Source organism: Ranitomeya imitator, chromosome 4 (genome assembly GCF_032444005.1).
Source record: "Ranitomeya imitator isolate aRanImi1 chromosome 4, aRanImi1.pri, whole genome shotgun sequence".
Lineage (NCBI taxonomy): Eukaryota > Metazoa > Chordata > Amphibia > Anura > Dendrobatidae > Ranitomeya > Ranitomeya imitator.
In genome coordinates this window covers 555,543,095-555,615,183 of record NC_091285.1, presented here as the reverse complement: position 1 = coordinate 555,615,183, position 72,089 = coordinate 555,543,095, and positions in this window count along the sequence as shown.

The window sequence follows — 72,089 nt, the reverse complement described above, 5'->3', positions numbered from 1 at the left end:
CTATACATGGGAACAATACCCGGCAGATAGGAGCTAACAATAGTTAGAATGGTGCACTTACTTCATACTGGGAAGATGATGTGGGCGTAGAACTTCCTAGAGCTGAGTGCCTGGCTCCGTACTGCAGATCAGGGGATAGTGGTAGCGCCTGGATCCGCGCGAGCCTGAACAGCAGGGTGAACGCTGGAACCAGGAAAGAACCGCCAACTTCTAGCGTGCCCCGGCCGGAAGCAACGCCGAAGCGGTGGCGGAGTGTGGGGGGGGGGGGGCGTGGCGAGTAGCGTGACGTCACAGCTAATGGGCGGGCGCGTATGAGGATTATCCAATCCAACGCGTTTCGAAGGAAGCGATCCTTCTTCGTCAGGGCTGGAGTTCCCCATGGAGCCCTCCCCTTATATAGCGAACTACCTACACGCCCCCTACAGAAAAAACTACCTGACAACCCTGATTAATGCAGCGTAATTGGTGTATCAAATGGGCGCTATGCCTGAATATCTCAATAGATGATATATATAGTGTACTTGGTGGATTACAAGAACACCTAGGTGAAGGTACATAGAGTGGAAGAACATAAAAGAAATGTTGGCGCAGAATAAACGCTGGGATGATGGATTGGTGCCCTAAATTCTGGGCTTTAACACAATAGCGAAAAAACGGGGGGGGGGGGGGAAGGGGGAGATGACATATAGTCGACCTCGATAAAAACAGTTTAACTTTAATACAAAAAATGAATAAAAACCTTAAAAATAAAAGGATACTACATTATAAAGTTTTATCAACCTAGAACAATAATAAAAAAAAAATTTAAAAAATTTTAAACAAAAATATATGGAGGTATTTAAAAACAGGGATGTAGAAAATTTAGCACATTGTAACACATAATAGTAAAATACGGGTTGTGTAATAAATGTGCCAAGACGGGGTTGTTCACAGGAACACAATTTGGTCCTGAACCTCATACGTATAGACAGGGATGGCTGAACATGAAAAATGCGCATTAACCCCTTCGCGACATGCGCCGTACTAGTACTGCGCTGCCGGCACTGCATTAGTGCCAGCAGCAGTACTAGTACGGCGCACCGATCACCGCGGTCTCGCGCTGAGCGCCGCGGTGATCGGGTGCGGGTGTCAGCTGTATACGACAGCTGACACCCCGCAGCAATGCCCACGATCCGCGCTATCGCCGATCGCGGGCATTTAACCCCTCTGATGCCGCTGTCAGTAGTGACAGCGGCATAGAGGGGGATCGCGCAGGGACGGGGGCTCCCTGCGCTCTCCCACCGGAGCAACGCAATGAGATCGCGTTGCTCCGGTGACCCGGAAGGAGTCCCCGGATCCAAGATGGCCGCCGGACTCCTTCCGGGTCATGAAGTGACCTGGCTAGCCGGCGCCTGCTGAGAGCAGGCGCTGGAAGCCAGCTAAGCTGCCTGTCAGATCGTTGATCTGACAGTGTGCTATGCACAGTGTCAGATCAACGATCTGATCTAATACAGAGATGTCCCACCCTGGGACAATGTTAGAAAGTAAAAAAAAAAAAAAAATAGAATGTGTAAAAAAAAATAAAAAAAAATACCCAAATAAAAATTCCATTCCATTTCCCAATAAATCCATTTATTTATGTAAAAAAAAAAAACAATAAATGTACACATATTTGGTATCGCCGCGTCCGTAACGACCCGCTCTATAAAATTATCCCACTAGTTAACCCCTTCAGTGAACACCGCAAAAAAAAAAAAACAAGGCAAAAAACAACGCTTTATTATCATACAGGCGAACAAAAAGTGGAATAACACGCGATCAAAACAACGGATATAAATAACCATGGTACCGCTGAAAACGTCATCTTGTCCCGCAAAAAAAAAGCCACCATACAGCATCATCAGCAGAAAAATAAAAAAGTTATAGCTCTCAGAATAATGCGATGCAAAAACAATTATTTTTTTATATAAAATAGTTTTTATTGTGTAAAAGCGCCAAAACATAAAAAAAATTACATAAATGAGGTATCGCTGTAATCGTACTGACCCGAAGAATAAAACTGCTTTATCCATTTTACCACACGTGGAACGGTATAAACGCCCCCCCTAAAAGAAATTCAGGAATTGCTGGTTTTTGTTCATTCCGCCTCCCAAAAATCGGAATAAAAAGCGATCAAAAAATGTCATCTGCCCGAAAATGTTACCAATAAAAACGTCAACTCGTCCCGCAAAAAACAAGACCTCATATGACTCTGTGGGCCAAAATATGGATGAATTATAGCTCTCAAAATGTGGTGATGCAAAAACTATTTTTTGCAATAAAAAGCGTCTTTTAGTGTGTGACAGCTGCCAATCATAAAAATCCGCCAAAAAAACGCTATAAAAGTAAATCAAACCCCCCTTCATCACCCCCTTAGTTAGGGAAAAATAATAAAATGTAAAAAAATGTATTTATTTCCATTTTCCCATTAGTGCTAGGGTTAGGGCTAGGGTTAGGGCTAGGGTTAGGGCTAGGGCTAGGGTTAGGGCTAGGGTTAGGGCTAGGGCTAGGGTTAGGGTTAGGGCTAGGGTTAGGGTTGGGGTTAGGGTTTCAGTTATAATTGGGGGTTTCCACTGTTTAGGCACATCAGGGGGCGTCCGATCTCAATTCCAGCCAATTCTGCTTTGAAAAAGTAAAACAGTGCTCCTTCCCTTCCGAGTTCTCCTGTGTGCCCAAACAGTGGTTCCCCCCAACATATCGGGTATCAGCGTTCTCAGGACAAGTTGGACAACAACTTTTGGGGTCCAATTTGTCCTGTTACCCTTGGGAAAATAAAAACATAGGGGATAAAATATCATTTTCGTGGAAAAAAAAATATTTTTTATTTTCACGGCTCTGCGTTATAAACTGTAGTGAAACACTTGTTGGTTCAAAGCTCTCACAACACATCTAGATAAGTTCCTTGGGGGGTCTAGTTTCCAATATGGGGTCACTTGTCGGGGGTTTCTACTGTTTAGGTACATCAGGGGCTCTGCAAATGCAACATGACGCCTGCAGACCAATCCATCTAAGTCTCCATTTCAAATGGCGCTCCTTCCCTTCCGAGCTCTGCCGTGCACCCAAACAGTGGTTCCCCCCAACATATGGGGTATCAGCGTTCTCAGGACAAGTTGGACAACAACTTTTGGGGTCCAATTTGTCCTGTTACCCTTGGGAAAATAAAAACATAGGGGATAAAATATCATTTTCGTGGAAAAAAAAATATTTTTTATTTTCACGGCTCTGCGTTATAAACTGTAGTGAAACACTTGTTGGTTCAAAGCTCTCACAACACATCTAGATAAGTTCCTTGGGGGGTCTAGTTTCCAATATGGGGTCACTTGTGGTGGGTTTCTACTGTTTAGGTACATCAGGGGCTCTGCAAATGCAACATGACACCTGCAGTCCATTCCATCTAAGTCTGCATTTCAAACGGTGCTCCTTCCCTTCCGAGCTCTGCCATGCACTCAAACGGTGGTTCCCCCCCACATGTGGGGTATCAGCGTACTCAGGACAAATTGGACAATAACATTTGTGGTCCAATTTCTCCTGTTACCCTTGGGAAAAAAAAATTGCGGGCTAAAACATCATTTTGTGGAAAGAAAAAATGATTTTTTAATTTTCACAATGCTACATTCTAAACTTTAGTGAAACAATTGGGGGTTAAAAGTGCTCACCACACATCTAGATAAGTTCCTTAGGGGGTCTTCTTTACAAAATGGGATCACTTGTGGGGGGTTTCCACTGTTAAGGCACGTCAGGGGCTCTCCAAATGCGACATGGCGTCCGATCTCAATTCCAGCCAATTTTGCATTGAAAAGTCAAATGGCACTCCTTCCCTTCCGAGCTCTGCCATGCGCTCAAACAGTGGTTTATCCCCATATATGAAGTATCGATGTACTCAGGACAAATTGCACAACAACTTTTGGGGTCCAATTTATCCTTTTACCCTTGGGAAAATAAAAAATTTGGGGCAAAAAGATCATTTTTTGTGAAAATTAATAAAAAATTTTTTTTTACGGCTCTACATTATAAACTTCTGTGAAGCACTTGGAGGTTCAAAGTGCTCACCACACATCTAGATTAGTTCCTTAGGGGGTCTACTTTCCAAAATGGTGTCACTTGTGGGGGTTTCCACTGTTTAGGCACATCAGGGGCTCTGCAATCGTGACATGGGCTCCGATCTCAATTCCAGCAAATCTTGCATTGAAAAGTCAAATGGCGCTCCTTCCCTTCCGAGCTCTGCCATGTGCCCAAACAGTGGTTTACCCCCACATATGGGGTATCAGCGTACTCAGGACAAATTGTACAATGACTTTTGTGGTCCAATTTCTCCTGTTACCCTTGGTAAAATGAAACAAATTGGACCTGAAATAAAAATTTTGTGAAAAAAAAGTTAAATGTTCAATTTTTTTAAACATTCAAAAAATTCCTGTGAAGCACCTGAAGGGTTAATAAACTTTTTGAATGTGGTTTTGAGTACCTTGAGGGGTGCAGTTTTTAGAATGGTGTCACTTTTGGGCATTTTCTGTCATATAGACCCCTCAAAGTCACTTTAAGTGTGAGGTGGTCCGTAAAAAAATGGTTTTGCAAATTTTGTTGCAAAAATGAGAAATCGCTGGTCAACTTTTAACCCTTATAACGTCCTAACAAAAAAAAATTATGTTTCCAAAATTGTGCTGATGTAAAGCAGACATGTGGGAAATGTTGTTTATTAACTATATTATGTGATATAACTCTCTAATTTAAGGGCATAAAAACTAAGAGTTTGAAAATTGCTAAATTTTCATAATTTCCGACAAATTTTTGTTTTTTTCACAAATAAATGCAAGTCATATCGAAGAAGTTTTACCACTATCATGAAGTACAATATGTCACGAGAAAACAGTGTCAGAATCACCAGGATCCGTTGAAGCGTTTCAGAGTTATGACCTCATAAAGTGACAGTGGTCAGAATTGTAAAAATTGGCCCTGTCACTTAGGTGAAAACAGGCTTTGGGGTGAAGGGGTTAAAAAGCGTATAACTCGATCTCATAATTGAGGCCTCTTGGGGCCATGCTGTCTAATAGGTAAATCCATTTGGATTCAACCCTAGACATTGCTTTAAGGAAATCTCCGCCCCTAGGGTTTTGCTGGACTTTTTGGATTCCACAAAAACGGATCCCTCCACAAGATTTGTTGTGTTTTTCTAGAAAGTGGCGAGATAAAGGGTGACCTTTGAAGCCTTTTTGAATATTATCTAGGTGCTCCTTAATTCTGACCTTTAAGGATCTTTTTGTGCGACCCACATACATTTTATTACAAGGACGCTGCAATATGTAGATTACCCCCGTGGTTTCGCAAGTTATTGAGTTTTTAATCTGAAATTGCTTAGTGCCACCAGAGTTTGTAAATGTTGTTTGGACAACCTTCCCAAGAGATGTTCGTTTACAACACGAACAACTACCACATGGCCTGAAACCCCATTTTTGGGGGGCTGATGGTTTTACAGACGCTCCTGGTCTAGAGAGGACTGGTTTGGTTGTCGGTGCTAAGAGGAGGCCCAAATTTTGTGCCTTAGTATACACAAATCTAGGATTGTGTGGTAATAAGTCCCCAATGTACTTGTCGCATTGTAGGATGGGCCAATGTTTTTTAACTATGTTCGTGAATTTCTTGTACCCTGAATGGAATTGAGTGACAATGGGTAAATCTTTAATTTGTGATTGGATATCTTGGGGGTAATTAGTCTTTTTTGTTTTGTGAACGAGGTTCGCTCGTGGAATATGACCCACTGTCTGACGAGCTACATCAAGGGTTTGAGTTGGATAACCTTTGGCTTCAAATTGTTTGGTGATATATGTGGACTCCTCATTATAATCCTCCAAATTCGTGCAATTGCGTCTAATACGGGTGTATTGTCTAATTGCGTCTTTCCTGGTTCCAGCGTTCACCCTGCTGTTCAGGCTCGCGCGGATCCAGGCGCTACCACTATCCCCTGATCTGCAGTACGGAGCCAGGCACTCAGCTCTAGGAAGTTCTACGCCCACATCATCATCCCAGTATGAAGTAAGTGCACCATTCTAACTATTGTTAGCTCCTATCTGCCGGGTATTGTTCCCATGTATAGCTTCTAGTGCCAGCAGAGGCACCCACACTAGCGCAGGTGATCTACCCCCGTTTTCTCACTTTTGTTATCTATTTACAGGGTGATACACAGACCCTGTTTTTTATCACCAGCAGCTTCCATTCCCTAGTATTCTCCACTCTCCGAGCGCCAGTGTATTTTATTATTCTTTTCCAAGCTATTAAAACTCCTCTCAGCCTTCTTTTTTGCAAGCTAAACATTCCCAAATCCTGTAAACGTTCCTCATAGGACATGGTTTGCAGACCGGTCACCATTCTGGTCGCTCTTCTCTGAACTTGCTCCAGTTTGTTGAAGTCTTTTTTTAAAATGTGGTGCCCAAAACTGGAGACAGTATTCCAGATGAGGTCTGACCAATGAGGAGTAGGGGGCAATAATGACTTCACGTGATCTAGACTGCATGCTTCTGTTAATACATCCCAGAATTGCATTTGCCTTTTTTGCTGCTGCTTCACACTGTTGAATCATGTTTAGCTTATGATCTATTAGTATACCCAAGTCTTTTTCACATGTGCTGTTGCTTAGCCCTATTCCTCCCATTCTGAATATGCTTTTTTCATTTTTATTGCTCAGATGTTGTACTTTGCATTTTTCCCTGTTAAAAATCATTCTGTTAGTTGCTGCTCACTGCTCCAGTTTATTTATATCTTTGAATCCTCTCTCTCTCTTCTTTAGTATTAGCTATCCCTCCTAGCTTTGTGTCATCAGCAAATGAAATCAGTTTACCCTCAATTCCTTCATCTAAATCATTGATAAATATGTTGAACAATACAGGGCCCAGGACAGAGCCCTGTGGTACCCCATTTGAGACATTCTTCCAACTGGATGTGCAGCCATTTACGACCACTCATTGGGTCCGATCGCGAAGCCAGTTATGAATCCACCTAACAGTTACCTTTTCCATTCCATACTTAGTCATTTTTTTCAATAAGGATTGTGTGAGGTACTTTATCAAATGCTTTGTTGAAGTAAAGATAAACTATATCTACAGCATTTCCCTGATCCACCCAGTCAGTGATTCTGTCATAGAAGGAAATTAAGGTAATCTGACATTACTTATTAGTTACAAACCCATGCTGACTCTGGTTAATCACTTAATTCTTATCCAGGTACTTACTTACATGTTGTTTAATAATTTGTTCAAAGAACTTTCCTGGTATAGACGTCAGACTCACCAGGCTAATACTTCCCTGGGTCCCCCTTCTTCACCTTTTTGAAGATAGGGACATTTGCTCTTCTCCTGTCTTCTGGGACTTCTCCTGTTCTTTTCAAAGATTATGGAGAGTGGTTCAAAAATTTCTTCTGCTATCACCTTCAGTACTCTAGGGCGTAATTCATCTGGACCCGAAGACTTGAATTCATTTATGTTAGCTAAGTGTTTCTTCAGTATCTTTCTGTTTATAGATATCCTGATTCTTCTGTTCCTTTAATAGGACAGTAAAAATCAGTTGTTACATTTTCTTTTTGAAAGAAAATAGATGCAAAAAGGGAATTTAAAAGTTCAGTCTGTTCAATCAAATATTTTCACTGATGGATTTTGTTTTAGACAAAGTGTGGCCCTGGGAAAAAAGTTTAGGCTGGTAAGCAAGTGTAATCGACAATATTGAAGTAATTTGACGCTTGCTTCCCAGCCTCTTTACTCAAGTTGAGGATGATGGGTACAGATAGTCCTCAATGTAGTATAATGCAGATCCCTTATAGTACATATAGTATAATGCACTGACCATGGTCCTTGATAGCATATAATGCAGCCCCACTCATATACTATAATTGACCTATTAACTGCCAAGAGCAAGCAACACTACTTTGTCCTCCTCCTCGACCTGTGGGTTGCCTTTGACACAGTGGACCATTCTCTATTATTACAGACCCTCTCATCCCTTGGCATCACAGACATGGCCCTATCCTGGATCTCATCATACCTAACAGACCGGACATTCAGCGTCTCCCACTCACACACCACCTCCTAACCTCGCCCACTATCTGTCGGAGTTCCACAAGGTTCAGTCCTAGGGCCCCTGCTCTTCTCCATTTACACCTTTGGCCTGGGACTAGTGTTGAGCATTCCGATACCGCAAGTATCGGGTATCGGCCGATATTTGCGGTATCGGAATTCCGATACCGAGATCCGATATTTTTGTGATATCGGGTATCGGTATCGAATCAATAGGGATGTGGAAAATAAAGAATTAAAATAAAAAATATTGATATGCTCACCTCTCCGGCGGCCCCTGGACTTCACGCTGCTATCCGGGAGGCTTCTTTGTTTAAAAAGCGCGCCTTTCGGACCGGTGAATGACGTCCCGGCTTCTGATTGGTCACGTGCCGCTCATGTGACCGGCACGCGACCAATCAGAGGCCGCGACGTCATTCGCAGGTCCTCAATTCCTAGAATTAGCAGTTTTGTGAATGAGAATGACGTCGCGGCTTCTGATTGGCCGCGTGCCGCCCATGTGACCGGCACGCGGCCAATCAGAAGCCGCGACGTCATTCTCATTCACAAAACTGCTAATTCTAGGAATTGAGGACCTGCGAATGACGTCGCGGCCTCTGATTGGTCGCGTGCCGGTCACATGGGCGGCACGCGACCAATCAGAAGCCGGGACGTCATTCACAGGTCCGAAAGGCGCGCTTTTTAAACAAAGAAGCCTCCCGGTTAGCAGTGTGAAGTCCAGGGGCCGCCGGAGAGGTGAGCATATCAATATTTTTTATTTTAATTCTTTATTTTACACATCCCTATGGATCCCAGGGCCTGAAGGAGAGTTTCCTCTCCTTCAGACCCTGGGAACCATGAGAATACCTTCCGATACTTGATGTCCCATTGACTTGTATTGGTATCGGATATCGGTATCGGCGATATCCGATATTTTTCGGGTATCAGCCGATACTATCCGATACCGATACTTTCAAGTATCGGACGGTATCGCTCAACACTACCTGGGACAGCTCATAGAATCTCATGGCTTCCAGAATCACCTCTATGCTGATGACACACAGATCTACATCTCTGGATCAGATATCACCTCCCTACTAACCAGAATCCTTCAATTTCTGTCCACTACTTCATCCTTCTTCTCCGCTAGATTTCTGAAACTTAACATGGACAAAACAGAATTCATCATCTTTCCCTCATCTCACACGACCCCCCCCCAATGAACCTATCCATTAGAGTAAATGGCTGCCCACTCTCCCCAGTCCCACAAGCTCGCTGCCTCGGGGTAATCCTTGACGCTGAACTCTCCTTCAAACCACATATCCAAGCCCTTACCACTTCCTGTCAACTTCAACTCAAAAATATTTCACGAATCCGTACATTCCTCAACCAAGAATCTGCAAAAACCCTAGTGCATGCCCTCATCATCTCTCGCATTGACTACTGCAACATCCTGCTCTGTGGCCTCCCCTCTAACACTCTCGTACCCCTCCAACCTACACGCGATCTCTGATCTTCACAAGATCTCCTTCTCTACTCCCCTCTTGTCTCCTCTTCCCACAATCGTATACAAGATTTCTCTCGCGTATCACCCCTACTCTGGAACCCTCTACCACAACACATCAGACTCTCGCCTACCATCGAAACCTTCAAAAAGAGCCTGAAGACCCACCTCTTTCGACAAGCCTACAACCTGCAGTAACCACTGATCGACCAAACCACTGCATGACCAGCTCTATCCTCGCCTACTGTATTCTCACCCATCCCTTGTAGATTATGAGCCTTCGCAGGCAGGGTCCTCTCTCCTCCTGTACCAGTTATGACTTGTATTGTTTAAGATTATTGTACTTGTTTTTATTATGTATACCCCTCCTCGCCTGTAAAGTGCCATGGAATAAATGGCGCTATAACAATAAATAATAATAATAATAATAATGCAGCTACGATACGATACGATACGATACACTTTATTGATCCCGTGGGAAATTATGGTATCACAGCAGCACAACTTAAATCATAAAAATCATAAAGGAATTACATAGTTGACATGACAGTGAGTTGACAGAAGAACATTATACATTAGACATTAGAATAGGACATACACAACGAGTGAACTTAAATGTAGAGAAATAAGTAGACATTCACCTTGGTGGTTTAACCCTAATGTTATTGTTGTACATTCCCATGGCAGTTGGCACAAACGATTTCCTATATTTTTCCTTCTTACACCTCAGAAGTATTAGCCGGTTGCTGAAGGTGCTCTTCTGTCTCATGAATAGCTCATATAGTGGATGTGCATTATTGTTCATAATTGCCATACACTTTTTCAGAGTTCTTTTCTCCACTACCTCCACAAAAGAGTCCAGATTACAGCCCACAGCAGAACTTGCCTTCTTAATAATCTTATTCAGCTTATTAGCATCAGAGGCCCGCACACTACTACCCCAGCACGTGATTGCAAAAAAGATGGCACTTGCCACTACAGATTGGTAGAACATTTCTAACATTTTGCTGCACACATTAAAAGACCTCAGTTTCCTTAGGAAATACAGTCTGCTCATCCCCTTCTTGTAGACAAACTCTGAGTGGCATCTCCAGTCCAGTTTGCTATCCAAATGGACCCCCAAATATTTGTAACTCTCCACCTGCTCTACCTCCTGACCAGCAATAGTGATCGGTAAGCATTCCAACTTAATCCTGCTATAGTTGGCCACCAACTCCTTGGTTTTCTTAACATTTAGTTGTAGATAGTTACCATTGCACCAATCCACAAAATTCGACACCACCCTTCTATATTCCTCATCCCCCTGATCTCCCCTAATGCATCCCACAACCACGGAGTCATCCGAAAATTTTTGAAGGTGGCAAAGTTCAGATTTATACTGAAAGTCTGAAGTATACAGAGTGAATAGAAAGGGCGCAAGCACCGTTCCCTGGGGGGCACCTACACTGCTCAGTAATCTGCTTGACACCACTGCTCCCATCTGTACAAACTGTGGCCGATCTGATAGGTAGTCAGTTATCCAATTTCTCATCCCCTCTTCAACCTTCATATCAGTCATCTTTTTGTGTAGTAAAAGTGGCTGCAGGGAGTTAAATGCACTCGAGAAATCGAAGAACATCGCTCGCACCGTGGTTCCGTCAGTCTCCAGAAATGAGTGTACCCTATGTAACAGAGAAAGAATAGCATCATCCACCCCCAATCTATGTCGGTAAGCAAACTGAAGGGGATCGATAAAAGCATTGACCCTTGGTCTTAAGTGAGCAAGCACTAATCTTTCCAAGGCCTTCATAGCGTGGAAAGATTAGTGCTTGCTCACTTAAGACCAAGGGTCAATGCTTTTATCGATCCCCTTCAGTTTGCTTACCGACATAGATTGGGGGTGGATGATGCTATTCTTTCTCTGTTACATAGGGTACACTCATTTCTGGAGACTGACGGAACCACGGTGCGAGCGATGTTCTTCGATTTCTCGAGTGCATTTAACTCCCTGCAGCCACTTTTACTACACAAAAAGATGACTGATATGAAGGTTGAAGAGGGGATGAGAAATTGGATAACTGACTACCTATCAGATCGGCCACAGTTTGTACAGATCCCCTCATACAGTAAAATGCAGCCCCCTTATAGAGTAAAATGCAACCCCACACACATAGAATAATGCAGCCCCCTTCATGGAGTATAATGGAGCCCCCTCATAGAGTATAAGGTAGTCCCCTCATAGTGTGTGATGCAGCTTCCTCAGAGTATAATGCAGCCTCACACACAGTATAATGTAGCCCCCTCAAAGAGTATAATGTAGCCCCCTCATAGAGTATAATATAGCCCCCTCATAGAGCATAATGCAGCCCCATCAGAGTATAATGCAGCCCCCTTATAGAGAATAATGCAGCCGCTTTATAGAATATAATGCAGCCCCCTCAAAGTACAGTATAATGCAGTCCCCATCAGGGGTGGATTAAGGGTAGCCAGGGCCCTAGGCTGTTCACACACTGTGGGCCCCCACGGTCATGTGACGGGGGTCATGTGACGGGGGTCATGTGACGGGGGTCATGTGATGGGGGTCATGTGACGGGGTCATGATATACCCAGACCAGATTATTCCAGAAAAATGGCCGGGCCCTACTCTACTGTAAACTAGTCAATACTTGTTAAAATTTGCAATACAATTTAGGTATATCTTGACTAGTGTTGAGCGATACCGTCCGATACTTGAAAGTATCGGTATCGGATAGTATCGGCCGATACCCGAAAAATATCGGATATCGCCGATACCGATATCCGATACCAATACAAGTCAATGGGACATCAAGTATCGGAAGGTATTCTCATGGTTCCCAGGGTCTGAAGGAGAGGAAACTCTCCTTCAGGCCCTGGGATCCATAGGGATGTGTAAAATAAAGAATTAAAATAAAAAATATTGATATGCTCACCTCTCCGGCGGCCCCTGGACTTCACGCTGCTATCCGGGAGGCTTCTTTGTTTAAAAAGCGCGCCTTTCGGACCTGTGAATGACGTCCCGGCTTCTGATTGGTCGCGTGCCGCCCATGTGACCGGCACGCGACCAATCAGAGGCCGCGACGTCATTCGCAGGTCCTCAATTCCTAGAATTAGCAGTTTTGTGAATGAGAATGACGTCGCGGCTTCTGATTGGCCGCGTGCCGCCCATGTGACCGGCACGCGGCCCATCAGAAGCCGCGACGTCATTCTCATTCACAAAACTGCTAATTCTAGGAATTGAGGACCTGCGAATGACGTCGCGGCCTCTGATTGGTCGCGTGCCGGTCACATGGGCGGCACGCGACCAATCAGAAGCCGGGACGTCATTCACAGGTCCGAAAGGCGCGCTTTTTAAACAAAGAAGCCTCCCGGATAGCAGCGTGAAGTCCAGGGGCCGCCGGATAGGTGAGCATATCAATATTTTTTATTTTAATTCTTTATTTTACACATCCCTATTGATTCGATACCGATACCCGATATCACAAAAATATCGGATCTCGGTATCGGAATTCCGATACCGCAAATATCGGCCGATACCCGATACTTGCGGTATCGGAATGCTCAACACTAATCTTGACCAATAATATCACATACAAGGAACAAATACCACCGTACCATGACCAGACCACAAATTACAACCACAGTGATCGAATAATATCACATACAAGGAACAAATACCACCGCACCATGTCAAGACCACATATTACCACTTGGTGACCAAACAGCACAAACAAGGGACAAATACCACAACACCATTTCCAGACCACATATTACCACCACATAGTGACTGAATACTACAATACTGATCAGTAAAAAAATAATAAAAAAAAACACAATACTATCACCATAAGTGCCAGTATTCACAGGAGATCTGTACTTAGTATGCAGTGTCTGTGTAGAGGTAATACAGTGATCACTGGTGACATTGTACACAGGACCTCTGTATATAGTATACAGTGTATAGTGTCAGTGTATAGGTAACACTGACTCACCAGTGATGTCTCTAGGTGAAGTCCTTCATCTTTCATCCAGCACAGACCGTCATCATTTCTTCCAGCCAGGACTCGTTTCTGCAGGAAATAACACAGTTATCTCGAGCTCCGCTTGTAGAACACATTACTTAATTTTTCACAACTTCTACATTACACCACATGAAGAGAAAAAGGCGATATAGTGTCACTCTGCACAGTAACAGGACCGCCCCCCATTTAAAACAGTATACTCAAAAAATAAAATAAATACATCACTGCAGTAATAATATCCCTTAATTAGCCCCTATGGTAATACTATTCCCCACCCCATGTATCTCATTCCTCGCTCCAGCCATATGTTCTCCCATCCTGCACTCATGAGTATCCATCCTGCCCCATATGATCTCCCCATCCTGCCCCATCTGTCTCCATTGTATCCATCCTGCCCCATGATCCAATCCTGCCCCATGTTTTTCATTCTACCCCGTGTCTCCAATCATGCCCCATGTCTACATTCTGCCCATGCATCCAGTCCTGCCCCCAGTGTGTCCAGCAATCTGCCCCAGTGTGTCCAGCATATTAACCCCACTGTCTCCAGCAATCTGCCCCACTGTCTCCAGCAATCTGCCCCACTGTCTCCAGCAATCTGCCCCACTGTCTCCAGCAATCTGCCCCACTGTCTCCAGCAATCTGCCCCCCAGTGTGTCCTCCAGCATTGCCCGCCAGTGTGTCCTCCAGCATTGCTCGCCAGTGTGTCCTCCAGCAATCTGCCCCACTGTCTCCAGCATTGCCCCCAGTGTATCCTCCAGCATTGCCCCCCAGTGTGTCCTCCAGCAATCTGCCCCACTGTCTCCAGCATTGCCCCACTGTCTCCAGAATTGCCCCACTGTCTCCAGCATTGCCCCACTGTCCCCAGCATTGCCCCACTGTCCCTAGCATTGCCCCACTGTCCCCAGCATTGCCCCACTGTCTCCAGCAATCTGCCCCACTGTCTCCAGCAATCTGCCCCACTGTCTCCAGCAATCTGCCCCCAGTGTGTCCTCCAATCTGCCCCAGTGTCTCCAGCATTTCCCCCCAGTGTGTCCTCCAGCATTGCCCCCCAGTGTGTCCTCCAGCAATCTGCCCCACTGTCTCCAGCATTGCCCCCCAGTGTGTCCTCCAGCAATCTGCCCCACTGTCTCCAGCATTGCCCCACAGTCTCCAGCATTGCCCCACTGTCTCCAGCATTGCCCCACTGTCTCCAGCATTGCCCCACTGTCCCCAGCATTGCCCCACTGTCCCCAGCATTGCCCCACTGTCCCCAGCATTGCCCCACTGTCTTCAGCAATCTGCCCCACTGTCTCCAGCAATCTGCCCCACTGTCTCCAGCAATTTGCCCCACTGTCTCCAGCAATCTGCCCCAGTCTCCAGCAATCTGCCCCACTGTCTCCAGCAATCTGCCCCACTGTCTCCAGCATTGCCCCACTGTCTCCAGCATTGCCTCACTGTCTCCAGCAATCTGCCCCACTGTCTCCAGCAATCTGCCCCACTGTCTCCAGCAATCTGCCCCACTGTCTCAAGCATTGCCCCCAGTGTGTCCTCCAGCAATCTGCCCCAGTGTCTCCAGCATTGCCCCAGTGTGTCCTCCAGCATTGCCCCCAGTGTGTCCTCCAACCTGCCCCAGTGTGTCCAGCTTTGCCCCCCAGTGTGTCCTCCAGCATTGCCCCCCAGTGTGTCCTCCAGCATTGCCCCCAGTGTGTCCACCGTTTAACTGATCAAAAAAAAAATAACAGTCTCCTCACCTGTCTGCGCTCCCGGCGGCGAGCTCCCTTCAGCAGCGCACACTCGCCGGCGACTGACAATGACGTCAGACGCCGGCGACGTGTACGCTGCGGCCGACTTCAGCTGCTAGCCTCCAATTGGCTGGCGGCTGTTGTTGTTAACTATTGACGTGCGGGCGCGCGCCCGCACATCAATAGGAAACTGCTGCAGTGCCGGAAAGGGCCCGGTGAGCAGATGAGAAGGGGCCCAATGCGGGCCCCCTCTCTCTGCCCACCGGGTCCGGGGGCACATAAACGCCGCCCGGCGGGCATTCACAGACGATTATCAGAGGGTTAATCTGTGCGGTAGCCCAGGGCCCCCCCAGACCACTGGGCCCTGGGCTACCGCCCATATTGACCCTCTGATAATCCGCCCCTGGTCCCCATCATAGAGTAGAATGCAGCTTCACACACAGTATAATGTAGCCCACACAAAGAGTATAATTTAGCCCCCAAACATCATATAGTGCAGCCCCACACACACATGGTATAATGCAGCCTCCCCACACACACAGTATAAAGCAGCTGTAGGAACCCGGGGCCAGGGCTGCTGTCATGGCTAACAGTAACCCTTGTATCACCCCCTGGCCCCCTCCCAGCACAAAATCATGTTTTCTTCTCTGAGTATCTCAGTGCTGCTTCTCTGTGTCGTCTGGGATCTCCCGGCATGAGAGTGTATTCTCTACAGACGGCTCCGCAATTAAAGAGTCACAGTCCAGTTTCACTTTAACGTAGTGTTGAGCATTCCGATACCACAAGTATTGGGTATCGGCCGATATTTGCGGTATCGGAATTCCGATACCGAGTTCCGATATTTTTGTGATATCGGGAATCGGTATCGGGATTAAGATTCATGTGTAAAATAAATCACGCGACCAATCACAAGCCGCGACGTCATCGAAGGTCCTTAACGCGCTCATTCTTAGGAAGGGAATCATGGCGGTTGCAGCGGTGACAGCCAGGGCGCGTCCGAGGGTAAGTATATCAATACTTTTTTTTTATATTCTTTATTTTACACATGAATATGGATCCCAGGGCCTGAAGGAGATATTTTTTGGATATCGGCCGATACCATCCGATACCGATATTTTCAAATTTCAGACGGTATCGCTCAACACTACTTTAACGTCAACTTCTTTACTTAACATAGCATTATCCAGGGCACAGTCCATCATAACAATTGGCAATGCTTTCCCTTGCCTCTGTTCTCTGTTGCTAAGCCTGTCCCCAGGACGGTTCGTCTCCTCCGGTCCCTCAGCATCCTCAATGCCCAGAATTCCTGCTTATCATGGGGGCATTCTCTGCTGTTTCGCCCAGGTCCTTAGAATAGCGGCCCATGCAAAAATCTGCCACATCTTGGATACTTTGCTCTCGATCTGCTTAGCCTTCTTCCTGTAGCACTGCAGTCCCTTATACTGCACCGCTATCTCGGGTGTTGCTGTGCTTCGTTCTGTACTCTGGCCCCCTGCATACTAACTGCTGGGCCCACTCTTCTGACAAATGTTGCGGGGCACTGTGTTGCCCTGGGCTAGCCAGTCCTGTTCCACATGGGTGCCCCGGGCCCAACTAACTACAAACAGGAAGACCTCACTTACTTATCCCACCTTGACCCTCCTACGTTAACTATCTACAGTGTGAACTCCCACATTACTCAGTGCCCCATCTAGTGGCCAACCCAGGGTAATTCACTTTCCCTACCTCATCATATGCATATAACGGCAAAACATATACATTTAGCAGAAAATGGTAATACACTTTACTGTGTGGCAATACCAGTGATAAGTAGTGATAATACACCAGTGAGTGCAGCAGTATCACATGTGTCAAAGAAATATATATACAAGAAAGGCAAAAAAGGACAAGAACATTATACCATGTACCCTACATAGCCTCCCCACATACACAGTATAGTGCAGTCCCCCCCCCACACATTATAATGCAGCCCCCCATACAGTATAATGCAGCCCGCCATACCACTCACATACACACGCACACACACACACACACATTATAATGCATACACACACACAATTCTTACCTCTCCTCCTCATTTCACCGCTGCTCTGGCTTCTACAGAGCATCTCATCAGCTCCACTGCTGGCACACGCTGAGTCAGAGGCAGAGGGGGAGTTATGGAAGAGGGAGTGTAATGGGAAGCTCTCTCCTCCACCATCACTGCTTTCAACTGTATCAGCATCTGTGATGATGATAAGTTGAATGCGCGATGCCGGGGGGTGGCACTGGGCCACTCTTACTCACAGGCCCCATAGCAGCTTCGTGGTGCCCCACTTTTAGTGGCTCGCCACTGGCTGGGGGCACCTGGAGGAGTGGGGGCCATAGGCAGCTGCCTGGACTGCGTGCCCCTATCGTCAGCATAGATGGATCGCAGATAGGAATGACCAGATCTGAAGTTAAAAGTTCAGTGTTCATTATAAGACAGTTACTGTCCGATGCTAAACAGAGAAACAGTGAAACAGAGAGAAAAATAAATGGACACATCCTATTTTCATTCATGTTGCTGATCAAACTCGCCAATGCAAATCAATGTTCAAGTGAAAAAGTGATACACACATGGTCAAAAATGGTGGTACCCCTCGTTTAATGACAGAAAAACCTACAATGGTCACATAAATAGCTTGAATCTGACAAAAGTAATAATAAATAAAAGATCTATGAAAATGAACAAATGAAAGTCAGACATTTTTCAACCATGCTTCTACGGAATTTAAAAAAAAATAAAATGTATGAAATAGGCCTGGAAATAATGTAATAAAAGGGACATGTTAAATCAAGGTGTGTTCACTAACTACCATCACAGGTGTCTGCAATCTTGGGTTCAGTGAGTGGGCCTGTATATACGGCTACATATACAGTACTCACTGTGCTGTTTGGTGACATGGTGTGTATAACACTCAACATGGACCAGAGGAAGCAAAGCAAATAGTTGTCTCAGGAGATTAGAAAGAAAATTATAGACAAACATGTTAAAGGTAAAAGTTATAAGACCATCAGCGTCTTTTAGTATGTGAAAGCAGCCAAACAAAAACCCGATATAAATCTGGTATTGCTGTAATTGCACCAACCCGAAGAGCAAAGTTACCTAATCACTTATACTGCACGAGGTACGGCGTTAAAAATAAATAAAACCAATTCTTCACCTGCTGTTGATTTTTTTATTCTGCCTCCCAAAGATTGCAGTAAGGCTCGATGCACATTTATTTTGTGCTCTGCGATGAGCTCTTAGGCTATGTGCCTGGATTGCATTTAAGCGTTTTTCCCGCATTTGTCTGCTGCAGAAACGCTTAAAAAATGCTTACAAAACGTATCCCATTATTTTTCATGTAATTCCGCCTTGTTGTGCCCATGCTGCCTTTTTTTCCACTTCGAAAACGCAGCATGTTCATTAATTTTGAGGAATTGCGGCGATTTTGCCGCTATATAATTGTATTGGGATGCATAGAAAAAAAAGCAAGAAAAACGCGACAAATATGCAATAAAAACGTGAAAAAAACACGAGCGGATTTCCTGGCAAGGGAGTCCGGTTTTGATTAGGAAAATTCTGCTTACATTATGCAACGTGGGCACATAGCCTCACACTAGGGTTTTTGTGTAAATCACTGAAATACATGATTCAGACGGAACCTCTGGTGGAAGATTCCTTATAATGAGGCAGATGGAGGCACTGTGGATGCCATAGGACCTGTGATCGGTGTGTCCTTCTTTTTAGGATTGCATAAAAGTGCCATCAGCCATAGTTTTATGCACTTCTGAAGAGAAGGACCCACTGACCAGAGGCCAGATGGAGTCCAGAGTAACTCTGCTGCCTCTTTATAGTGAATGGATCCTTCAGAGGTTTCATCTACCATGTCACTCGAAGACTTAAATGGAAACCCCAGAATATGTTGTCAGCAAAGAGTGTCGGATAAATGTGATCCCAAACGTTATGTAAAATTTTTCCAATAAAAGCTTCAAATCAATCGACAAAAAAAGCATGCCCTCACTCAGGTCTGACAAACGGAAATATAGGGGGCTTCCATGTTACTGGTAGAATGGAAGCTCTGGAAAAGGGAAATGGCTCCTCACCCACCAAAAGAAATTCAGCAAATTTTCCGCTTCCAAATCCAAATGCCCCCTCCCTTATTAGCCCCACAGTGTACCCTAATCACATATTCCATCCGTGTTTGGCATTTCTGAAGTGATGAGAGGCCGCCTATCTTACAGGTGCATGCCTCCAGGAGCACGGATTGCGCATAACTTACTGGTGACTGCAACAGGGAGTCCGACATCGGAATACTCTAACGCCCGATGTTAGAAAGGGGTTAAAGTGCTGAATTCCAAACACTGACTTTTCCTGGAAGTCGGTTTTAATGTTAGGAGTTCCAAAGGAAGGAGAAAGAGAATATTTTCCAGTTCCGAAATTTGGATCCCCATACATTTCAATGGTGTTCAGATTCATGTTCAAGTTTAGGTAGAGTTCTGGCATCCGAACTCAACTTTGGACAAAAAGTTATGTCGGGTATCAGAACCTGAATTTCCACGGATCTGCTCATCCCTACTAGTTAGTTCTGTCAAGTTATGAGGTATATAATTTTAACCAAATGTAACTACAGCTGCAAATAAGTAGTACTTTCACCTGCTTACTGCTTTCAGGCAAAAATCAGATTTATAGTACCGTATATACTAGATTATAAGCCGACCCGAGTATAAGCCGAGGCACCTAATTTTGCCACGGAAAACTGGGTAAGCTTATTGACTCAAGTATAAGCTGGCTATGCATTGTCCCCTCATCCCTGTCCTGCTTTTCACGGCTCCCCCGTCCTGTCCTGGTATGTGTGACTCCCCCTGTTGTATGCATGGCTCCACCCAATCCCATCGTTGTATGCATAGCTTCCATGGTCCCATCATTGTATGCATGGTTCCCCCGGTCCCATCACTTTATGCATGGCTGCCCCGATCCTGTCATGGGGGTATTGGGTAGACTAAAGCTGATTACCCGGGCCCCTGCGATATCCCTCAGACTAGGGAAAACCCTGTCTGTCCCTCTCCCAGAATTTACACTGATGGTGTGCTTGTCTGGGCCGCCAGGCCTGACCCTGACTCCTGTTTCAGCCCTATGCTGAAACCTCCACCCGCCACCCAGTGATAAGACCACACACCAACCTACACAGAAAGTACAGGCAGGGAAAACTAAAAACGCACCTCGCCGCAGAAACACAGGAAAACACTATAATGTGCACAGGGCAAAAATAAACACAAATATAGGAAGGAGAAATATGACAAAGGATAATACACCACCAGATACGATACTTAAACTCCTAGATCACCACTCCAGACCGATATCACCAGGCACTAGACACAAGCTATAATCGTCGATGCCCAAAGTCCAGAATGACTATTTAAAGGCCACGGGCGTGACCCAGCCTCCAACCAGATTACCAGCCAGATTAACCCTGGATAACCTGGATAAAATCTAGCCGGCGCTACTGAGCGTATAGTGTCTGTTGGACGCCCTAGTGTGAACAGCGTCCGACATGACAGTACCCTGCCTTCTACGAGGGACCCCAGGGCCCTCATGACTTATAGGACCCTGCTTGTCCGGATGGCGGCGGTGAAACATACTGACCAGCCGGTCCGCATGTATGTCCGAAGCTGGTACCCAAGACCTCTCCTCTGGCCCATAACCATGCCAGTGTACCAGGTACTGTAATGTGCGGTGCACTATACGAGAGTCAACCACCTTGGAGACTTCAAACTCCAAATTGCCATCCACCAAGACTGGAGGTGGCATCGGCGCTGCATCCATGGAACCCACCACCTTCTTTAACAGAGATCTGTGAAACACGTTGTGTATTTTATATACTGTAGGAAGTTCCAATCGGTAGGTTACCGGGTTAATGATGGCGGCGACCCTAAATGGACCAATAAACCTTGGACCTAATTTCAGGGATGATACTTTGAGCTTTATGTTTTTTGTGGACAACCACACCCAATCACCCACACTCAGGTCCGGACCTGGCATGCGTCTACTGTCAGCCACTCGTTTGTACCTAGCACCCACGCTCAGCAAGCGCTGTTTCACTCTCCTCCAAACAGATGACAGTTGTGCTCCTAGCTGGTCCTCCTCAGGAACGCCAGCAGAGCCACCCTGACGCAGAGTACAAAATTGAGGATGGTACCCGTAAACACAAAAGAACGGGGACTCCCCAGATGATTCCGGGCGGTGATTGTTAATGGCAAACTCAGCCAAAGGAAGGAACGTCGGCCATTCCTCCTGGTTGTCAGAAACAAAGCAGCGTAAGTACTGCTCCAAATTCTGGTTCATACGCTTGGTCTGACCATTTGACTGAGGATGAAACACCAAAGAATGCGACAACTTGATCCCCAGTTGTGAGCAAAAAGCTTTCCAAAACTTCGCCACAAACTGAGTACCCCTATCAGACACTATGTTAGGCGGGACCCCGTGAAGTCTGACCACCTCCTGCACAAAAACCTGAGCCAGAGTCTTTGCGTTAGGTAACGAAGGCAAGGACACAAAGTGCGACATCTTTGAGAACCGATTAACAACCACCAAGATGACCGTGTTTCCAGCAGAGGAAGGTAGGTCTGTAATAAAATCCATGGAGATCTCTGTCTATGGCCTACTGGGTACCCCTAGAGGATGTAATGAGCCAGCAGGACGGGAGCGAGGCGTCTTAGCCCTAGCACACGTGGCACATGCTGATACGTACGAGACCACGTCCTGATGGATTTTGGGCCACCAAAACTGACGCGACACCAACTCCAAGGTACCCCTAATCCCTGGATGGCCAGCGAGAACCGCATCATGATGCTCACCCAACACCTTTAGGCAAAGATGAAGCGGTACAAATGATTTGTTAATGGGAAGCTCTGGTGGTTCTTCCTCCTGAGCCTCGGCAATCTCCGCCTCAACCTCTGTCGTGAGAGCCGAGACCACTACACCCTTTTGGAGGATGGGTACCGGATCTTCCCGAGGTTCTTCCCCCGGAAAACACCTGGATAAAGCATCTGCCTTAGTGTTCTTAGACCCCAGATGGTACGTGACAAAAAAGTTGAAACGCGTAAAAAACAATGCCTAGCGAGCCTGCCTGAGGGACAGATGCTTGGCTGACTCTAAATAAAGCAGATTTTTATGGTAGGTGATAACTGTAACCTGGTGGACCACCCCCTCCAAGAAGTGTCGCCACTCCTCAAAAGCCAACCTAATAGCCAACAACTCCCTGTTGCCGATATCGTAGTTACGTTCGGCGGACGACAGCTTTTTGGAAAAGTAGGCGCATGGACGCAACTCGCCCAAGGATGAGCCTTGTGACAGCACCGCCCCCACTCCAACCTCAGACGCATCGACCTCCATGGTAAATGGTTTTGATATGTCCGGTTGCACCAGAATGGGGGCTGAAGCAAAACTGTTCTTCAGAAATTCGAATGTGCGCCCAGCAACCTGCGGCCAGGCGGAGAAATTGGTACCCTTTTTCGTCATGTCAGTAAGCGGTTTAGCAATGGTAGAAAAATCTTTGATAAATTTTCTATAATAATTAGAAAATCCAAGGAACCGCTGGAGTGCTTTTAGGTTATCAGGCCGTTCCCAATGCAGCACCGCTTGCACCTTAGCGGCGTCCATTTTAAACCCTGAAGCAGACAAAATATAACCCAAGAAAGGCAACTCCTGAACCGAAAAAACACATTTCTTAAGTTTTGCATAGAGCTTATTTTCTCTGAGTAGCTGTAACACCTGCCTCACATGCTCTAAATGAGTATCACGGTCGTATGAATAAATGAGAATGTCATCTAGGTACACAATAACGAATTTCCCCAGTACATGCGAGAACACATCATTTATGAAATGTTGGAATACAGCAGGCACGTTTGTCAACCCAAATGGCATCACCAAATTTTCAAAATGACCCTCAGAAGTATTAAAAGCCGTCTTCCACTCATCACCTTGACGGACTCTTATGAGGTTGTATGCCCCCCTGTGGTCAAGCTTGGAAAACCACTTAGCACCAGCCACCTGGTTGAACAAATCAGGTATCAGTGGCATAGGGTATGGATCACGAACCGTAATCTGGTTTAACTCCATAAAATCCAGACACAGGCATAGTCCGCCATCTTTCTTCTTAACGAAGAAGAACCCCGTTGCCACCGGCGAGGACAAAGACCTGATGTGCCCTTTGCTCAGACTCTCAGCAATGTAGTCCTTTAGTGCTTGCCTCTCAGGACCAGAGATGTTAAACATCCTAGCTTTCGGCAACTTGGCCCCTGGTTTAAACCTAATAGTACAGTCATAGGGTCGATGTGGTGGTAATTCAGAGCAACCCTTCTCAGAAAACACATTTGCGAAATCCAGCAGTGACTCAGGAATGCTGGAAATCACAGCAGACACACATGTGGCCAGGCAATTCACCTGGCAAAATCCGCTCCACTGAATTATATCCTGAGTAGGGTTGAGCGACTTTTCTTTTTATAGGATCAGGTCGGGTTTCACGAAACCCGACTTTTTCAAAAGTTGGGTCGAGTGAAATCGGCCGATCCTATAGAAAAGTCGAGGGGTCGGCCGAAACACGAAACCCAATGCAGTGCATTGGGTTTCTAATGGTTCCCAGGGTCTGAAGGAGAGGAAACTCTCCTTCAGGCCCTGGGATCCATATTTAAGTGTAAAATAAAGAATCAAAATAAAAAATATTGATATACTTACCCTCGGACGCGCCCTGGTTCTCACCGGCAGCCTTCCTTCCTAAGAATGAGCGCCTGAAGGACCTTCGATGATGTCGCGGCTTGTGATTGGTCGCGTGAGCAGTCACATGGGCGTCACGCGACCAATCACAAGCCGTGACGTCATCAAAGGTCCTTCAGGCGCTGATTCTTAGGAAAGAAGGCTGCGGGTTAGAACCAGGCCGCGTCCGAGGGTGAGTATATACCTATTAGGAATATACTCACCCTCGGACGCGCCCTCGGACGCTTCCTTCCTAAGAATTAGCACCTGGAGGACCTTAGATGTCATCGCGGCTTGTGATTGGTCGCGTGACCGCCCATGTGACCGCTCACGCGACCAATCACAAGCCGCGACGTCATCGAAGGCCCTTCAGGCGCTCATTCTTAGGAAGGAAGGCTGCCGGTGAGAACCAGGGCGCGTCCGAGGGTGAGTATATCAATATTTTTTTATTTTTATTCTTTATTTTACACTTAAATATGAATTCCGATACCGATTCCCGATATCTTAAACATATCGGAACTCGGTATCGGAATTCCGATTCCAGATCAGAAGATCGCCGACCTCATGGCCGACCCCACACAGGGGTTGGGTCAGGTTTCATGAAACCCGACTTTGCCAAAAGTCGGCGACTTCTGAATCTGGCCGACCCGTTTCGCTCAACCCTAATCATGAGTTTTCCAGTCAATCACCGGGTTGTGCATAGACAACCATGGAAAACCCAGAACCATTTGTGCAGGAAGATTACTGAGCACCCTACATGTAACTTGCTCAGAATGTAGGACCCCAATGAGGAGTTTAACCTCAGCCACAAACTCAGTAATCTCCCCCTGTGGGAGTGGAGTAGCATGGATGGTGACCACCCGGATAGGATTATCTACCATGAACCCGGCCGTGTGCACAAACTCCGCATCAATGAGATTAGTGGCTGACCCACTATCCACAATCTTGCCTTGCGCAGGCGTGTACTATGGAGGACAGAGAATGAACTTCAATCTAATATTGCAGCCAGCATGCAGCCAGCGGGTAAGGAAAGGGTGAATCAAACACTCGAAAACCCCGCCCCTATGGCTGAAAAGTGTTCCCTCCAAATTCGGGTGACAGAGTCCCTTTAAACTCATAGACCACCACTCCAGACCGAGATCACCAGGCACAAGACACAAGCTATAATCGGTGACGCCCAAAGTCCAGAATGACTATTTAAAGGCCACGGGTGAGACCCAGCCTCCAACCAGATTACCAGCCAGATTAACCCTGGATAACCTGGATAAAATCTAGCTGGCACCACTGAGCGTATAGTGGACAAATGTGGAATTACCGCTGTCTGTCGGACGTCCTAGTGTGAACAGCGTCCGACATGACAGATCCTATCCCTCTATGCATGGCTCCGTTAGTCCCTTCGCTGTATGCATGGCTCCCCCAGTCCCATCATTGTATGCATGGCTCCTCCCCAAGTCCCATCCCATCCTACTCACCCTCCTCGCGCCGTCGCTGCATTTCCATTGTCCCTGCACGGCAGCTTTTCCTGTGTGCTGAGCTGTCACATGGTACCGCTAATTAAGGTAATGAATATGTGCTCCACGCCTATGGGAGTGGAGACGTGTGCATATTCATTACCTTAAATAAAGAGGGGCACCACGTGATCGCTCAGCTCAGGAAGAGCTCCAGGTGCCGAGACCATCAGAGATGCAGTGACGGCACGACGAGGGTGAGTATGATGTCTTCACAGCCACCAACTCCTGCCACTGCTCCGCCGCTCCCCTTCCCCCGCCGGCTTCCTGGACAATGAGTTGTATATAAGCCGAGGGGAGATATTTTCAGCACAAAAATATGTGCTGAAAATCTCAGCTTATATACGAGTATATACGTAATTAGCGATGAGTGAATGTGCTCGGATAAGGTGTTATCCGAGCATGCTCGTGTGCTAACCAATTTTCTTCAGTGTGCTCAAAAAATATGTTCAAGTCCCTGTGGCTGCATGTGTTGTGGCTGTACGACCACTGCAACACATGCAGGGATCACTGGTTTGTTAGGCAATCCCTGCCTGTCTTGCAGTTGTTGAACAACCGAAAGACATGCAGGTGTGGGTACTCGAACATTCGAGCATGCTGAAGACACTCGTTTCGCACATGAACATGCTCAGATAAGACCTCATCTGAGCATGTTTGCTTATGATTAATAGTAATCCGTGACAGTTCAATGCCCAATCAAAGATTAAAAGATTACATACTAATTTATTTCATGACACATCTTGATAGCTTCTGTACTTTCATTTCTCTGTCTCATGTTTACATATCCTCTCCTTACATAAAGGGGTTGGGTTGCAAACAGTTATCAGGTATTTTGTTAATAGATTATTTGTGTATGATTATTGGGCATTCCACTACTAGGACCAACAAGACCCACGAGAAAGATGGTCCTTTCACTGGGGGTTACACATTTGAGACTCTTAGTGACCACGAGAACCTTTTGAATGGAGCAGTGGGACTGATGGAGATAATCAAGAACAACATTCTGTTGTCTCCATCAGTCCCACAGATATTGAATAAAGTAGTTGTGTGAATGTATGAGCAATGCACCATTCAAAGATGAGACAATGAGCTCTCATTCTTGTGTTCAGTTCTGTCAAATATGCTGCTTCCTAGACCAAAAGGAGGCAAGGTTTACACAAACCTTGCTCACAAAAATTCTCTTTCTAAGTATGTTTACGGCAGGTCTGTGACCATACATTTATCACCTTTCCCGTGGACATTGTATTTGTTAAATGCTGTTTTAGACTCTGATAAAGATATAACAATGGACCCCATTGTTAACACATTCATTGAGCTTGAATAATTGGAGCTGACTTAGGGTACCGTCACACTATACGATTTACCTACGATCACGACCAGCGATATGACCTGGCCGTGATCGTAGGTAAATCGTAGTGTGGTCGCTGGGGAGCTGTCACACAGACAGCTCTCCGGCGACCAACGATGCCGAGGTACCCGGGTAACCAGGGTAAACATCGGGTTACTAAGCGCAGGACCGCGCTTAGTAACCCGATGTTTACCCTGGTTACCAGCGTAAAAAAAAACAAACAGCACATACTTACATTCCGGTGTCCGTCAGGTCCCTTGCCGTCTGCTTCCCGCACTCACTGACTGCCGGCCGTAAAGTGAAAGTGAAAGCACAGCACAGCGGTGACGTCACCGCTGTGCTCTGCTTTCACTTTACGGCCGGCAATCACTGAGTGCGGGAAGCAGACGGCAAGGGACCTGACGGACACCAGAATGTAAGTATGTGCTGTTTGTTTTTTTTTAGTTTTACGCTTGTAACCAGGGTAAACATCGGGTTACTAAGCGCGGCCCTGCGCTTAGTAACCCGATGTTTACCCTGGTTACAAGCGAACGCATCGCTAGATCGCATCGCTAGATCGGTGTCACACACACCGATCTAGCGATGCCAGCGGGAGATCCAGCGACGAAAGAAAGTTCTAAACAATCTGCTACGACGTACGATTCTGAGCAGGATCCCTGATCGCTGCTGCGTGTCAGACACAGCGATATCGTATTGATATCGCTGGAACGTCACGAATCGTACCGTCGTAGCGATCGAAATGGCACTGTGTGACGGTTCCCTTAGAGTTTTGCTTAAAAAATAATATAACTCTGGTTGCTATGAAGATCTACTGAGAAATTAATCAGGACAGAATGTAAAACCTAAGCTATGGAGGCAATATTTGTGTCACTAATAGTGATGAGCGAGTATACTCCTTGCTCGGGTTTTCACAAGCTCGGGTTTTCACAAGCACGCTCGGCCTCCGAGTATTTGTCATTGCTCGGAGATTATTATTATTATTATACATTTTTATAGCACTATTTATTCCATGGCGCTTTACATGTGAATACGGGGCAAATATAGACAAATACATTAAACATGAGCAAAAAACAAGGCACACGGGTACATAAGGAGGGAGGACCCTGCCCGCGAGGGCTCACAGTCTGCAGGGGATGGGAGATGAAACACTAGGAGAGGGTAGAGATATAGTTTTCATTGCCTCAGTTGCATGATTTACGGCTTTCAGATAAGCTGAATACATGTGGGAATTCCCTAACAAACAGGTATTCCTCACATGTATTCAGTGTATCTGGAAGCCGTAAATCATGCAACTGAGGAGATGAAAACTATATCTCCGAGCAATAACAAATATTTGGAGGTCACCCGAGCGTGCTCAGGAAAACCCAAGCAATGAGTACACTTGCTCATCACTAGTCACTATGACATTGTCTAAAAGAAAAACTCTCTTATTTGCCAATAGCAACAAATCACAGCAAAACCTATAATTCAAGAACAAATATTAAATAAAAGCTGCTCTGTGATTGGTTTCTATAACCAACAAAAATAGTTATTCTTTTAAAAAGCTTCAATGACCTCCACCTTGGTGGACATGACAGTGTGGGCACAGTGGAATCCCTTCATAATAGTCACAGGAAATAAATAATCGGCCTTTTTGCATGTCATGAAATAGCTGCTCTCGTCACATAGTGCTTTACTGAGCTGTAGTGTGCAATGTCAAGCATTGTCCATTTATACATATCTGTGAATGTTATCAAAAACACTTTTAGGCAATTTGTATTTGAGGTTAAGTGGGCTTTCAGGAAGATGTAAAGAGGTGCAAAGTGCTGAAATGCTGGACCACTTAACCCCTTCATGACCCAGCCTATTTTGACCTTAAAGACCTTGCCGTTTTTTGCAATTCTGACCAGTGTCCCTTTATGAGGTAATAACTCAGGAACGCTTCAACGGATCCTAGCGGTTCTGAGATTGTTTTTTCGTGACATATTGGGCTTCATGTTAGTGGTAAATTTAGGTCAATAAATTTTGCGTTTATTTGTGATAAAAACGGAAATTTGGCGAAAATTTTGAAAATTTCGCAATTTTCACATTTTGAATTTTTATTCTGTTAAACCAGAGAGATATGTGACACAAAATAGTTAATAAATAACATTTCCCACATGTTTACTTTACATCAGCACAATTTTGGAAACAAAATTTTTTTTTGTTAGGAAGTTATAAGGGTTAAAATTTGACCAGCGATTTGTCATTTTTACAACGAAATTTACAAAACCATTTTTTTTAGGGACCACCTCACATTTGAAGTCAGTTTGAGGGGTCTATATGGCTGAAAATACCCAAAAGTGACACCATTCTAAAAACTGCACCCCTCAAGGTACTCAAAACCACATTCAAGAAGTTTATTAACCCTTCAGGTGCTTCACAGCAGCAGAAGCAACATGGAAGGAAAAAATGAACATTTAACTTTTTAGTCACAAAAATTATCTTTTAGCAACAATTTTTTTATTTTCCCAATGGTAAAAGGAGAAACTGAACCACGAAAGTTGTTGTCCAATTTGTCCTGAGTACGCTGATACCTCATATGTGGGGGTAAACCACTGTTTGGGCGCACGGCAGGGCTTGGAAGGGAAGGAGCGCCATTTGACTTTTTGAATCAAAAATTGGCTCCACTCTTTAGCGGACACCATGTCACGTTTGGAGAGCCCCCGTGTGCCTAAAAATTGGAGCTCCCCCACAAGTGACCCCATTTTGGAAACTAGATGCCCCAAGGAACTTATCTAGATGCATAGTGAGCACTTTGAACCCCCAGGTGCTTCACAAATTAATCCGTAAAAATGAAAAAGTCCTTTTTTTTCACAAAAAAATTCTTTTAGCCTCAATTTTTTCATTTTCACATGGGCAACAGGATAAAATGGATCCTAAAATGTGTTGGGCAATTTCTCCTGAGTACACCAATACCTCACATGTGGGGGTAAACCACTGTTTGGGCACATGGTAAGGCTCGGAAGGGAAGGAGCGCCATTTGACTTTTTGAATGAAAAATTATTTCCATCGTTAGCGGACACCATGTCGCGTTTGGAGAGCTCCTGTGTGCCTAAACATTGGCGCTCCCCCACAAGTGACCCCATTTTGGAAACTAGACCCCCCAAGGAACTTATTTAGATGCCTAGTGAGCACTTTAAACCCTCAGGTGCTTCACAAATTGATCTGTAAAAATGAAAAAGTACTTTTTTTTCACAAAAAAATTCTTTTCGCCTCAATTTTTTCATTTTCACATGGGCAGTAGGGTAAAATGGATCATAAAATTTGTTGGGCAATTTCTCCCGAGTACGTCGATACCTCATATGTGGGGGTAAACCACTGTTTGGGCACTCGGCAGGGCTCGGAAGGGAAGGCGCGCCATTTGACTTTTTGAATGGAAAATTAGCTCCAATTGTTAGCGGACACCATGTCGCGTTTGGAGAGCCCCTGTGTGCCTAAACATTGGAGCTCCCCCACAAGTGACCCCATTTTGGAAACTAGACCCCCCAAGGAACTTATCTAGATGCATATTGAGCACTTTAAACCCCCAGGTGCTTCACAGAAGTTTATAACGCAGAGCCATGAAAATAAAAAATAATTTTTCTTTCCTCAAAAATGATTTTTTAGCCTGGAATTTCCTATTTTGCCAAGGATAATAGGAGAAATTGGACCCCAAATATTGTTGTCCTGTTTGTCCTGAGTACGCAGATACCCAATATGTGGGGGTAAACCACTGTTTGGGCGCACGGCAGGGCTCGGAAGGGATGGCACGCCATTTGGCGAATTAAATGGAAAATTAGCTCCAATCATTAGCGGACACCATGTCACGTTTGGAGAGCCCCTGTGTGCCTAAACATTGGAGATCCCCCAGAAATGACACCATTTTGGAAACTAGACCCCCAAAGGAACTAATCTAGATGTGTGGTGAGGACTTTGAACCCCCAAGTGCTTCACAGAAGTTTATAACGCAGAGCCATGAAAAAAAAAAAAAATTATTTTCTCAAAAGTGATCTTTTAGCCTGCAATTTTTTATTTTCCCAAGGGTAACAGGAGAAATTTGACCCCAAAAGTTGTTGTCCAGTTTCTCCTGAGTACGCTGATACCCCATATGTGGGGGTAAATTACTGTTTGGGCACATGCCGGGGCTCGGAAGTGAAGTAGTGACGTTTTGAAATGCAGACTTTGATGGAATGCTCTGTGGGCGTCACGTTGCGTTTGCAGAGCCCCTGATGTGGCTTAACAGTAGAAACCCCCCACAAGTGACCCCATTTTGGAAACTAGACCCCCAAAGGAACTTATCTAGATGTGTAGTGAGCACTTTGAACCCCCAAGTGCTTCATAGAAGTTTATAATGCAGAGCCGTGAAAATAATAAATACGTTTTCTTTCCTCAAAAATAATTATTTAGCCCAGAATTTTTTATTTTCCCAAGGGTAACAGAAGAAACTGGACCCCAAAAGTTGTTGTCCAGTTTCTCCTGAGTACGCTGATACCCCATATGTGGGGGTAAACCACTGTTTGGGCACATGCCGGGGCTCGGAATTGAAGTAGTGACGTTTTGAAATGCAGACTTTGATGGAATGCTCTGTGGGCGTCACGTTGTGTTTGCAGAGCCCCTGATGTGCCTAAACAGTAGAAACCCCCCACAAGTGACCCCATTTTGGAAACTAGACCCCGAAAGGAACTTATCTAGATGTGTGGTGAGCACTTTGAACCCCCAAGTGCTTCATAGAAGTTTATAATGCAGAGCCGTGAAAATAATAAATACGTTTTCTTTCCTCAAAAATAATTATTTAGCCCAGAATTTTTTATTTTCCCAAGGGTTACAGGAGAAATTGGACCCCAAAAGTTGTTGTCCAGTTTCTCTTGAGTACGCTGATACCCCATGAGTGGGGGTAAACCACTGTTTGGGCACACGTCGGGGCTCAGAAGGGAAGTAGTGACTTTTGAAATGCAGACTTTGATGGAATGGTCTGCGGGTGTCACGTTGCGTTTGCAGAGCCCCTGGTGTGCCTAAACAGTAGAAACCCCCACAAGTGACCCCATTTTAGAAATTAGACCCCCCAAGGAACTTATCTAGATATGTGGTGAGCACTTTGAACCCCCAAGTGCTTCACAGACGTTTACAACGCAGAGCCGTGAAAATAAAAAATCATTTTTCTTTCCTCAAAAATTATGTTTTAGCAAGCATTTTTTTTGATTCACAAGGGTAACAGGAGAAATTGGACCCCAGTAATTGTTGCGCAGTTTGTCCTGAGTATGCTGGTACCCCATATGTGGGGGTAAACCACTGTTTGGGCACACGTCAGGGCTCGGAAGTGAGGGAGCACCATTTGACTTTTTGAATACGAGATTGGCTGGAATCAATGGTGGCGCCATGTTGCGTTTGGAGACCCCTGATGTGCCTAAACAGTGGTAACCCCTCAATTCTACCTCCAACACTAACCCCAACACACCCCTAACCCTAATCCCAACTGTAGCCATAACCCTAAACACAACCCTAACCGCAACACACCCCTAACCACAACCCTAACCCCAACACACCCCTAACCATAACCACAACCCTAATTCCAACCCTAACCCTAAGGCTATGTGCCCACGTTGCGGATTCGTGTGAGATATTTTCGCACCATTTTTGAAAAATCCGCGGGTAAAAGGCACTGCGTTTTACCTGCGGATTTTCCGCGGATTTCCAGTGTTTTTTGTGCGGATTTCACCTGCGGATTCCTATTGAGGAACAGGTGTAAAACGCTGCGGAATCCGCACAAAGAATTGACATGCTGCGGAAAATACAACGCAGCGTTTCCGCGTGGTATTTTCTGCACCATGGGCACAGCGGATTTGGTTTCCATATGTTTACATGGTACTGTAAACCTGATGGAACACTGCTGCGAATCCGCAGCCAAATCCGCACCGTGTGCACATAGCCTAATTCTAAAGGTATGTGCACACGCTGCGGAAAACGCTGCGGATCCGCAGCAGTTTCCCATGAGTTTACAGTTCAATGTAAACCTACGGGAAACAAAAATCGCTGTGCCCATGCTGCGGAAAAACTGCACGGAAACGCAGCGGTTTACATTCCGCAGCATGTCACTTCTTTGTGCGGATTCCGCAGCGGTTTTACAACTGCTCAAATAGAAAATCGCAGTTGTAAAACCGCAGTGAAATGCGCAGAAAAACCGCGGTAAATCCGCCATAAATCCGCAGCGGTTTAGCACTGCGGATTTATCAAATCCGCAGCGGAAAAATCCGCAGAGGACCAGAATACGTGTGCACATACCGAAACCCTAACCCTAGCCCTAACCCTACCCCTAGCCCTAACCCTAACCCTACCCCTACCCCTAGCCCTAACCCTAACCCTACCCCTAGCCCTAACCCTAACCCTAGCCCTAACCCTAACCCTAACCCTATTCTAACATTAGTGGAAAAAAAAAATTTCTTTATTTTTTTATTGTCCCTACCTATGGGGGTGACAAAGGGGGGGGGGTCATTTATTATTTTTTTTATTTTGATCACTGAGATAGATTATATCTCAGTGATCAAAATGCCCTTTGGAACGAATCTGCCGGCCGGCAGATTCGGCGGGCGCACTGCGCATGCGCCCGCCATTTTGGAAGATGGCGGCGCCCAGGGAGAAGACGGACGGGACCCCGGCTGGATCGGTAAGTATGATGGGGTGGGGGGGGACCACGGGGGGGGGATCGGAGCACGGGGGGGGAATCGGAGTGCGGGAGGGGTGGAACGGAGCACGGGGGGCGTGGAACGGAGCACGGGGGGGCTGGAATGGAGCACGGGGGGGTGGAACGGAGCACCGGGGGGGTGGATCGGAGTGCAGGGGGGGTGATTGGAGCACAGGGGGGTGATTGGAGCACGGGGGGAGCGGACAAGAGCACGGGGGGGAGCGGAGCACTGGACGGAGGGGAGCCGGAGCAGTGTACCGGCCAGATCGGAGGGCTGGGGGGGCGATCGGAGGGGTGGGGTGGGGGCACACTAGTATTTCCAGCCATGGCCGATGATATTTCAGCATCGGCCATGGCTGGATTGTAATATTTCACCCGTTATAATGGGTGAAATATTACAAATCGCTCTGATTGGCAGTTTCACTTTCAACAGCCAATCAGAGCGATCGTAGCCACGAGGGGGTGAAGCCACCCCCCCTGGGCTAAACTACCACTCCCCCTGTCCCTGCAGATCGGGTGAAATGGGAGTTAACCCTTTCACCCGATCTGCAGGGACGCGATCTTTCCATGACGCCGCATAGGCGTCATGGGTCGGAATGGCACCGACTTTCATGACGCCTACGTGGCGTCAAAGGTCGGGAAGGGGTTAAAGTGAGTATGCCTGATATCACTCTACAGGTCAATGACAACAAGGGGTGAAAAATGTCAGGATTCATTTTACTGAGTTATCGAAATGAACACATCTAAGGTCACTTAAAATGTGGTAGCAAATAATGCATAATTTGCAATATAGAGGTGATGAACATTGGAAATTGTAATTCATCGAATTTTTGAAAATAACTTGATTTGCTGCGAATTTATCACAATACTGCAATCCTCTAATTGCCATAAAAATAAATGTGTAACACTTGCAGGTCTCATTGGGGTTTCTAGAACTTATTTTAAGCTTTTAATACAAACACAGCCCTATTAATGTCCAAGTAACTTCAACCTCTGGATTGGAAAAAAGGATAGTAGCTGTTGGTAGGTAAAGAAGTGCGAGCACTAAAATGCTTAGGTGCTTGTCCCTCGAACTGAGCAATTCCTAATTACTCGCATGCTTAGAATAACAAGTATAATGGGAGTCTATGGGAAATCCAAGCTTTTTTCCGGCAGACCCCACAAAGAGGTCTGTGGGGCAGTGAAAATGTTCAAATGGATGGGAAAAGTGCTGAATGGAAAGAGAACAGCATAGGGAAGACCCCTTGAAGCATCTCTTGACTCCCAGATTGCTGCTGAGAACAATGGCGTCAGACTTTTACTGCACTTTAAGGAGTGACAATAAAACATTCCAAACCGACGAGAAATTGCATTTTACAGGAAAAAAAATGTCAAGAAACATTTTATCCTGTATAATGACTTGTATATAAGGCAATATTTAAAAAGGATTTAAAAAATATATATAATTTATGTTAACTAGATTAAATAGATTTTTTTTTAATTAAAAAAATAGGAAACTTCCGTTTAATTTATGAAGGAAGCAAGAACTGTCAAAAATTAGGAACTCAGATACACCCTGTATTAGACATAAAGGAGGGCCTCATGCACATTCTGTTTAAACTGTCATGTATTGGTACTCCTAGATTCATAAAGGCTGTGCACTTTTGAGGGTTATATACCAAGAAAATGTACTCCAGATCACGGAATATTCTGTAAGTGAGTAATATTATACCGATATGGGTATGTACACATGTTAAGTTAAATTTCTGCACCATTTCTGCATCTCTTGGAAGGAAAAACACAGCTGCAAAACACGCGTTTTTGGTGCGTTTTTGATTGATTTCAGTAAACTCATTGGTGAAAAACGCACAGAGAATTAACATGCAGCAGATTATTTTCTGCAACAAATCTGCAAGTCAAAAATACTAAAGGTGTGCATGATAAATCAGGTTTGTAATTCAATTTGTAGGCATCAGGTTTTGCTTCAGGTGTTGTCACAAATATGTGCAGTTAAAAAAAACGCATCAAAAAAGCACCAAATCTGCAATGTGTGCACACAGCCTTTTGAAGATGTTTTTTGAGGGATATATACCAACAAAATGTTCTCCAGACCATGGAACAGTCTATAGGTCAGCATTCGCTACTAGATGTTAACCATGGTGAAACCAGAGAGATAAAAAAGAACTGTAAGGTCCAATACATAAAAATAGAAACCAATGAATGTATGTGGTACAAAGTTTTTATTGAAGACAAAAAAGGGAAGCAAAGGATGATAACATGGTGTTATCAACACAAAGTGTGTATCTGCCCGTTGTACAGAATGACCAAAAAGAGAACCATGAAGAACTGACATCAATAGACATATGATGACACAACTGCAAAGATAATTGGTGCACTAAACGATGTTAAAAAATAGGTTTGAATAGATTTGTATGTGTACACTGATGTGCTTGCAAGTTACATAACATCTATCTATATAATCGTCTAAGGGGCACTTCCGTCTGTCTGTCTGTCAGGCAGGCCGCGACCAATCAGCGACAGGCTTAGTCCGGCCCTGTAACATATGGGTCTCGGAATTCTGGGAGTTGTAGTTTGCTTACCCTCATAGGCCATGTAGTATTCTGCATTTTAAATACAGTTAGGTCCATATATATTTGGACAAAGACAACATTTTTCTAATTTTGCTTATAGACATTACTACAATGAATTTTAAGCAAAATATTTCAGATGCAGTTGAAGTTCAGACTTTCAGCTTTCATTTGAGGGTACCTACATTAAAATTGGATGAAGGGTTTAGGAGTTCCAGCTCCTTAACATGTGCCACCCTGTTTTTAAAGGGATCAAAAGTAATTGGACAATTAACTCCAAGGCTATTTCATGGACAGGTGTGGGCAATCCCTTCGTTATGTCATTCTCAATTAAGCAGATAAAAGGCCTGGAGTTGATTTGAGGTGTGGTGCTGCATTTGGAAGGTTTTGCTGTGAAGTAAACATGCGGTCAAAGGAGCTCTCTATGCAGGTGAAACAAGCCATCCTTAAGCTGCAAAAACAGAAAAAACCCATCCGAGAAATTGCTACAATATTAGGAGTGGCAAAATCTACAGTTTGGTACAACCTGAGAAAGAAAGAAAGCACTGGTGAACTCATCAATGCAAAAAGACCTGGGCGCTCACGGAAGACAACAGTGGTGGATGATCGCAGAAAAATCTCCATGGTGAAGAGAAACCCCTTCACAACAGCCAACCAAGTGACCAACACTCTCCAGGAGGTCGGCGTATCAATATCCAAATCTACCATAAAGAGAAGACTGCATGAAAGTAAATAGAGAGGGTTCACTGCACGGTGCAAGCCACTCATAAGCATCAAGAATAAAAAGGCTAGACTGGACTTTGCTAAAAAACTTCTAAAAAAGCCAGCACAGTTCTGGAAGAACATTCTTTGGACAGATGAAACCAAGATCAACCTCTACCAGAATGATGGAAAGAGAAAAGTATGGTGAAGGCTTGGTACAGCTCATGATCCACAGCATACCACATCATCTGTAAAACCCAGCGGAGGCAGTGTGATGGCTTGGGCATGCATGGCTGCCAGTGGCACTGGGTCACTAGTATTTATTGATGATGTGACACAGGACAGAAGCAGCCGAATGAATTCTGAGGTATTCAGAGACATACTGTGTGCTCAGATCCAGCCAAATGCAGCCAAACTGATTGTCAATCTGTAGTATGAGACGATGACCAATGACCCAAAACATAAAGCCAAAGCAACCCAGGAGTTTATTAAAGCAAAGAAGTGGAATATTCTTGAATTGCCAAGTCAGTCACCTGATCTCAACCCAATTGAGCATGCATTTAACTTGTTAAAGACTAAACTTCAGACAGAATGGCCCACAAACAAACAGCAACTGAAAACCACCGCAGTGAAGGCCTGGCAGAGCATCAAAAAGGAGGAAACACAGCATCTGGTGATGTCCATGAGTTCGAGACTTCAGGCAGTCATTGCCAACAAAGGGTTTTCAACCAAGTACTAGAAATGAACATTTTATTTAAAATTATTTAATTTGTCCAATTACTTTTGGCCCCTTTAAAAACAGGGTGGCACATGTTAAGGAGCTGAAACTCCTAAACCCTTCATCCAATTTTAATGTGGATACCCTCAAATGAAAGCTGAAAGTCTGAACTTCAACGGCATCTGAATTGTTTTGTTTAAAATTCATTGTGGTAAGGTCTATAACCAAAATTAGAAAGATGTTGTCTCTGTCCAAATATATATGGACCTAACTGTACATTTCCCAGAGGCAGGGAGAACAGTGCGCAGAGAAAAGAGAGAAGTGTCTGCATGGCTGCTATAGGGCAAAAATGGTCTCCTTCTATGTCGTGGCCATTTATGGTGGTCTTTGGCAGCTGGCACTAAGGTAACTGGGCAGCGGAGTCCTGGAATAAGCCCCTGAAGCAGTGGACCCTCATCGTGCACCCGCTGAGCAGCCTGCAGGTGAAGCTGCCATGTAACGTGCGGCTGAGACCCCAAGAGCCGCTCACCTATCCGGAAGTGGACCAGGTGTTCGTCATGGTGAGCGGGAGTCTTCCATTCTCCCTGCAGAAGACACTGAGGCTCTGTATTTGTACTGCAGGTCTCTGCTGCGACCCAGTGTCTGAGCTGAGGCTGGAAACACAGTGAGGCTCAGACTCCAGGCGGTCCAAGTGGCTGATGGGCGAGGGCAGGGTATGATGAGCAAAGTTTGGTGTGCAGGGTATGGTGGTAAAGGTACGGTGGGCAAGGTGCTGTGTGCAGGGTATGGTGTGCAGGGTATGGTGTGCAGGGTACGGTGGGCAAGGTGCGGTGGGCAAGGTATGGTGTGCAAGGTATGGTGTGCAGGGTACGGTGGGCAAGGTGCAGTGGGCAAGGTACTGTGTGCAGGGTACGGTGGCAAAGGTATGGTGGGCAAGGTGCTGTGTGCAGGGTATGGTGTGCAGGGTACGGTGGGCAAGGTACAGTGGGCAAGGTATGGTGTGCAGGGTATGGTGGGCAAGGTGCGGTGGGCAGGGTATGGTGTGCAGGGTACGGTGGGCAAGGTGCAGTGGGCAAGGTATGGTGTACAGGGTACGGTGGGCAAGGTGCTGTGTGCAGGGTATGGTGTGCAGGGTATGGTGTGCAGGGTACGGTGGGCAAAGTACAGTGGGCAAGGTATGGTGTGCAGGGTATGGTGTGCAGGGTATGGTGGGAAAGGTACGGTGGGCAAGGTGCTGTGTGCAGGGTATGGTGTGCAGGGTACGATGGGCAAGGTGCGTGGGCAAGGTACAGTGTGCTGGGTACGGTGGGCAAGGTGCGGTGGGCAGGGTATGGTGTGCAGGGTACGGTGGGAAAGGTACGGTGGGCAAGGTGCGGTGGGCAGGGTATGGTGTGCAGGGTACGGTGGGAAAGGTACGGTGGGCAAGGTGCTGTGTGCAGTGTATGCTGTGCAGGGTATGGTGTGCAGGGTACAGTGTGCCATCTCACGAGGATCTCATCTCCTGATGGTCCTACATGATAGGCTCTAGGAGAACTGATCTGTGACTACAGCAGCAGTTGACATCAATGTGGCTGTTTTTCTCATCCCCCCTTTGGCACATTTGTGCCTGTCTGATGCTTTTGTGACCAGATGTGCAATGTTAGTAAAAGGGGATTACTTTTAGGATATGCCGTGTATATCACATGGGTGAAGGCCATACTGCTGTGGTCTAAGGATGAGCAGATTCTCTCCAATCACCCCGAGACATTTGGTGAATCTAATGTGCAGTATTATACTCTGAGGTCAAGTGCTATATACCCCTGTGTGTATGGTGGGAGTTCTGCACACCCCTCACCTGCCGCCGTGGTCACAGAGGTTAGTAGGGTGATGGTGCCCTGTTGTCACACTGTGATTACACTGAGGCTGCTATATAGTCTGGACGTTTTACACGCGGACTGTGCTGTGGTTTGCGGTGCGGGTTTCTCTAGATGCTCCTCCATCAATGGAATTCCCTTCAATCTGCAGTGTGTTTTCTGCGACTGTTTATTTTACTCACTTACATAGCGCCATTAATTCCATAGCGCTTTACAGACATCATCACTGTCCTCATTGGGGCTCACAATCTAGATTCTCTATTTGGAGTACTGGAGGAAATCCCTGCAAACACGGGGAGAACATATAAAGATGTTGTACTTGGTGGGATTTGAAGCCAGGACCCCAATTCCACTAAGCCACCGTGCTGCCCTATGTGTTATATGGTGGCCACTGATATGATCATCTATCTATATAATCGTCTAACGTCCACTTCCGTCTATTTATCTGTCACGGAAATCCCATGTCGCCGTGTCACTGATTGGTCGCGCCTGGGCGGCCGCGACCAGTCAGCGACCTTGGCGCAGGATTTAAATCACGCTTCGCTGATAGGTCGTGCCGGCCGGACGCGACCAATCAGTGACAGGCGCAGTCCGGCCGCGAATTGACGCTGGAATTGAACCACACTTTGCTGATCGGCCAGCCGGACGCGACCAATCAGCAATATTGACACTAAATTTAACCACCACTCACAGCACAATGTACATACATACATACATATTCTAGAATACCCGATGCGTTAGAATTGGGCCACCATCTAGTGAATAAATAAATGATGTCATCATAAATATGTAACCTGCAAGAAATGCAAACAAAGGACACCAAATATAAATTACAAAACGCATATTTGTCTGTTTAGAGAAACATGTAATAGGATGTCAGCATGGCATGTGCCTGGTTGTAATACACAGGTAAATAGCTATAGACTCCAAAGGTGCAAGAGCAACAAGTGCAAAGTGGCAATAAAGTGCATGTGCCGTAGACATAAATACTTATAAAACCGCAATGGGTAGTCTAATCATAATATCTGGGATACATATATCCATAATGGTGCTCGGAGACCTGAGCACTATATGAGTGATAGTCGTAGGGGGAGTGCGGAGCAAAAGTAAAGCCAAAAATGCTTAGTAGAGCTAAATAGTGCCGTGGGTGGTAATTTCCTGTGTGGTCATGGTGATATGAGCAGGAACAAGCCCCAATGCACAGTCCTTCATCGGGTGGTACTCTGACGCTCATAGCAGATGAACATTTTAGCTGCACTTAGCAGGGCTAAAGTCTTGCTATGTGTAGCACAGGCAATCAGATGATCACAGCTTCTAGTCTTCTATGGTGACTATTGAAGCAAGTGAAAACTTAAAAAAAGTTTTAAAAAATATTAAAAAAATATATAAAAGTTTAAATTACCCTCCGTTAGCCCCATTCAAAATAAAACTATTAAGAAAAAAAAAATACACATATTTGGCATGTTTCAGAATCGCCTGATCTTTCAATATATACAAAAAATTAATCTGATTGGTAAATGGGGTAACGAGAAAAAAAAATCAAACCGCCAGAATAACTTTTTTGTTTTTTTGGTTGCCACAACATTTCAATAAAATGCAATAATGGGTGAACAAAACATCATATCTGCCCCAAAATGGTAACAACAAAAATATAAGCTCTGCACACAAAAAGCTTTCACCAGCCCCACATGATGAAAAATGGAGACGCCATGGGTCTTGGAAAATGGCGCCTTTTTTTTTTACCACTTACATAAAAAAGAACCTATACATGTTGCGAACTCGTAATGACCTGGAGAATCATAATGGCAGGTCAGTTTTACATTTAGTGAAAATGGTAAAAAAAAAACAATTGTGGAATTGCACTTTTTTGCAATTTCAACGCACTTTGAATTTTTTCCTGATTTCCAGTATTCTATATGGTAAAACTGTTCAAAAGTACAACTCGTCCCACAAAAAAACAAGCCCTTAAGTGGCTAGATTTATGGAAAAACAAAAAAGTTATGGCTCTTGGAACAAGGGGAACAAAAACTAAAACAAAAAACCCAAGGTGGTTAAGGGGTTAAAGTAGCTAATGCCTCACTGGCCGGACTGGGCCATATTAGAAAAAGTTTATCCCTTTCCTGGTCAGATCCGTCTTGATGAACTTATGATAATAATTAGAGAACCCTAAAAACATTTGTAAAGCTTTTAAGAGATTAGGAAGGTCTAATATGACCCTTAGCTAGACTTTCTGAGGCATAATCCTTCAATTTGGCCCCAGAAATTAACTTAATGGCGTAATTATTAGGATAATTAAGAGGAAATTCCTGACACCCCTGTTCAGAGAACACATGCTCAGAATCAGACAGGTATTCCAGCAAGGACCGGGTATTAACCCTGGCTAAACGCTAAACAGTGACAGTGACATTGACAGTACTCACTCAACATTACTACCTCATGAGTCTACCTGTCCATCACAGAATTGTGCAATGTCAGGCAAGATAGTCCTAGAACCACAGGCGACTACAAGCCCTCTAGCACATAACAATCTATTCATTCCAAGTGCATGACCACCACCTGCAGACGTATCCCTCGAATGACCTGAGTAAAATACACCTGGTACAAGGGTGCAGAATCAATAGTGATTTCAGTTAGTAATGTAGAAAATTTCTGAGGATTAAGACCCAAGTCCTGGACAAACCAGTCATCAATCAGATTTAATCCTGCCCCACTGTCCAAAAAGGCTGAAATAACCACCTTACTTTCACAAAATGGATCTCGGCCATTAAAAGAATTGTGATCTACCCACTGTCGAAATATGTACACTCGAATTGCTATCCTCACCACAACCCAGGCTCCTTAGTTTTCCGGCGGCTGTTTGTGGTTATGTATAGATGGTAGATGGACAAGTGCCAACATAATGACACAAAAAACACTCTCTTTGTGACCTGAACTGCAGGAGGACAGGTGAAATGAGTTGTCCCCCTAGCTGCATGGGTTCCTCGTTAAACTCAGCTCTAGGTTCCAGTGACCCCCTGACCCCCAAAAGTAGAGGTGTCTCTTTATGTCTCTGACATAGATAGTGGTCAAATTGGATAGGCAGGCCACCTCCAGGTAGACCAGAGTCTTATATAGAGCAAAGGCATCTTTTACTCTCTCAGAAAGCCCCTGACAGAACTGACTGAGAATCATGAGGTCAATCCACCTAGTGTCAGTAGACCACCTACAGAACTCAGAACTATACTCCTCTGCTGACTGGTTTCTCTGCTACAGCTGATGCAGATTGGACTCAGCCAGAGAAACACGGTCGGGGGTGTCAGCACAAGTCTGCCAACTTCAGGCACAGTTGTTGTAGCTGCCTTGCCAGAGCAGTCACAGTATCCATAATGGATCCAAAAATGTTGGGCCGGGGATAATGTCACATAATGACAAGGGTCTGTGGGCACCTAGCAGGTTCCTCAAACTAATGGTGCCCTAGTCTAGCCCTGTCCCCCAGATTACTCCTGAAGATAGAGATGCTGGGTTCTTGTAACTATCTATGCTCCTAACTTAACCTTTATCTGATCCCACCCAGTTAGGTGAGGAGCTAAATTGTATAGGAAAACACTAAACAGACAGACAGGCAAAACACGCAAACCAACTCCACTCAACAATCTCCAGAAAAACTTTCCAACCACCAACTCCAAACACTGAACCTTCTCTTTCACCACCAAACCAGGAAGTAGAGCCATCACTTTCAGCTCCCAAGAGAGAGTGGCAATCACATATACCAGAGGGGAGAGGCCAACACAGAACAGCTGAGACAATTCAGGATGGACAGCTTCAGGAGATTAACTGAATTGACTAACTGCTATGCAGGTAGATGCAGCTCCACAAGATGGCAATAGAGTGGAGGGAGGACTGCACACAGCAGGAGCAGACCTGCAGCGCAGCAGCGAGGCCACCACCAGGTGGCAGCGGAATAGTAAAACAAGCCGGGTCAAATGAATAACCAAGCACAGAGTCAGAAAAAATCCAAATGGGTCAATACTGGTCAGGAGCAGATATACCAAAGACAAGAAACAAAACAGCAGGTCAAAGTCCAAGTTAGGTCATGTACCAGGAAATCCAAACACGAAAAGGGAACACAGAGTCAGGATTGGAAGGGGGGAATAAACAGACACGGGTACATTTAGCAAAGCAGCAGAATGAATCAGGGTACGCAGAGTAAGCTACACACGCCGTAGGCAGAAACTATAACTGACACCGCCTGCAGGATGCAATGGAGCTAAATAGCAAATCTGAACCCAGAATGAGGCAGAGCAAAGTTAACCCTTGACATGATCAGCCTGAGAAAAGGGCAGGCAGGACTCAAAACCCAGACTGGATCATGACACTAACCCTTGCCATGATAGCAAGGAAACCTGCACTGTTTAATAGGATGATGAAGCAGTTCAAATAAGTGCAGGAGTTTGTGACCAGACTCTGTGATTTTCTGGCTCCTTCCTGTTGCTGTATCCCTGTGACAAATACCTCTTAGAATAGTCCACTGAATGGCATAGTCCCCGGCTGGTGTTAAGATGTATGTTTTTTTTCAGAAATGCCGTGATGCTTCAGAATAAAACATTCATTGCTGAATTGAAATAATCAGCGTCTTCTACATACCACCCTGGCATTAATTAGCTGTCAGGATGCCGTTAATGTATTTAAAAATGTAGCAGTAAACTATATAAGAAGGTAACGTGAAAATAATAAATGATGTTGACTCTGAATGATGTCTCAGAGGTGGACAGTACTGTACATTGCAATGCACCAAAAAGCTTTTTAAGTGACCAGCACTTCAGTGATATGAAATTACTATGCATTCATCCAGGAAATTGGTTATTAGCACAAAGCTGGCACAACAGTCAATGTCAAGAATAAAACAGCACACAACAATAGAATAATACACAGTAATCATACACTTTGCTTTACCCATAGCGTGTCATACATAAAGCCAAGATTTATTATAGTTTCCACAAAATTATATACAATATATCAATGAGAGTCAAGTCTCAGTTCAGAACTTGTCAGAGGAATCTAGGGTGCTTTTCAGCTTGCCAACACCATCATAACATCTAGAACCAAAGCCAAAAATGATACATTTTATTGCTAAATGCTAAACATTATGTATATTGTGAATAGTAGGTGAGCTGTTATCAAAAAATTCAAAAGTATACATCTTCAAGTGACAATATTCTGAATAGCTGAATTACATTTCAAGTAATTACTGAATAGTTCAATCATACTCAACATTACTTATTGTTCACAAAATGTTTGAATTTTCTAAATTACTTTACAAATATCTCAAGCCTGATACATTAACTCCTTAGTGACAGAGCCAATTTTGTACTTAATGACCAAGCAAATTTTTACAATTCTGACCACTGTCAATTTATGAGGTTATAGCTCTGGGACGCTTCAACAGATCCCATTGATTCTGTGACTGTTTCCTCGTGACATATGTTACTTCATGTTAGTGGTAAAATTTATTGGATATAACTTGCGTTTATTTATGAAAAAAATGAAATTTTGCACAAATTTTGAAAATTTAGCAATTTTCAAACTTTTAATTTGTGTGTCTTTAAATCAGAGAGTCATATCGCACAAAATAGTTAAAAACATTTTCCACATGTTTACTTTACATCAGCACAATTTGGGAAGCATCGTTTTTTTGTTAGGATGTTATATGGGTTAAAAGTTGACCAGCAATTTACATTTTTCTTTTTTCACAAAAAATTTACTTTGGAACCAAACTTTTTTATTTTTACATGGCTATCTGGCGAAACTGGACCACAAAATTTGTTGTGCAATTTCTCCTGAGTACCCAAATATCCTGTATGTGGGGAAAAGCCATTGTTTGAGTGCATGGCAGGGTTCAAAAGGGAGGGAGCACCATTTGACTTTTTGAAAGCAAAATTGGCTGGAATCAATGGCGGGCACCATGTTGTGTTTGAGGACCCTCTGATGTACCTAAATAGTGGAAACCCCACAATTCTAATTCCAACCCTAACACAGCCCCAACCCTAACCTCAACACACCCCTAACCCTAACCACAACCCTAACCATAACCCAAACACCTCAACCCCAACCCTAACCCTAGCCCCAACCCTAACCCTAGCCCAACTCCAAACCTAGCTCCAATCCTAACCCTAGCTCTAACTTCAACCCTAACAATAGCCAAACCCTGACCCTAGCTCCAACCGGAACACTAGCTCTAACTCCAATCCTAACCCTAGCCCCAACCCTAACCTAAATGGAAAAATGAAACTACTTTTTTTATTTTATTTTTACCTAACTAAGTTGTTGACAGAGAGGGCCTATCACAGTGATTAAAATGAACCAATAGAAAAAATCTCCTATTGTTGCTGGGTGGCGGCCGCCAGATCTCAGTGGGTGCACTGCACATGTGCCCGCCATTTTCTTCCCAGAAGAAGACAGCAAGGGCCGGGGGACAGAGCCAAAGGGACAGGAGGACACCAGAAGTAGGGGGGTGGCTCGAGAGACCCCATTTCTCTCTCCTCTGATGTGCTAGATCATATCAGAGGAGAGAGAAATAAATGGAAAATTAGACATCTTTTTTGCGGTCATCGTTATGCGGGAAAAAATAACGGCGATCACAAAACTGGGGATGGTAAAAACCGAATCATGTTCTCCAGAGTCTCAGCTACCCCCGGTAGGTGAGACCCAGGAGATATTCCAACGCTGGGAGGGCACTGTAACTTTATTTCTCAGCGTCGTTAAAAAGCGGCACTGAGGAATAAATATCCTTAACTGCCGCCATTAAAAGGCTAATAACAGCAGGATTAGTAGTCCACCCAATGTATATATATAAACATATATGTAACTGTGTCTAATAAGAAGACTACTTTTAAAGGGTTTTTTCTTACATTCACTCTTTGTTATACTGCTGCATTGCATCAACCACTCTGTGTCCAAGCTATGCATGATTCATATCTCTGTTCACATCTACCAGCAGGCAGTTCCAGCACACATAGTTGTGCTCAAAAGTTTACATACCCCATTGGAATTTTTGCTTTCTTGGCCTTTTTTCAGAGAATATGAATGATAACACCAAAAATTTTTCTCCACTCATGGTTAGTGGTTGGGTGAAGCCATTTATTGTCAAACTACTGTATTTTCTCTTTTTAAATCATAATGACAACCCAAAACATCCAAATTACCCTGATCAAAAGTTTACATATCCTATTCATTTTGGCTTCATAACTTGCATAGAAGTTGACACAAATAGGTTTGAATGGCTACTAAAGGTAACATCCTCACCTGTGACCTGTTTGCTTGTAATCAGTGTGTGTGCATAAAAGCTGAGTGAGTTTCTGGGATCCAGACAGACTCTTGCATCTTTCATCCAGTCACTCACATTTCTGGATTGTGTGTAATGGAGAAAGCAAAAGAATTGTCAACGGATCTAAGAAAAAGATAGAGGAACTATATAAAACAGGAAAGGATACATAAAGATAACCAAGGAATTGATAATGCCAGTCAGCAGTATTCAACTGTGATTAACAAATGGAAAATCAGGGGCTATGTAAAAACAAACCCACGGTCAGGTAGACTAACAAAAATGTCATCAACAACTGCCAGGAAAATTGTTCGGGATGCAAAAAAAAACCCACAAATAATATCAGCTGAAATACAGGACTCTCTGAATACTAGCGGTGTGGCTGTTTCAAGATGCACATTAAGGAGGCACTTGAAGAAAAGCGGGCTGCATGGTCGAGTCACTGCGTAAATGCCAAAAAGTATCTCACCTACAATACGCAAAACAGCACAGAGACAAGCCTCAAAACTTCTGGAACAAGGTAATTTGGAGTGATGAGACCAAAATGTATCTTTTTGGCTTCAATCATAAATGTTACATTTGGAGAGAGGACAACAAGGCCTATAAGGAGAGGAACACCATTCCTACAGGTGGATCGCTGATGTTTTGGGGATGTGTGAGCTGCAAAGGCACAGAAAACTTGGTCAAAATTGAAGAAAACATGAATGCAGCAGATTATCAGCAAATAGGGAAGGCAAATTTGCACTCATCAGCCCGGAAGCTGCGCATGGGACGTGCTTGGAGTTTTCAACATGACAACGATCCTAAACACAAGGCCAATTCGACCTGTCATTGATTACAGCAGAACAAAGTGAAGGTTTTGAAGTGGCCATCTCAGTCTCCTGACCTCAATATCATTGAGCCACTCTGGAGAGATCTCAAGTGCGCAGTTCATGCTAGACAGCCCAGAAATTTACAGGAACTGGAGGCTTTTTGCCAAGAAGAGTGGGCAGCTTTACCATCTGAGAAAATAAAGAACCTTATCCACAACTACCACAAAAGACTTCAAGCTTGTAGATTGTGAGCCCTCGTGGGCAGGATCCTCTCTCCTCCAGTACCATGTGACTTGTACAGTATTTTACTGTCCTTGTTTTTATTATGTGTACCCCTCCTCACATGTAAAGCGCCATGGAATATATGGCCCTATAATAATAAATAATAATAAAAATTAAGCTGTCATTGATGTTAGAAGGGGCAATACACGGTATTAAGAAATGGGGTATGTAAACTTTTGATCAGGGTCATTTGGATGTTTTGGGTTGTCATTATGATTTAAAAAGAGAAAGCACAGGAGTTTGACAATAAATGACTTCACTCAACCACTAACCATGAGTGGAGAAAAAATGTTGATATTATCATTCATATTCTCTGAAAAATGGCCAAGAAAGCAAAAATTGTGCCGGGGTATGTAAACGCTTGAACACAACTGTACAATCTAACGTTTGCCTCTGGTTGTATATGACAATTTAAAGTAATATCTCATGCATTTAGTTTTAGTTAAATTGATTTAATATGTAGAAAATAATGTTTTTTTTATGTTTAAAAAACTATTGTTGTGATTAATTTTTATTTAGGGCAGGAGTGGTGTACCTCAGATCCGGGAACTGTCTACGGCTATCGATGACCCTTTATTTGGCACCAGGGGCAAATTCCTGGGGACCACAGTATTTGGGCCGGCATCTGTTTTTTGATGGCCACCAGACTACTAATTTCTTCTTGCACTGTGAGCATGTGCGCCCAGGGTTCACTACTGAGCGCTGAGGCGCATGCAATGAAAGATTATGTCCTGACACCAGTGGCAGCATCAGGACGTTCTTTGCATGCGGAGTTACTGTGCAATTGGAACAGCCCCCGAAGGATGGTATAAATGACCAAATGGACATTGGCAGAAAAAATATTCCCCACTCCTGATTTAGGGAGTGGCAGGGGATACCGAGCCTCCTGTCATGCCTTACCTGGGCCTCCAGCAATACAGTGTAGTTTTAATTAGCCATCTGAAAACAGAAAGTATCAGTGTATCTGACTGCTCTAGTGGCCAAGGTGAGAAGTAGAAAATAAGAATACTTCAAGATGTTTTTATGTAGTCATATAACAAAAAATGCATTTTTTTCTACAAGTGTTATTCTAGCAAAACTCTGATTAAATCAAGATGTCATTTTCTGCTTTAATAAATATTCCTTTTAAGAATCCCCTCAGTGTTTTCACCTCTCACACCAAGTACTCTTTGGCAATAGTAAGTAGTCAGAAAATATTACTGCGAGGACAATTGTGATTTTCATAAGGAACATACATTGTATACTGTCCTTATTTTTCTTACGGCAGATTCACATATGTGAGGCCTATATAAGAAGGACACTACATGAGATTGCCTTATTGTAATATGATATGTACTGTATTTGTTTTATTTTGATATTATAGTATCATTAAAAATTATTTCCAACCCAAAAAATAATAATTTATTTCAGAAGTAAAAGAGGTTGCATAGCATGATTTTCAGGAGGCAGAGAATGTGCTACCACATTAAAACGACCAAAACTCACCCGCCACTCCAGCTTTCACCATTCTCTGTTTACATTCAGGCCACTGCCATCTAGTGGCAAGGCAGCTGTTGCCAATCAGTGACCTTTGTGTTATCAATGCTGAGGCTAGTGATTGGCCTGAGATGTCATGTGCTTATATGTCATGTGATCACTGACCTCGGTGATCATATTCTTAGATGACAGAGTATTACAGATGAGGCAAGTGGTGAACAGTTGCCTAGAAGTAAAAAACATAGAAATGTGCACTGGAGTGTCAGTGGTACAGGAGCAGTATTGACTGTAAGGGCCGGTGTAGATGACCATTGATTCTCTCATCCGAGAGAATCGGTCCGATTATGCAAATCACACTCTGATCAAACTCTCATCAGTGTGATTGGATTCTCTCAGATGAGGAGAAGATGGAGAAAAAATGTCTACATCTTCTGCATTGCGTCAGTCCATGGAATTCCGATCAAACACAAATATCATCTGATTGCAGTCCGATGTTTTCCATCACTCATTTACTTGCATGGCCGAGTGTAATCAGAATATTGTATCAAACCTTAGCATGCTGCAATTTTCTCCCCAGATAGACTCTATCCTAGGAAAAAATTAAACATGTGCACAGTCCTGTAGCATTAAATTGGTTCGAGTGCGATCCGATGTTTAGTCGAATTGCACGTGGACCAATACGTGCACGAGGTCTAAGAGTGAGTATTGAGAATTTTGTTAGATATTATTTTCTAAATAGATAGATACGATATACAATATTTCAAGACAATGGATCATTCTCTATTTAACAATTATGGAGACCACAAAAAGGCAGTTCTTTAGATTTGCACGTGTAGATTTGTGCAGATGGTTACAGTTCAGTCTAACATCTAACAAAGAATTAATTGAACATATGCCTGGAGGAATTTTACTTGTGTAATTGCTTCATCACTTCCTCTGATATATTTAACTTTTTTTATTCTTCAATGAACATATAGTTATGCTTGTCTGAATGTTCCCTTAATTGAAAAAGAAATGAAAACTAACTGTGGTCTTTTAGTCGGAATTACCATTTAGGAAACAATATATTTAATTTGCTATGCAGGTTGCCATAATGAACACCATTGTGGTCAGCAGGAAAATCAAAGGTACAATGCATCTGGCCTAGACAGCTATATCAACAAGTAACACTCCTTACATTGTCCCATTTCTGAAAAAAATACCCAACACAGAAAGGCCCTGCTGATCTGAGCAGTATTTGCTCTTTGCCTGGATGTGAGAGAAGGCTCTTTTAACTCAACACATTACTTGGAGCTCAATGTCAGATACCATTTGGCGTCCAACCAGCGTGACTCCACTGTACATGGGATGTGTGACTCAAAGCAATTGACTGGAATCAGAAAATAAATATCCGTCCAACAGACAAAGCCTATTTTTGCAGACAAAAGGGCTGATTATTCCATTCCATGTCAGGGAGCAGTGAGTCGGTACTTCTGGGTGGAGTGATTTAGATGGAAATACTTACCTATTTCTGATCAGAAAGTCGCCGTCTAGATGAATATTTCCAAAATCTTAACAGTAACCAACGGTTTAACTGTTCTCAGTCAATTCACTAATATGCACTGCTTGTAAGATGATTAGTTAACAGTCAGCTATTGGCTACAAAACACCTAGTTCAAACTAAAAAAAAATAAATGAAAGCATAACACTTTAGCTTTAACATAGCATTTTTTGTTTACTTTTTCATTGTCGGTAATGGAAAACTGTACATGGTATGCTGCTTTATGGCTCAATTTGCCCACTTTCTTTTCCAACAGTTTTTCTTATGTTCCTGGCATAAATAGTTTCAGAAATGAATACAAAGGTTAAATGGAAACAGTCTGGTTTATTCTTTTTTCAACTATTGATATCGCTGTGTAGGTTCTAGTGCAGAAACCAAAAAGATTCATGTTTTGCAGTAATCCGATGTGCCAGTGCTGATAAATCAAGCTTAAAAGCCACATGCAAATTGTTAATGTGAACAGCTCTGTGCAGCTACAGTGCCTTGGGAAAGTATTCGGCCCCCTGGAACTTTGCAACCTTTTCCCACATATCATGCTTCAAACATAAAGACACCAAATGTAAATTTTTGGTGAAGAATCAACAACAAGTCGAACACAATTGTGAAGTTGAACGAAATTTATTGATTATTTTCAATTTTTGTGGAAATTCAAAAACTGAAAAGTGGTGGGTGCAATATTATTCGGCCCCTATAATTTAATACTTTGTTGCGCCACCTTTTGCTGCGATTACAGCTGCAAGTCGCTTCGGGCATGTCTCTATCAGTTTTGTACAGCAAGAAACTTGCCCATTCTTCTTTGGCAAACAGCTCGAGCTCAGTGAGGTTTGATGGAGATCGTTTGTGAACAGCAGTTTTCAGCTCTTTCCACAGATTCTCGATTGGATTGAGGTCTGGACTTTGACTTGGCCATTCTAACACCTAGATACGTTTATTTGTGAACCATTCCATTGTAGATTTTGCTGTATGTTTGGGATCATTGTCTTGTTGGAAGACAAATCTCCGTCCCAGTCTCAGGTCTTTTGCAGACTCCAACAGGTTTTCTTCAAGAATGGTCCTGTATTTGGCTCCATCTATCTTCCCATCAATTTTAACCATCTTCCCTGTCCCTGCTGAAGAAAAGCAGGCCCAAACCATGATGCTGCCACCACCATGTTTGACAGTGGGGATGGTATGTTCAGGGTGATGAGCTGTGTTGCTTTTACGCCAAACATATCGTTTTGCATTGTTGCCAAAAAGTTCGATTTTGGATTCATCTGATCAGAGCACCTTCTTCCACATGTTTGGTGTGTCTCCCAGGTGGCTTGTTGCAAACTTTAAACTACACTTTTTATGGATATCTTCGAGAAATGGCTTTCTTCTTGCCACTCTTCCATAAAGGCCAGATTTGTGCAGTGTACGACTGATTGTTGTCCTCTGGATAGACTGTTCCACCTCAGCTGTAGATCTCTGCAGTCCATCCAGACTGATCATGGGCCTCTTATCTGCATCTCTGATCAGTCTTCTCCTTGTTTGAGATGAAAGTTTAGAGGGACGGCCGGGTCTTGGTAGATTTGCAGTGGTATGATACTCCTTCCCTTTCAATATGATCATGTGCACAGTGATCCTTGGGATGTTTAAAGTTTTGGAAATCATTTTGTATCCATATCCGACTTTAAACTTCTCCACAACAGTATCACAGGTCTGCCTGTTGTGTTCCTTGGTTTTCATGATGCTCTCTGTGCTTCAAACAGAACCCTGAGACTATCACAGAGCAGGTGCTTTTATACGGACATTTGATTACACACAGGTGGATTATATTTATCATCATTAGGCATTTAGGACAACACTGGATCATTCAGAGATCCACAATGAGCTTCTGGAGTGAGTTTGCTGCACTGAAAGTAAAGGGGCCGAATAATATTGCACGCCCCACTTTTCAGTTATTGAATTCCACAAAAATTTAAAATAACCATTAAATTTTGAACAACTTCATAATTGTGCTCCACGTGTTGTTAATTCTTCACCAAAAATGTAATTTTGTTATCCTTATGTTTGAAGCAAGATATGTGGGAAAAGGTTGAAAAGTTCCAGGGGGCCGAATACTTTTGCAAGGCACTGTATGTCACCTAGCTGGCTATCCTGATGTATCTAACATAGCTCCAAAAGCATGTAACTCCTGGATGCGTCAGTTGTTGTTATTATTATTATTATACATTTTTATAGCGCCATTTATTCCATGGCAGGCGCTTTACATGTGAAAAAGGGGACAAATATAGACAAATACAATAAACATGAGCAAAAAACAAAGCACTAACAGGTACAGAAGGAGAGAGGACCCTGCCTGCGAGGGCTCACAGTCTGCAGGGGATGGGTGAAGAAACACTAGGAGAGGGTAGAGCAGGTTGTGCGGCAGTTCAGTAGGTTTAGGATCACTGCAGGCTGTAGGCTTGTTGGAAGAGGTGCGTCTTCAGGTTCTTTTTGAAGGTTTCCATGGTAGGCGAGAGTCTAATGTGTTGGGGTAGAGAGTTACAGAGGTTAGGGGAAGCACGGGAGAAGTCTTGGATGCGGTTGTGGGAAGAAGAGCTAAGAGGGGAGTAGAGAAGGAGATCTTCTGAGGATCGAAGGTTGCGTGTGGGTAAGTACCGGGAGACCATGTCACAGATGTATGTAGGAGACTGGTTGTGAATGGCTTTATATGTCATAGTAAGGGTTTTGAACTGGAGTCTCTGGACGATAGGAAGCCAGTGAAGGGCTTGGCATAGGGGAAAATAGCAGGGAGACAGGTAGGTTAGTCGGGCAGCAGAGTGTAGGATGGATTGGAGTGGTGCCAGAGTACTAGGGGGAGGCCAGAGAGTAGGAGGTTGCAGTAGTCAAGGTTAGAGATGATAAAGGCGTGCACTAGTGTTTTTGTGGTTTTGTGGTCAAGGAATGCGCAGATCCGGGAAATATATTTGAGTTTGAGATGGCAGGAGGAGGCAAGAACTTGGATATGTGGCTTGAAAGAGAGGGCAGAGTCGAGGATCACCCCGAGGCACTGAGCATGCGGGACTGAGGAAAGTGAGCAGCCACTGACATTGATGGATAGGTCTGGTTGAGGGGTAGAGTGAGATGGGGAAAGATGATGAATTCTGTTTTGCCCATGTTCAGTTTTAGAAAGCGAGCAGAAAAGAAGGCCGAGATAGCAGACAGTATGGGATTTTAGTGAGTAAGGAGGTGAGGTCAGGTCCGGATAGGTAGATCTGCGTGTCATCGGTGTAGAGATGATGCTGCAAACCGAGGGATTCTATGAGCTGTCCCAGGCCAAAGGTGTAGATGGAGAAGAGTAGGGGTCCTAGAACTGAGCCTTGAGGAACACCGACAGACAAGGGGTGAGGTGAGGAGGAGACTGTGATGATAGAGATGATAGAATCTGTAGCAGGAGGGAGTGGTCCACAGTGGTCCCAAGGCAGAAGACAGGTCCAGGAGAAGGAGGACAGAGTAGTGTCGCTTGCTCTTGGTGGTTAGTAGATCACTGGTGACTTTAGTTAGTGCAGTTTTAGTTGAGTGATGGGGTCGGAAGCCAGATTGTAACCGGTCAAAGAGGGAGCAGGAGGAAAGGTGGTAGGACAGTTCAAGATGGACATGCTGTTCCAGTAGTTTTGAGGCATAAGGGAGAAGAGATATCAGGCAATAGCTAGACTCAGAGGATGGGTCGAGGGAAGGCTTTTTGAGGATGGGTGTGATCTTGACATGTTTGAAGGATGAGGGGAAGACACCAGTTGTGAGTGAGAGGTTGAAGAGGTGTGTTACGGTTGGGAAGAAGACTGTGGTGAGGTTAGGGATGAGCAGTTCTGGCTGCTTTCTCCCCTTCCCTTTTCTTAGTGTTAGAGATAGCAGGAGAGAGATACAACAAATCAAAGTTTTCAAGGTGGAACAAAGCATTTAAGTCTCCTTATAAGGCTATACTGTATGCCATTTTAGATAGGGAGTTATGTGCACACACAAGGCAGTCTGAAGAAGAAGGATAAATTAATGGGCTGTGTATCAGTGCTTGCTCACACGAGTGTATATTCTTTTATCAGAGAGAATCGGGCCAATTATGGTTACAACACTCTGAGCAGAGTTTGATCCGAGTGTGAACGAGCCCATGCTGATTATATGACCACATGAGCTCATGTGAGTGAGCCTTTAGTGTCAAAAGAGAGTAGCCTCTCAAAAAGTCTCTGCAAGGCTGTTGGGGGCAGACTTCTCAGTTAGGCCAGGGTCACACTTGCGAGTGCAATGCGAGAGACTTGCGTGAGTCTCTCGCATCAATACCCAGCAATGCCACCGGCACTCGGGACCGGAGTGTGCAGCTGCATGTATTTCTATGCAGCTGAACGCTCCTGTCCAAAGAGCCGGCGGCAGTGCCGGGTATTGATGCGAGAGACTAGCACGAGTCTCTCACATTGCACTTGTGTCCCCAGACCTTACAGTGACTGTCAGCACAGTAGGGAGTTGATCCCTTATGAGCTGTAGAAGGAGACAGCAGTACAAAGATAGAACTGTCCTAAAATATGAGAAGTAGTCAAGACATACTGGACATGACCATACATTCTCCTATTTAAACTATGATGATCATATGCATCTAATGTTGTTGGGGTTTTCATTGTCTACTCTTCTGCCATTTGTCTTCTCATCTTCTGCCATTTCTAAACCATATCTGATTCCTCTACAGCTTCCGCAGACGTTTTCACTTAACTTACCTTCAGTCCAGAATATTAAATCTGACTAGTTTATAATATAGAAAGGGAAGAATGACTGCCCAATGAGGGCTGCCATTCATAAGTCTAAGAGGGTGGATCATGATCACTATGCAATGGTATTATTGGTTCTCTCTTGAGATTTTCCAGAAGCAAACTTTCCAAGTAAAGGTTAAACAGAATATGTAATTTCATGTAAGACAACAACTTGAGAACCTATATTTCTAGGTGTTTTCGGTTGGTTAGACAGAGTGTTATCAGCTAAGGGTTAATATGTGGAATTTGCCTGCACTATTATACCTAGGAGAAGGAGCACAGCTGTGGCTGACACACAGAATCAGCATGAACTGGCAGAGGCATGGAATGTTGGCAGCAGGCGCTGCGCTGTGGTTCCAGCAGGCGTTTTATAAACAAGTTTAATTCAGCACACCTGATTTTTGTAAGAAAAAAAGACAGCCGCAAAGCTTTTGGTATGAGATGGAGCAGACTGTAATATGCATATTAAAGCTCCAGGTCTAGGAGGAAATGCAGAGCACCGCAGCCTAGTAATCCCCTCCTTCTAACTTCAGGCTGTTTTGGGATATGTCATCTGATAGTGGAGCTACACTCCCCATATATAGCTGTCATAACGGACAGTTATTTCAGTTGAGTCTCTAAAAAATTTGAACCAATATCCCTACTGATTCAAAGTCAAATAAATCTACTTGAGACTTGGAAACTAATGTCACACGCTGTTTGCTTCAGCACACTTAAAGGGAACCTGTCACCCCCAAAATGGAAGTTGAGCTAAGCCCACCGGCATCAGGGGTTTATCTACAGCATTCTGGAATGCTGTAGTTAAGCCCTCGATGTATCCTGAAAGATGAGAAAAAGAGGTTATATTATACTCACCCAGGGGCGTTCCCGCTTCGGTCCGGTCCGATGGGCATCGCAGTCCGGTCCAGGGCCACCCATCTTCATAAGATGATGTCCTCTTCTTGTCTTCATGCTGCGGCTCCGGCGCAGGCGTACTTTGTCTGCCCTGTTGAGGGCAGAGCAAAGTGCCGCAGTGCGCAGGCGCCGGGAAGGGTCAGAGAGGCCCAGCACCTGCGCACTGCGGCACTTTGCTCTGCCCTCAACAGGGCAGACAAAGTACGCCTGTGCCAGAGCCGCAGTGTGAAGACAAGAAGAGGACGACATCTTAAGAAGATGGGAGACCACGGACCGCGACGCCCATCAGATCAGACTACCCGCCCAAATGAGTATAATCAAACCTCTTTTTCTCATCTTTCAGGTTACATCGGGGGCTTATCTACAGCATTCCAGAATGCTGTAGATAAGCCCCTGATGGCGATGGGCTTAGCTCAACTTCCATTTTGGGGGTGACAGGTTCACTTTAATTGGGTGCTTGTTTATGCATTCTCCTACATGCGTTGGACCTATGTTTGTCCTTAAAGGGATAGCAAGGAATAACTGTCCAAACCAAGTATAGGCGCTCAGTGCACCATTGCATGACGTAACATTTAAGTGCACCTTCCCACCTACTAGCTTTCTCTCTGTCTCCAACCCCTGTCGAAGCATCTTCAGAGAAAATGTGCAGTAAGGTGGAGGCCATGATTTTGAAAGTTCGGCGGGTTAAAGTCAGTGTTATAGCTCATGAATTAGACATTTCAGTTGACACGGTTTCCAGTATCATTTATGTTATTAAATTCAATTTTCTAAGAAAATGTTTTCATATTCAGGCACATATCGAAAATGCCTTATATGTGCATGTAGATTTTCAAAACATGTTGGTAAATTCAGTGATTTCTTTCTGCAGCACTTTCTATATGGATTATGCTTTCTGAATTTTAGCAAATGCAGCTAAAATAAACCAGTGAAGAAGTTTCTATCAGAAGAACGAGGGCTTTGCTTTGGATTGAGCATACAATAAAGATGGTAAAACCTGTGTGTTTCTTTCTTTCATTAAAAGACTTAATTCTTAATGTGTGTTTGTATTTTTAACCATTTCAGACAATAGGATTAATAATCGATAGGTGTCTTATTGACACCTCTCCATTATTAACCAGGCTTAATGTCACCTTACAATAGCAAGGTGACATTAACCCCCTATTCCCCCATATGCCAATGCCACAGGGCAGTGGAAAGAGAGAGGCAAAGTGCCAGAATAGGTGCATCTTTTCTGGCTGGGGGCAGATGTTTTTAGCCAGAGGGGCCAATAACATGGTCTCTCTCTAATCTATTAATATCTGTCCTCAGTCACTGGCTTTACCTCTCTGGAGGAGAAAATTGCACGGGAGCCCACGCCAGTTTTTTCCGTGAATTAACCCTTTAATTTAACACCTACAGCTCCCAAATTTTACACACAAACACTTCTAACACTATTACTGAGGGCTATGTAAAACTCTAACGGGGATGAAATGGTTTACTATATGTAAACCATCTCTCATATCCTGTCGGGTTCAATGTGTAGACATTTATTCTATCTATTCTATTCTAACCTGTCAGTGTGATTTTACAGTACACCGCACTGAATTGCCGGCTTTTCTATAGGATACCGGTGCATATTTCTCGCAAGTCACACTGATAGTCCATGTGGTGTGCGAGTTTTTCTCGCACCCATAGACTTTCATTGGCGATTCTTGGCCGATATATGGTGAAAATCGCAGCATGCTGCGATTTATCTCGCATGTATAATACGGCCAAGAAAACAACGGATGATAGGAGCTGCCCCATATATTAACATTGGTCCGAGTGCTATGCGATTTTTTATCGCATAGCACTCATCCGCATTACCGTCTAGTGTGACTCCGGCCTTAAATGACTGCCAGCCAGTAAACAAGTAGCTGATCGGCAGACGGCTAGTGTAAACTTGTACTGCCAGATCTGCTGTACCCGCTATTAGGGTATGTTCACACAGAGGTTTTATTCCATGGATTTTGGATCAGATTCTGATTATAAATGTATATAAAAACTCCTCTAATACATTTTGAATAGGCTTCATGTTGATTTCAATAGGAAAACAATATTATTGGGCTCAAAGTGCCATTTCAGCTGTTGTGCTTAGTTTTACTTTTATTAGAGAGAAAAAATGCAACATGTGAATTCTTGAGGTGTTTCTGTCTAAACATAAGTTCCACATTTGGTTGCGAAATCAACAGAAGCAGAAATGCATCATAAAAACTAGGGGAAAAATGCATAAAAAACCCTACTTAACCCCTTAAGGACCAGCAGTATTTCCATTTTTGCGTTTCCATTTTGTGCTTCCCTTCTTCCCACGGCATTAGCTTTATTATTTTTACATCAATATGGCCATATGAGGGCATCTTTTTTGTGGGACGAGTTGTACTTTTGAAAACCATTGATTTTATGATATCATGTACTGAAAAAATGGGAAAAAAATTCCAAATGCTGTGAAATTGCTAAAAAAGTGCAATCCCACAATTGTTATTTAGATTTTTTTTACCATGTTCACTAAATGCTACAACTGACCTGCAGTTATGATTCTCCAGGTCATTACGAGTTCACAGACACCAAACATGTCTAGGTTCTTTTTTATTTAAGGTGTGAAAAAAAATTCCAAAATTTGTAAAAATAAAATGTTGCCATTTTCTGAAACCCGTAGCGTCTCCATTTTTCGGGATCTGGGGCTGGGTGAGGGCTTATTTTTGGTGCGCCGATCTGATGTTTTTATTGATACCATTTTGGTGTGTATGCAATCTTTTGATCGCCAATTATTTTATTTTATTGCAATGTTGCAGTGACAAAAAAACGTAATTTTGGCATTTCAATTTTTTTTTCTCGCTACGCCGTTTACTGATTGGATTAAATCTTTTTATAGATAGATCGGGTGATTTTGAATGCGGTAATAACAAATATGTGTATATTTGAATGGAGCGGTGATTTGAATTTTTAGATTTTTTGATTTTTTTTATATTTTTAAAAACATTTTTTTTTACTTTTTACTTACTCCAATAGTCTCCACGGGAGACTAGAAGCTGCGATCATCCGATCGCTTGTGCTACATAGAGTACAATATTCATTTCTCTTTAGCAGCGGGCACAGGTTTTAGTCGCAGCAGCCGGCTTCTGCCTTCTGTCACCCGCTGCTGCTCCGCTGGCACCAGGGGCCCCCATAGCAGCTGTGTGGTGTGCCGCTATTAGCGACACACCACTGGCTGGGGCCTCTGGAGCACCGGGAGCCCTAGGCAGCTGCTGGGCCTGTATGCCAGTCTGACCCTGGATAGACGGATAAGATTATGGATGAGAATCATCTGTTTTTTTCTGAATGAAACCATATAACTTTTAATACGCGTGTCTGAACCTAGTCAAAGACAGATATTTCATAAGTCAGGATAAATTCAGATTTGTGCATCTCTTGCCGTCCATTAGCCAGTACGTCACAACCAGGCTCGGACTGGCCCATAAGGGAACAGGGGAATCCCCCGGTGGGTCCCTGTGCAGACACGGGCCATCAATTGCACTATATGGGTAGTACTTGGTATAATTCACTTGATGCACTCTGTATAGAAAAAAAGCAGCATCTCATCATTCATTTACCTTACTACCCAGTTTACTTTTATATAGAGGTGTAGGTAAATTTGTAAAAGAGTGTAGTGTAATATTTGCATGCAGATGAAAAAAGGGCCCCCCAAAGTCAATGCTACTGGTGGGCCCTTGACACCCCAATCCGACACTGGTCACATCGTTTTGTGTGTGCTGATAATCATGCCTTTTTTCCATAGCAATAACATTACATAGCACTTAGTAACTTTTCCCCAAGTCCCATCATGGTATGCGATAATGGACACTTTAATATTTTCGATCCAAGTGCTATCCATCAAAAAAATCGCATTCGGACCCATGTTATTCAATGAGGCAGTGCACATAGGGGATTTATTTCACTAACTGAATCTGCATGAGAAAAATATTACAGCATGTTGGATTTTCATCCAAAACTCCGATGAGACCGATTCGAGTCTAAGGGTGCCAGAAAAAAAATTGGATGTCACAGAGACACAGTACAGCATCTGATTTTTACAGATCCATTGCAGTTCTGTAACATGGGAAACTGTAAATGGTCCTGCAAATATTTAATAGCTGCGGCTGTAAAAAAAAAAACAGACTGTATACAGACTGCACACAGATGACAAGATAGAAAAAATTTGTCCCATTTTTCTGAATGAAACTATGACTGATTTTTTTACATGGTCATGTGCAGGGGCCCACGGCAACCTGGCTGGTCAGAGACCCTCCAACGCCAGCAGAAACTGCAATTTGGATGCACATCCAGTCGCAGTGCATTGCGCTGCACAGTCCCATCCCACCTACACCACAATACAGAGGCCAGCAGCTGATGTCAGCATGCATGTGACCAGGGGCGCATGGCAGTGACGTCATGTGTTCTCATTACGCACCGAAGTCAGCTGCCGGCTTCACCTCTGACATGACGATGCACAGCGGAGGAATGAAGGGAAGGTGAGAAATTATTTAATCATTTTTTTAAAACCACTGGCCATACTAGTACTTGGATGACTATGGAGTGCATTATACTTTATGGATGAATTCTATTGCATTATATTTTATGGTGTAGATATTAACACTCATTCTGGAGTGACTATACATTTTATAGATGTACATGAAGATAGTATAGAAGGACTTAGTATCTGGAAAATAAGTATTTGATACACTGCTGATTTTGCAAGTTTTCCCACCTACAAAGAATGGAGAGGTCTGTAATTTGTATCGTAGGTACACTTCAACTGTGAGAGGCAGAATCTAAAATAAAAAAAATCAGAAAATCACATTGTATGATTTTTACATAATTAATTTGCATTTTACTTCTTGAAATAAGTATTTGATGCAATAAAAAAAGAGCTTAATATTTAGTACATAAACCTTTGCTTGCAAATACAGAGGTCAGATGTTTCCTGTAGTCCTTGACCAAGTTTGCACATACTGCAGCAAGGATTTTGGCCCACTCCTCCATACAGATCTTCTCCACATCTTTCAGGTTTCAGGGCTGTCGCTGGGCAACATTAAAGGGACACTGTCACCTGAATTTGGAGGGAACAATCTTCAGCCATGGAGGCGGGGGTTTTGGGTTTTTGATTCACCATTTCCTTACCCACTGGCTGTATGCTGGCTGCAATATTGGATTGAAGTTCATTCTCTGTCCTCCATAGTACAGCCCTGTGCAAGGCAAGATTGCACCTTGTGCAGGCATGTACTACGGAGGACAGAGAATGAACTTCAATCCAATATTGCAGCCAGCATGCAGCCAGCGGGTAAGGAAAGGGTGAATCAAAAACCCAAAAACCCCGCCTTCATGGCTGAAGATTGTTCCTTCCAAATTCAGATGACAGTGTCCCTTTAAATTTCAGCTGCCTCCAAAGATTTTCTATTGTGTTTCAGGTCTGGAGACTGGCTAGGCCACTCCAAGACCTTGAAATGCTTCTTCAAAGCCACTCTTTAGTTGCTCTGTGTGTTTTTGGACATTGTCATTGTGGAAGACACAGGTCTTGATGAAAAAGACCCAGGTTGTTGGCCAAAATGTTGCAATACATGACATTACGGGGCAGTCATCATGTCCCCTTTGCAGAAAAGCATCCCCACAGTATGATGTTTCCTCAACTATGCTTCATGGTTGGGACGGGGTTCTTTGGGTGGTTCTCATGGAGTGCCCGCTAGGACCGTGGGATCCGACAGGTCTTCAGGAGGTTGTCACGGCAGCTGTGACCCAGTGTGTGGCTCCGGGCGTCCAACAAAATTAATAAAATGAAGGGGAAATAAAGTCTATAGGGAGTTAGTTCATGACGCCACCTGTGGCGTTCGGCAATGGATGGCCGACGCTGCTTAAGGGGACTGCTGGGGTCGATGGCGACGCAGCTGGAACAGTTCTCCCCACAGGTGGAGCGGGGTCCTAAGGCTACCAGTACAGTTGGTAAAGGATCGTAGATGATGTGGTGCAGGACTGAGGGTGCAGGGAATTACTGGAGGACACAAGGACTACAGTTTCCGTTACCTTTACTTGTTAGCTGCAGCTGCAGTCCTGCGCAATTGGTAACAGGTGATGGGGTCCGGGAAGCCTGGAAGCAACTCAGGATCCGCCTAGCCAGGAGGGTTTGGAGGCCTACCTACTGCACTGCTCTCTTAGGTCCTTGCGGCTTTAAGCTCTACTCAAGTTCCTCTCCTGCGTGTTGCTTCTAACCTGTATGGCAGACAGCATGAGCCTATCATGGGCACTGCCTTTTCACTGGCAGCCCCGACTCTTGGTCTGCTGTGGTGCCTCTGGGTGTTCAGTGTGGCCAGGGAGCTTGCCATTCCCTGCCCTGCAGATTCAGCTGTTGGAGCATACAGCACCCACACAGGAAAATACTCTGGTGTCCTCTTTGTCAGCACTCTGTTCTGGGGTGAGCTTGGTCACAGCTCCACTCCCCAGCTTCTCTTCAACATCTCTCCTTTCACTCTCAGACAACTCACTAGACTAACTAACTCCACCTCCAGGCCAGAACTTATAGGGAAGCTCCCCTGAAACCGGGAGTTAGAGATTCCCCTTCTGGTCTGGAGTCAGGAAAGGTGTTGGATGCTGGCATTACCTGGTAAGGGGACCCCTCCTTGATTCCAGGCAAGACATCACCCACTATGAGGGAGGCAATGCCACAGTGGCAACCGGACTCCTGGGGTGCCACACTCTCCCTTCTTCTTCCTCCAAACACAGCGAATGGCGTTGATACAAAAAAAAATTATTTTGATCTCACCTGACCACCTGACCTTCTCCCATGCCTCCTCTGGACGATCCAGATGGTCATTGGCGAATTTCAAAGGGGTCTGGACATGTGCTGGCGTGAGCAGGGGGACCTTGCGTGTCCTGCAGGATTTTAATCCATGATGGCGTAGTGTGTTACTAATGGTAATGTTTGAGACTGTAGTCCCAGCTCTCTTCTGGTCATTGACACGGTCCTCCCTAGTAGTTCTGGTCTGATTCCTGACCTTTCTCAGAATCATCCTTACCCCACAAGGCGAGATCTTAAATTGAGCCCCAGACCGAGGAAGATTGACCGTCATCTTGGGTTTCTTCCATTTTCTAATAATTGTTACCATCTCACCAAGCAGCTTGCCTATTTGTTGTGAATTCTGTTGTCAAGCTCCCTCCTGTGGTCATGAATGGTACTTCGACTGGTTCTGTCCATGGGCTTCCTCTGGTGGTTGTGAGTGGGGCTGCGGCTTCTGAGTTTCCTTCCACAGGTGACGAGGTTAATTCGTTAGCTGGCTGCTCTATTTAACTCCACTTAGATCATTGCTCCATGCCACCTGTCAATGTTCCAGTATTGGTCTAGTTTGCTCCTGGAGCGTTCTGGTGACCTGTCTTCTCCAGCAGAAGCTAAGTTCCTGCTTGTTTTTCTCTTGTTTGCTATTTTTCTGTCCAGCTTGCTATTTTGATTTTTGTCTTGCTTGCTGGAAGCTCTGGGATGCAGAGGGGCGCCTCCGCACCGTGAGTCGGTGCGGAGGGTCTTTTTGCACCCTCTGCGTGGTTTTTTGTAGTTTTTGTGCTGACCGCAAAGTTACCCTTTCCTATCCTCTGTCTGTTCAGTAAGTCGGGCCTCTCTTTGCTATAATCTATTTCATCTCTGTGTTTGTGATTTTCATCTTAACTCACAGTCATTATATGTGGGGGGCTGCCTTTTCCTTTGGGGAATTTCTCTGAGGCAAGGTAGGCTTTATTTTTCTATCTTTAGGGCTAGCTAGTTCCTTAGGCTGTGACGAGTTGCATAGGGAGCGTTAGGAGCAATCCACGGCTATTTCTAGTGTGTGTGATAGGATTAGGGATTGCGGTCAGCAGAGTTCCCACGTCCCAGAGCTTGTCCTGTATTATTAAGAACTATCAGGTCTTTCCGTGTGCTCTTAACCACCAGGTCCATTATTGTCCTAACCACCAGGTCATAACAGTACAGGTGGCCCAAAGTATTAATGCATCTCAATAGAGGGATAAGAGAAGTTCTGAGACCATTTTTTTTTCTCTGCACTGTGTTTTGCCTTTCTTTTCCCCTAGACCTCTGGGTGGTTCAGGATACAGGTGTAGATATGGACATTCAAGGTCTGTCCTCTTGGATGGATAATCTCACTGCAAGGGTACAAAACATTCAAGATTTTGTGGTTCAGAATCCGATGTCAGAGTCTAGGATTCCTATTCCTGATTTGTTTTTTGGGGATAGATCTAAGTTTCTGAATTTCAAAAATAATTGTAAATTGTTTCTTGCTTTGAAACCTCGCTCCTCAGGTGACCCTGTTCACCAAGTGAAAATCATTATTTCTTTGTTACGTGGCGACCCTCAAGACTGGGCATTTTCCCTTGCACCAGGAGATCCGGAATTGCGTGATGTTGATGCATTTTCTCTGGTGCTTGGATTGCTTTATGATGAACCAAATTCAGTGGTTCAGGCAGAGAAAATCTTGCTGGCTCTGTGTCAGGGTCAGGATGAGGTAGAGATATATTGTCAGAAGTTTAGGAAGTGGTCTGTACTCACTCAGTGGAATGAATGTGCCCTGGCAGCAATTTTCAGAAAGGGTCTCTCTGAAGCCCTTAAGGATGTCATGGTGGGATTTCCCATGCCTGCTGGTCTGAATGAGTCTATGTCTTTGGCCATTCAGATCGATCGACGCTTGCGTGAGCGTAAAGCTGTGCACCATTTGGCGGTATTATCTGAGCATAGACCTGAGCCTATGCAATGTGATAGGACTTTGACCAGAGCTGAACGGCAAGAACACAGACGTCGGAATGGGCTGTGTTTTTACTGTGGTGATTCCACTCATGCTATCTCCGATTGTCCTAAGCGCACTAAGCGGTTCGCTAGGTCTGCCACCATTGGTACGGTACAGTCGAAATTTCTTTTGTCCGTTACTCTGATTTGCTCTTTGTCATCCTATTCTGTTATGGCATTTGTGGATTCAGGCGCTGCCCTGAATTTGATGGACTTGGAGTTTGCTAGGCGCTGTGGTTTTTTCTTGGAGCCCTTGCAGTATCCTATTCCATTGAGAGGAATTGATGCTACGCCTTTGGCCAATAATAAGCCTCAGTACTGGACCCAATTGACCATGTGCATGGCTCCTGCACATCAGGAGGATATTCGCTTTTTGGTGTTGCATAATCTGCATGATGCGGTCGTTTTGGGGTTGCCATGGCTACAGGTCCATAATCCAGTATTGGATTGGAAATCTATGTCTGTGTCCAGCTGGGGTTGTCAGAGGGTACATGGTGATGTTCCATTTTTGTCTATTTCATCATCCACCCCTTCTGAAGTCCCGGAGTTTTTGTCGGATTACCGGGATGTATTTGATGAGCCTAAATCCAGTGCCCTACCTCCTCATAGGGTTTGCGATTGTGCTATTAATTTGATTCCTGGTAGTAAGTTTCCTAAGGGCCGACTGTTTAATTTATCTGTGCCAGAACACGCCGCTATGTGGAGTTATATAAAGGAATCCTTGGAGAAAGGTTATATTCGCCCGTCGTCATCACCGTTAGGAGCAGGGTTCTTTTTTGTGGCCAAGAAGGATGGTTCTTTGAGACCTTGTATTGATTACCGCCTTCTTAATAAAATTACAGTCAGGTTTCAGTATCTTTTGTGATAGGACTTTGACCAGAGCTGACCGGCAAGAACACAGACGTCGGAATGGGCTGTGTTTTTACTGTGGTGATTCCACTCATGCTATCTCCGATTGTCCTAAGCGCACTAAGCGGTTCGCTAGGTCTGCCACCATTGGTACGGTACAGTCGAAATTTCTTTTGTCCGTTACTCTGATTTGCTCTTTGTCATCCTATTCTGTTATGGCATTTGTGGATTCAGGCGCTGCCCTGAATTTGATGGACTTGGAGTTTGCTAGGCGCTGTGGTTTTTTCGCCCGTCGTCATCACCGTTAGGAGCAGGGTTCTTTTTTGTGGCCAAGAAGGATGGTTCTTTGAGACCTTGTATTGATTACCGCCTTCTTAATAAAATTACAGTCAGGTTTCAGTATCTTTTGCCGCTGCTGTCTGATTTGTTTGCTCGTATTAAAGGGGCTAGTTGGTTCACCAAGATAGATCTTCGAGGGGCGTATAATTTTGTGTGTATTAAACAGGGCGATGAATGGAAAACAGCATTTAATACGCCCGGGGGCCATTTTGAGTACCTGGTTATGCCAATCCGGCTTTCCAATGCTCCATCAGTATTTCAGTCCTTTATGCATGACATCTTCCGAGAGTACCTGGATAAATTCCTGATTGTATATTTGGATGATATTTTGGTCTTCTCGGATGATTGGGAGTCTCACGTGAAGCAGGTCAGAATGGTGTTCCAGGTCCTTCGTGCTAATTCTTTGTTTGTGAAGGGGTCAAAGTGTCTCTTTGGAGTTCAGAAGGTTTCATTTTTGGGTTTCATTTTTTCCTCTTCTACTATCGAGATGGACCCTGTTAAAGTCCAGGCCATTTATGATTGGACTCAGCCGACACCTGTGAAGAGTCTGCAAAAGTTCCTGGGCTTTGCTAATTTTTATCGTCGCTTCATCAGTAATTTTTCTAGTGTTGCTAAACCGTTGACTGATTTGACCAAGAAGGGTGCTGATGTGGTCAATTGATCTTCTGCGGCTGTGGAAGCTTTTCAGGAGTTGAAGCGTCGTTTTTCTTCTGCCCCTGTGTTGTGCCAGCCAGATGTTTCGCTCCCGTTTCAGGTCGAGGTTGATGCTTCTGAGATTGGAGCAGGGGCTGTTTTGTCGCAAAGAAGTTCTGATGGCTCGGTGATGAAACCATGTGCCTTCTTTTCTAGAAAGTTTTCGCCTGCTGAGTGCAATTATGATGTTGGCAATCGACAGTTGTTGGCCATGAAGTGGGCATTCGAGGAGTGGCGTCATTGGCTTGAAGGAGCCAAGCATCGCGTGGTGGTCTTGACGGATCACAAGAATTTGACTTATCTCGAGTCTGCCAAACGGTTGAATCCTAGACAGGCTCGTTGGTCGCTATTTTTCTCCCGTTTTGATTTTGTGGTTTCGTACCTTCCGGGCTCTAAGAATGTGAAGGCTGATGCCCTGTCAAGGAGTTTTGTGCCCGACTCTTCGGGTGTTCCTGAGCCGGCGGGTATTCTCAGAGAGCTGGTAATTTTGTCTGCCATCTCCCCTGATTTGCGGCGGGTGCTGCAAAAATTTCAGGCTGATAGACCTGACCGTTGCCCAGCGGAGAAACTGTTTGTCCCTGATAAATGGACTAGTAGAGTTATCTCTGAGGTTCATTGTTCGGTGTTGGCTGGTCATCCTGGAATCTTTGGTACCAGAGATTTGGTGGCTAGATCCTTTTGGTGGCCGTCTTTGTCACGGGATGTGCGTTCTTTTGTGCAGTCCTGTGGGACTTGTGCTCGGGCTAAGCCCTGCTGTTCTCATGCCAGTGGGTTGCTTTTGCCCTTGCCGATCCCGAAGAGGCCCTGGATGCATATTTCTATGGATTTTATTTCGGATCTCCCTGTCTCTCAAAAGATGTCGGTCATTTGGGTGGTTTGTGATCGCTTCTCTAAGATGGTCCATTTGGTACCCTTTTCTATATTGCCTTCCTCCTCTGATTTGGTGCCATTGTTTTTCCAGCATGTGGTTCGTTTACATGGCATTCCGGAGAACATCTTTTCGGACAGAGGTTCCCAGTTTGTTTCGAGGTTTTGGCGATCCTTTTGTGCTAGGATGGGCATTGATTTGTCTTTTTCCTCGGCCTTCCATCCTCAGATAAATGGCCAAACCGAACGAACTAATCAGACTTTGGAAACATATCTGAGATGCTTTGTTTCTGCTGATCAGGATGATTGGGTGTCCTTTTTGCCTTTCGCTGAGTTCGCCCTTAATAATCGGGCCAGCTCGGCTACTTTGGTTTTGCAGTTTTTCTGCAATTCTGGTTTCCATCCTCGTTTCTCTTCAGGGCAGGTTGAGTCTTCGGACTGTCCTGGTGTAGATACTGTGGTGGATAGGTTGCAGCAGATTTGGACTCATGTGGTGGACAATTTGACATTGTCCCAGGAGAAGGCTCAACGTTTCGCTTACCGCCGGCATTGTGTGGGTCCCCGACTTCGTGTTGGGGATTTGGTTTGGTTGTCGTCTCGTTATGTTCCTATGAAGGTTTCCTCTCCTAAGTTTAAGCCTCGTTTCATTGGTCCGTATAAGATTTCTGAGGTTCTCAATCCTGTGTCATTTCGTTTGACCCTTCCAGCTTCTTTTGCCATCCATAATGTATTCCATAGGTCGTTGTTGCGGAGATACGTGGCGCCTGTGGTTCCATCCGTTGATCCTCCTGCCCCGGTGTTGGTTGAGGGGGAGTTGGAGTATGTGGTGGAGAAGATTTTGGATTCTCGTATTTCGAGATGGAAACTCCAGTACCTGGTCAAGTGGAAGGGTTATGGTCAGGAAGATAATTCCTGGGTCTTTGCCTCTGATGTTCATGCTGCCGATCTGGTTTGTGCCTTTCATTTGGCTCGTCCTGGTCGGCCTGGGGGCTCTGGTGAGGGTTCAGTGACCCCTCCTCAAGGGGGGTACTGTTGTGAATTCTTTTGTCAAGCTCCCTCCTGTGGTCATGAATGGTACTTCAGCTGGTTCTGTCCATGGGCTTCCTCTGGTGGTTGTGAGTGGGGCTGCGGCTTCTGAGTTTCCTTCCATAGGTGACGAGGTTGATTCGTTAGCTGGCTGCTCTATTTAACTCCACTTAGATCATTGCTCCATGCCACCTGTCAATGTTCCAGTATTGGCCTATTTCGCTCCTGGATCGTTCTGGTGACCTGTCTTCTCTAGCAGAAGCTAAGTTCCTGCTTGTTTTTCTCTTGTTTGCTATTTTTCTTTCCAGCTTGCTATTTTGATTTTTGTCTTGCTTGCTGGAAGCTCTGGGATGCAGAGGGGCGCCTCCGCACCGTGAGTCGGTGCGAAGGGTCTTTTTGCACCCTCTGTGTGGTTTTTTGTAGTTTTTGTGCTGACCGCAAAGTTACCCTTTCCTATCCTCTGTCTGTTCAGTAAGTCGGGCCTCTCTTTGCTATAATCTATTTAATCTCTGTGTTTGTGATTTTCATCTTAACTCACAGTCATTATATGTGGGGGGCTGCCTTTTTCTTTGGGGAATTTCTCTGAGGCAAGGTCGGCTTTATTTTTCTATCTTTAGGGCTAGCTAGTTCCTTAGGCTGTGACGAGTTGCATAGGGAGCGTTAGGAGCAATCCACGGCTATTTCTAGTGTGTGTGATAGGATTAGGGATTGCAGTCAGCAGAGTTCCCACGTCCCAGAGCTTGTCCTGTATTATTAATAACTATCAGGTCTTTCCGTGTGCTTTTAACCACCAGGTCCATTATTGTCCTAACCACCAGGTCATAACACCTATTGTCCTGTAGCACATCCCAGCCTTGTGCAGGTCTACAATTTTATGCCTGGTGTCCTTAGACAGTTCTTTGGTCTTGGCCATGGTGGAGAGGTTGGAGTATGATTGCATGTGTGGACAGGTGTCTTTTATACAGGTAACAAGTTCAAACAGGTGCAATTAATTCAGATAATGTGTGCAGATTATAATGACTTCTTAAAGAAAAACTAACAGGTCTGTTGAAGTCAGAATTCTTGCTGGTTGGTATGTGATTAAATACCGTATTCCCCCCACATGTGCATCTTACAATCTGAATTGTAGCTGCGGTGGAGCGTATCAGCAGTGGTGGAGTGTGGTCCCAGGGTCGCTGCTGGAACCTTCTGGTGGTGGCGGAGGCAGGAAGCGGGACCCAGGCTAGTACAGCGAGGTGTTCAGTGGTGCGGGGCTCCATTGACATTTTGTGACAGCCCAGAGCCCTGGAGTTTCCATACTTTTCTGTACTGTGGACTCAGGGAAAATGGTCGCCAGAGGCAGCACAATGCGCAAATTGAGATCTCGGCACCAAGATTCTATCTCCCAAGATCTCGGCTCCCGAGATCTAAAATGCGCATGCGCCACCTTCAATGGCCATTTTCCCAAAGTCTGCCACATTACAAACTATGGAATCTGTAGGGCTCCGGCCTGTCACAAAATGTCAGCAGAGTCTTTGAACCACTGAACCCCTTGTTGTACCAGCCTGCGGCCCTCAGCCATGGCCAAACTCCTGCTGATGCCGAACACCCCGTCGTACCAGCCTGAAGCGACCCATCCACCTGGGACCCTGCTCCATCACCGCTGCTGCCCAGTTAAGCTACTGCAAAAGCAGATTATAATATTTTCGTAAAAAAACATGTGTTTCCTATTTTTCTCCCCAAAATTTAGGGTGCGTCTTATAATCTGCAAAATATGGTATTTCGTGCAATAAAATGCTATTTAATTATTTAAAAATCATACAATGTTATTTCTTGTTTTTATATTCTGTCTGTTACAGTTGAAGTGTACCTACTATAAAAATTACAGACCTCTCCATTCTTTGTAGGTAGGAAAACTCTGAAAATAGGCAATGTATCAAATAATTATTTTCCCCAATGTACGTATATGCTACGGGGAGTAATATGTCCTGAAAGAGGCAGAGACTGGGGAAAAAAAGGTGCTTTTGAAGGGAAATGTTCTGGATTCTTAAAATGAATACCAAAATGAATACCAAAATGAATTATTAAAATGAATACCAAACAGCCCAATGGCTTGAAGTTTCGGAATGACACAATCTATTTGTATTGATATTATAAAATTGATGCAATATACTTTTATATTATGTTCTTGAGGTATATATGCATTGTGTTATCTAGGTTCTGATTGGTTTGCAATGGTTTTAAACAGATTCTAACGAGACTCTGGTGATATCTCTATGACTAAAGGTTTATTCTAATGCCGGAAACGAGTCAGAGATGGATTGATGCAGAAACTTCTTAATGGATACCGAATAAAGAAATATTTTTTACATTTCATAAGTGGTCGTTAGGGTTGAGCGAAACAGATCGGCCAATTTCAAAAGTCGCCGACTTTTGGCAAAGTCGGGTTTCGTAAAACCCGACCCAATCTCACTGTGGGATCGGGTCGGTGGTCGGCGATCTTCGCTCCAAAGTCGGGTTTCGTTTTATATATATATATATATATATATATATGTCATTGAGACACATATATACATATATTTATATTTACTTCAGCGCGATATCGCAGAAAAGCCGGTAATTCAATTGCCGGCTTTTCATTTCTCCTGCCTAAACCCGACATGATATGAGACATGGTTTACATACAGTAAACCATGTCATATCCCCCTTTTTTTGCATATTCCACGCTACTAATGTTAGTAGTATGTATCTGCAAAATTTCGGCGCTGTAGCTATTAAATTTAAGGGTTAAATCGCGGAAAAAAGTGGTGTGGGCTCCCGCGCAATTTTCTCCACTAGAGTGGTAAAGCCAGTGACTGAGGGCAGATATTAATAGCCTGGAGATGGTCCACGGCTATTGCCCCCCCCGGCTAAAAACATCTGCCCCCAGCTACCCTAGAAAAGGCACATCTGTAAGATGCGCCTATTCTGGCACATGGCCACTCTATTCCCATTCCCGTGTAGAGGTGGGATATGGGGTAATGAAGGGTTAATGTCACCTTGCTATTGTAAGGTGA